Here is a 72,089-nt window from a genome sequence, read left to right as displayed (position 1 = left end):
GACAGATAGATAGATGACAGAAAGATAGAATTGATGAACATGCTCATACACATATTTCTGGAGAAATTAAGAAATCTGAATGTGGACAACAGGGAATATGCACGTTATTGAATTTTACAAGTTTGATAAATATGTGGAAATTGGAGTTAAAATTTCCTTTGTCTTGGGATTTACATGGTAGAATTCTTTTGTTTTTGTTTTGCTATTTGTTTGTTTGTTGTTTTGATACAAGATCTTGCATAACCCAAGCAGAACTCAAACTCAATATGGAGCCCAAGTTGGCCATAAATTTCTAGATCCTCCTGCCTCCAACTTTGTAACTACGGTTACAGGAATGTGCCACCATGCCTGGCACTGGCTGGAACATTACCATCAAGGTAACCTGATGTTTGAAACTTGCTTTCAGTAGGTTGAGGGGTAGGGGGAAAAGGAAAGAAAGGTGCCAGGGAATAAGTCATCAGCTGGATATGCTTGTGATTGCCACGCCAGCCTTTTAGATCTGACTTCAGTCTCCAGAAGCCCCATGAAAAGCTGGACACCGAGATGTGCATCTGTGATCCCAGCACGCCAAGGAGAGATGGTTGGAGAACAGAGGCAGTGGCAAGTCTGCAGGACAGCGGACTTGGAATACTCAACCCCATGGGAACAAGACCATGCCTTAACAAAATAGAAGGTGAAAACTCACTCGTAAAAGTTATCTTCTGACTGGGCAGTGGCATGCCATTAATCCCAGTGCTTGGGAGGCAGAGGCAGGCAGATCTGTGAGGCTGAAGCCAGCCTGGTCTACAGAGCAATTATCTGTATACAGAGAAACTTTGTCTTGAAAAGCCAAAAGGAGAAAAAAAGAAAGAGAGAGAGGGGAGGATGGAGAAAAAGAGAAAAGGAAGGAGAAAGGGAGGAAGGAAGGGAGGAATGGAGGGAGGAAGGAAGAGAGGAATGGAGGGAGGGAGAGAGGGAGGAATGGAGGGAGGGAAGAAGGGAAGGAGGAAGGGAGGTTATCTTCTGGCCTCCACATATGTGTTACACAGTTCATGTACGCACATGAGTGAGCTTGCACACTCTAGTACAGACACAAAACTCATTTTTAAAAATGAAAACAAAAATAATATAGAAAATTAAAAGGAGATAAAATGATAATAAATGTAACAAAATAAATAATACTGATGGTATAGACTGTGATGGCTGTCCTTAAACAATCATATCATTGTATTTACTTGTTTGTTCACTTGTTTTTTGAGATAATGTTTCATGTTCCTCAGGCTGGCCTCCTTATATACCTGAGGATGATCTTGAACTTGTGATCTTTCTGCCTCCACCTCCCTAGAACTCGGTTTACAGCTATGCAACTCCAAGCTCAGCAACAGTTATGCCCTTGTACAGTCTCCATCGGAATAGAAGGCGTGGAGACTGAGAAGGGGCTGACAGAAGAGCCTACAAGCCTGAGAGCCTGTGACTCAGACCTGCTTGCCTGCAGGCACCCTGCTTCTTCATCGCTCTGCATCTAACCTCATCACCAGTTCCCAGCCCCAACTCCGCGCATGCTCTGCAGGCACAGCCTCCAGCATCTTGCCTCTTTCTGCCAACCCCCGCTTCAGAACCGTGTCATCTTCTAAAATACCATCTACCTTGTAATCCCTTATTCTCCAGTCGCCAGAGGAAAGTCCACGTTGATTGACATGCAAATCGAGTGACTTTCACAAGCAGTCTCCCCTCTGCAAGTCACCTCCACCCTCTAATAGTCTTTAGGCACAGCCTTTAAACTGCTTGCTGGTCGCTACATGCATTCTCTTGCTCAAGCTGATCTCTTTGCTAATGACAACTCACTTTCTCTTAATCTAGCAAATCCCTCTTCGGCACTCAAAACCACAGTGAAAAAAATGGAAGCTATATGAGTAGTACTCTCGCTTCCAGGAGCATGTGCTGGCGCCTGTCTGTTGTACTGTGGCTTCTGTCCTGCCTCTGTAACTCTTCCCAAACTGTGTGCTTCAAGACCCAGACCTCAGGTCTAGTTGATGCTAAGGGCTTAGGAAACAAACATTTGGTGAGCTGGTTTTTTGTATGTCTTTATTTTTATCTCTCACTGCTCTAAAATCTCTGCGTCTATTTCACCGCTTTCTTTGAAAAAGCTGAACTCTTAACAAATTCATTAAGAAAGGTGAAGCAGGAGGACGATGAATTCAAGGCCAGCCCAGGCTGCACAGTGACATTCTGGCCCAAGAAAGGGAAGGAGCGAGAAAGAGGGGAGAAGGGGAAAGGAAAGAGTTTGGGGAGAGGGGGGAATCAGAAGTGGGTGGGCTGTGATATAAGTAACAGCTAACTAAAAGAAAAGCAACAGAAAGTTAAACCTCTAAACTCTTTCTTGGTTGAGAAGACAAAGCCCAGAGCCAAGGCTTTGAATACAGGATGGAGAGTTTCGCTTCTCTGAAGCTTTCGGGCTTAACTTCCCTTCCAAATGTCTGTGCTCTCAAGATCTCTTTTGTTTCTTGGGAAATTCTAAACATATTACACGGCCCTTTCAATGAAGGGTCTGTTTCCTGTAACTGGTGCCTCCTTTCAATTATGATCAAACGGAATTCGGCATTAAGCGGAGCCACAACTCTTTCTCAAGCTAATGTTAATTATAACTTTGGTGGATGTGCTGCACCCTGCTTTCAACCCATCTGATCTTACCAACTGACAGGGCAAAGCTGCTAGGAGACAGAGCACAACTCACTTTCTGTTATTACGGTGCTTGTCTGCAAAGATCCGTGGATACTTCTTCCCAGAAAATCTTCATAGAAGCGTTTATTACATAAAAAAAAATGAGCCTTTATTAGAAGCTAACAATAAAGTTGGTGTCTATTCAGTTTCTGTTATGTACTTAAGGCAAGGAAAGAAAACTCATTTTTGTTCTTGCATGTTAGTGTGGAATTTGCTACCATAAAATGTTACATTCAAAGAATTTACTATTGTAGAAGACTACGGGCGCCATTTTTTAACTCAAGTGTTGAGAAGAATCTTTAATACCCAAAAGTGAAGGTCACCAGGAACTTTTGCAAAGGAACAGTCTAAAATGGCATGCTCATTGCTTCTGTAAGTTAGAGTTTGTGTGAGGTATCTAGCTTACAGTTAGCCTCATCAGATAAAACACAGGCAAACCATTCAGATAGAACTGGAAATCTCAGATTTCTGTTTCCTAGGCCAGTCTGCTTATAGACTGATTTTTTAAAATATTTATTTATTTTTATTATGCATACAATATTCTGTCTGTGTGTATGTCTGCAGACCAGAAGAGGGCACCAGACCTCATTACAGATGGTTGTGAGCCACCATGTGGTTGCCGGGAATTGAACTCAGGACCTTTGGAAGAACAGGCAATGCTCCTAACCACTGAGCCATCTCTCCAGCCCCTTGTAGACTGATTTTATTTAGCGCCAATATTGTCAGGTCTTTTTAAAATTGAAATACTTGACAAATCGGGCTCTTATTTTAGAATTACTGCTACTGAAACTCATGGTCTACGCTCTCTTCTATAAATGATCTCCAGTTACAGATGAACTCCCCAGCTGATCTCTTCCCTACTGCCTACCTCATGCCTGCCCTTCCCTCTCTTCTCATCTACTCTGCGTGTTCACAGACTGCATCACTGCATAGCCTCACCGTCTGTGGCATTCTTCCCTTGATCATTCCCAGAGCCAGTTGAGAATTAGACAGCTTTGTTAGAATGGTACCTTTTTACTGTATACATTGATGTACCTTATTATAGACACCTGAAAAACACTTACGGTTTGAAAACAATATTAGTGATTTCTTAGGGATTCTATAGTTTATTTAGCCCACTATCCAATTTCACTTCAGCCCAAAGCAGTTCAGGTGAGAAGCTCTCACAGTGGAAAAGCATGCGTGGGTTTTACACTAGAAGGTTCTTTCAGTCCTGCTATAAATTTAAAAAACAAAAAAACAAAACAAAACCATATGGCACTGAGAGGGTCTTTAATGTCGTTGCCCATCGGGTTTCCTGTGTGAACCACGCAGAGGTTGCACATGACTGTATGCTTGAGTCTAAATTGTTGCCAGTAACTGATGATTTTGAGGCTGGTGACATGGCTCAGGGGTTAGAAACACTGGATGCTCTTGAAGAGGACCCAGCACCAACATGGTGTCTCACAATCCCCTTGAACTCTAGTTCCACAGGGACTTTAAGGAATCAGGCTTGAGCACGCCCAAACACACATGCAGGTAAAACACTCATACACATAAAACTTAAAGACTAATGCCTTTGAGGAAAAAGCCAATAATACTGTGGGTTTAACTCTTAGTATAGACTTTCTAGAACAGACGAATCAGAGCCTGAGTTGCTGAGGCAGTTAGGTAACTTTCCCGTACTACTGTAATGTTTTATGACATTGGAGGCTTTCATCTATTGTCAGACTTAGCACAGCATCACTGCAGATTGCTAGGAGACAGTAAATGTTTTTACAAGCAAAAAGCCTTTGCTTTTTCCTACTGCTATCTACTGAAGGGGAAAAAGAAAAGAAAAAGAAAGAAAACGTTGCCCAGCTACTAGTCTACTACCCAGGCCCTATGTTTCAGAGCAAATGCTAAACTTTTTCAGACCTAACTGAAGAAAGCACCCTGATTCTTTTCATCTAAACTGTAATATCCCTAGAGATAAAAGAGCACAGCAGAGCCAGCAGCTCACAAAACGACAGCATGCCACTGCAGCTGGACAGAGTGGCCCTCACTATGATTGCAGAACTTGGAAGGTAGAGGCAAGAGCGAGGTCGAGACTACCATGGGCTACAGAGCAAGTTCCACGCAACCTGGGCTATATTACAAGAGAGATTCTCAAACAAAACAAACCGGAATGACACTGAAGAGCCATTGTTCCTAGCCTTCTGGTTGATTCAAATCCTCCAAATGCTGTGTGCTTTGAAAAGCAGGGAGAGAAAACTCTTCAGATTGCAAAGACAAGACCACACCTGAATACTCCCTCTCTCTCCGCTAGGAGTAAGCATCTGCCTCATAAAGTTCTCTCTGTATGAAAACTAACTAGATTGCCTCAACATTAATTAGTATAATTAACACATTATCAATATCTGCCCTTACAACACCCACCCCCAACTATGTGTTCCCAGCGTCCTGTAATCACAGGTCACAGCCTTTCTGTAGAGCCAGCATCAATCCTCCCCTCTTTCCCACAATTACCTTCCAAACTGAAAACCATCCCATTATAAAAACTGAAAAATGAGCCAGACAAAATTACACACTGAACAGAGAACTAGTTAGCTGTGAGACTGGGAACATGCCTCGCGAGTTTACTAAATTGATGCTTTGGAAAAAAATATGATAATCCATTATTGTACTTAGTAATCACTTAGGATTAAATGAGACTAAGTAACTGAATGGAATGAAGGTGCAGAAATGAAGATAAAAAAATTACCAAAAATTCAAGTCTCGGTAATCATTCTACTTAATCTGTCGAACATTTATTTATTGTTTTAATATATCAGCAGGCAAGGTGTCTTAGTAGAGCAAGTTGGGTGTCAGACTCAAAAAAGCTGCAGAAAACATAAACTCTCAAAGACTAAAATAGACTCTCTAGCATCGTATATTATTTGTACCTCTAGAAAGCTGAGTAGATAATAAAATTTTTCTTGTGACACTATTTTGGACTGAACAGAAAACTAGAGGCTCAGGCCATAAGTCTGTGATTGCATTTTTGCCTAGTATGTATTAAATTCTGGGGTTGATTCCCAACACCCACCCACTCCCACACACAAACACAATTCTTTCTTTAGCTGGGTGTGGTGGGTCATATCCATAATCCTAGAATTTAGAAGCTAGAGGTAATAGAATCAGAAGTCTAAAGGCTAGCCTTGGCTACTTTGAGAATTTGAAGCCAGCATGTACTGTCCCAAGGCCCATTTCAAAGAATGTAAACAAAACAGCAAAGAACAACAACAAAAGCCAAAATGGATTAATGAATGTACACTAAATTATATAATATATAATCTTTCAAAAACAGGGTTGTAGAGCTGGCCCAGCAGTTAAAATCACTTGCTGCTCTTGCAGAGGACCACAGTTGAACTCCCAGCAACCACGTCAAGTGGTTCACAGCCACTTGTTATTCCAGCTCAAAGGGATCTGACACCCTTTTCTGGCTTCCACAAGCACCCACACACATATGCCACAGAAGTACACAAACATATACACTTATACATAAATAAAAATAAATTTAAACATATTTTTGAAGATTTGTGGCTCTAAGCTGGGTGTGGCAGCCCACACCTTAAATTTCAGCACTCTAGGGGCCAAAGAAGGCAGATTTCTCTGAGTTGAGTCCAGCCTGGTCTACATATTGAGTTTGAGACCTGCTAATGCTACATAGTAAGACCTGTCTCTAAAAAACAACACACACACAAGCAACAAAAACTAAGATCTATAGCTCTTAACTCCTGAGCCATCTTCCTAGCCCAAGATAAATGTTTAATGTTTATTTTCCTTTTGGTTTTGAGACAAGGTTTCTTCGTAGCATCTTTGACTGCCCTGGAACTCTAGGTAGACCAGGCTGGCCTCACAAAGATCTGCCTGCCTCTGCCTCCTAAGTGCTGGGATTAAAGGAAAAATTTGTAAATTAAAAAACAAAGCAATATTATAAATTTAGCTAGCTTTAAACTATTTCATCCTTCTCTGGTCTTAAAACAAATATGGTAGACAGGGAACACCTGAAATCCTTGCTACTCAGAAAACTGACCTAGAAAGAGCCTATGCTCAAGGTCTGCCTGGGTCACATAGCAAATTCAAGGCCAGGCTAGGTAACTGAGCAAAACCGTGTCTCAGAATGAAAATATTGAACTTGGTGTGGTGGTCCACACCTTCACTCGCAGCACTGCAAAGGTAGACATAAGTGATCACTGTGAGTTGAGGCCATCCATCCTGGTCTACATAACTCCAGGAAAGCCAGGGCTACAAACAAGCCCTGTCTCAAGAATCAAAGAACAATAAAACTACAAATAAGTAAATAGATTATCAATAAATGGATATATGTAAAAATATAAAAATGATTTTGATTTCCATCACTGTATTTCATTCTTCTGAGTGGTCTTGTCTATTAACTATGGTATCTGGTTCAGTTTTTATTGTCTTTATCTTGAGCATTTCTGTTTGATTGCTTTTCAAAGTTTTAATCATCCTACTAAAGTTTTCCTCCATATTTTGAAGTTTTGCCTTCCATTTACTATCACATTCCCTGTGGAGACTATGTTGAAAAGGTCTTGGGATAGTTTCCCCAAACTCATGCATCTGTTTGACTCGTCCCTACAAACGATGCTTTTAAACAGTGAAACCCAAAGTTCTTTCACAGACTTTTCACTTATCCTTAATCTTGGACTCCCTTACTGGAGAGTTAGTCATTCGGTGATGGTTCATGGGGGGTGGTTGTGTCAGTTTTTAAATGTTACTTTCTTTTGTTTTATGTATTAAAATCAAAATAAAGGGTTGGGAATACAATTCAGTAAGAGAGCCTGCCTAACATAAGATACTGGCCTCAATTGAGCTGAACAGAGAATTCTCAACAGAACTTCAAATGGCCAAAAGACACTTAAGGTCATGCTCAACTTCTTTAGCCATCAGGGAAATGCAAATCAAGACAACTTTAAGATACCATCTTACACCTGTCAGAATGACTAAAATAAAAAGCACCAATGATAGCCTTTGTTGGAGAGGTTGTGGAGAAAAGGGTACCCTCATCCATTGCTGGTGGGAATGCAAACTTGTGCAACCACTTTGGAAAGCAGTGTGGCGGTTTCTCAGGAAATTCGGGATCAACTTACCCCTGGACCCAGCAATACCACTCTTGGGAATATACCCAAGAGAGGCCTTATCATACAACAAAAGTATATGCTCTACGATGTTAATAGCAGCATTGTTTGTGATAGCCAGAACCTGGAAACAACCTAGATGCCCTTCAATGGAAGAATGGATGAAGAAAGTATGGAATATATACATATTAGAGTACTACTCAGCAGTAAAAAACAAGGGCTTCTTGAATTTTGCATGCAAATGGATGGAAATAGAAAATACTATCTTGAGTGAGGTAAGCCAGACCCAAAAAGAGGAACATAGGATGTACTCACTCATATTTGGTTTCTAGCCATAAACCAAGGACATTGAGCCTATAATTAGTGATCCTAGAGAAGCTAAATAAGAAGGAGAACCCAAATAAAAACATATAGGCATCCTCCTGAATATTAACCTTCATCAGGCGATGAAAGGAGACAGAGACAGAGACCCAATTTGGAGCACGGGACATAAATCTCAAGGTCCAAATCAGGAGCAGAAGGAGAGAGAGCACGGGCAAGGAACTCAGGACCGCAAGGGGTGCACCCACACACTGAGACAATGGGGATGTTCTATTGGGAACTCACCAAGGCCAGCTGGTCTGGGTCTGGAAAAGCCTGGGATAAAACCGGACTCTCTGAACATAGCGGACAATGAGGACTACTGGGAACTCAAGAACAATGGCAATGGGTTTCTGATCCTACTGCACGCACTGGCTTTGTGGGAGCCTAGGCAGTTTGGATGCTCAACTTACTAGACCTGGATGGAGGTGGGGGTTCCTTGGACTTCCCACAGGACAGGGAACCCTGATTGCTTTTTGGGCTGAGGGGGGGGACTTAATTGGGGGAGGGGGAGGGAATTGGGAGGCGGTGGCAGGGAAGAGTCAGAAATCTTTAATAAATAAATAAATTTTAAAAAAACCCAAAAAAAGATACTGGCCTCATCTCTCAGAACTGAAGGGGAAAAAATAGGAAACATGATAGTAAGCAAAAAGACCACTTAGCGATAGCAAGGATGGCGGGGTACACCTGTCTTTCCAGTGACTCAGGAGGCTGCCTGGGAATGAGAAGCTGATCCCAGGAGAGACTGGTCTGGGCAAGGTGGGAAGAAGGAGGAAAGTGAGGGCAGGAAGGAAGAAAGGAGAGTGCTCTATCTTGTGTTTTCTTAATGTACTAAGGGCAGTGCTGAAGGAAAAGGCTTTGCATGATGCTCGACACAGAAAATTTCCAACATTATTCCCTAGGGACAGAGAATAAAAACTGTTATTTGGGGGATTAAATAAATAAGTGTATTACAACACACACATGAATATAAAGTCTTAGAGGATAGGACAGCAAAAACAAAACTATTGTAGTATCTAATTACAATTCTGATCTGTGAAAGAACACAGCAGAAGGAAAAAGGTAAATGAAACACTTTTTCCCAGTTTCTCCTTCAAAAATCACAGAATAGTTCTATGTTTAATGGAAATGATGTTATCTTTTGAATTACTTAAGTAGAGATGCAAATCCTTAACTTTGAAATTTTGAGAGAGGAAACAGATGGGTTAAGCCTATAGGCTGTGAGGAGCAGCATACACAGGGACATCTGAGTGGCCCAAGTGTTCATTTTCTAGGCCTCCTACAGCCTCGCTTCCTAGGAACCACATAGACATTCACACAATTCTATAATTAGTAAAGGTAAACATAAACAGAATATTAATGATCAAGATTGATAAATCACAAAAATGTGATGGATATGTTCCCATTTTGTTCTGTGTTCAGCACTAAAATTTCAAAGCCTGCTGGTATGTTCTGCAGTGTTCACTAATGTCTAGAATGGATAGGCCAAAGGACGGGCCAGAAACTCCATTCTCAACAGGATGATATTCTTCATGTTGCTAGGGGAGATGACTTAGATGAAAAGGCTAGGGAGGAATTTGTACATATTATCAAAAGAAGAAAAATACAAAAGAAGAAAAACAATGAAAAAAAATCAAGCTGACAGGTTGGGAGTTGAAAGCATCAAAGGGAAGAATAGTTGTGATAGTGGCTTTGATAACAATAGTTATCAAAGCTTAAAATATTTGAGAAGCAAATTAAAATGTAAAGAACAATTAATAAAAACTCAGAAAGAGATAATGGGGTTCAACCTGAAGACGAGAAAAGCAAAGCAGGCAACCACCAGCTTTTACCACGACCTCTGTCTGAAAATGATGACCCTGCCTCCAGGAAACCTCAGAATGAAACTGAGGTGGAGGTAAGAGCCAGTGGCTGGCTGCTTTGCTTTTCTGGTCTTCAGCTGAATCCCAATATCTGTCTCTGAAGTTTTATTAACTGTGATTCAAAAACAGTCAATTTTCAGGGCTAGAGAGAAGGTTCAACCGTTCAGAGCTGCTAGGCCTCCTTAGCCTTATTACCCAGGGAAAGGTGAGTGCGCTATTGGCCCCTTCCGCAGCCCCACGACGCAGGACAATCAGACACAATAGAGAATCAAGTCAAAGTAGGAACTCAGTCAGCCTCAGTTAATACGGTTTAAGTGACATCATGTGATGTCTAGCCAACGAGAGACAGCCAAGCCCTCCCTCTGGCTGGAGGGGCGGCTACCTAAATTTTGCTGTCTCATCCCCACTAAGTAGCTTTGAGACTATCATTCAAACTTGATCCAGACTTTACTGGCTTTTACTAAAAGCCTCTAGGTACAGGCCCTGAGATAATTTTGGCCCAACAAGAGCACTGTCTACTCTTCCAAAAAACCTGGCTTCAATTCCCAGTACCTATATGGCAGCTCACAATTATCTGTATCTCCAGCTCTAGAGGATCTGGCACCCTCACACAGACATACATGCAGACAAAACACCAACACACATAAAAATACATAAATCTTCCTTAAAAAAAAGTTCAGTTTTCTGAATTTGGAACGTCAAGATTGAGAAAGTAAGACGGAAGTGGAACCAAGGCCTCACTCCGAGGTCTGAACTTACTCCCAGCAAGCATCGCTTTGAATGGAGGACCTAATGAGCTTATCCTGAATTCTCACCCTGGTGGCTTGTTGACGGTGGTCCAGTGTGGAAATCCACCACTAATTTGTAATGCATGAGAAAAATAATTTCAGACGCGCAACAACTAAGAGGATGAATACAAGCCACACAGGAACGGTCCTGCAGCTGCATGACCGCCACGTTTGCTTGTGGATATTGATTTCTAGCCAAATATCGGGTGAAGACTGATCTGTGAGGCTGTAGGAGTACCTCACGTAAAAAGGATCTCTCTGCAGAGGGCTAGCATTACTTTAATTAGACCTTTCTGTTCTGGAGCCTGACCCTGGAAATTACAGATGATTTTTAAAATTCTGCTAACTCCTGAGAGAAGGAGATAGCTGCAGGGGCGCTGTGTCTGTGTGTTTGTTTGTATTTTGGAATCTACAGGGCAATGTAACATAGCTACAATAGTTTTTGAATAGTCTAGTCCCCATGGAAAGTAACTCAGTTTTTCTTTCTGGGTTCTCGAGATAAGGTCTCGTGGAGCCCTAGCTGACCCTCTCGCTTCTGCCTCCTCATTGCTGGGGTTACAGGCCTGTGCCACCACGCCTGGTTTTACTCACGCGGAGGTGGAGCCCCGTGCTTTGTGTGTTCTAGCTGCCTCAGCTCCTGGAAAGAGGATTTATGATCAGGCTTAAGTATCAAGGAAGACTCAGAAGATAGGCATGGGGCTCCGTGACTGCACCCGCAAGCAGGGGGCAGAGGCAGGATGGGGAGTTAGGAGTCCCCTAATCTATACAGGAAGATCTTGTCAAGAGTGGGAGGAGGGGGAGAAGGCGACCAAAACAAAATAAAATATGTGGGGAGAATTATTTTTCTTTTATTTTCTTTCTTCTTTTTATTTTATTTTATTTTATTTTATTTTTTTATTTTGGAGGCAGGGTTTCTCTGCATAGTCCTGGAACACACCCTGTAGACTGGGCTGGCCTCGAACTCAGGGCTAAAGTTTGCCTGCCTCTGTCTCCCAGGCGCTGGAGTTAAAGAGTTAAATGCATACACTGATACCACCACACTCTTTTTAGAATTATTTTGTTATTTATCTTATTTTTTTATTTTCATTCATTTTGATGTGTCTGGGTGTTTCCTGCATGTATGTCTGTGTCCTGAGTGCATACCTAGTGCCTGAAGAGGCCCAAGAGAGAGGCATCCGATCCTCTGAGACTGGAGTTGTAGACAGCTGTGAGCTGCCATGTGGGGACTGAGTCTGGGTCATCTGGAGGAACAGCCAGTTCTCCAGACCACTGAGCCATCTCTCCAGAACTTTATTTTATTATTTTAAGTGTATTGGTAGCCTGCACGTATGTCTCTGAACCAAGGGCGGGCCTAGTACCTATAGTGCTCAGAAGAGGGCTTCAAATCCCTTGAACTTGGAGATCGCACCAACTGTATGACAGGAAGCCTCCGTGTGTGTGTGTGTGTGTGTGTGTGTGTGTGTGTCTGTCTGTCTGTCTGTCTGTCTGTCTTTCTGTGTCTCTGTGTATGTGTGTGTCTGTGTGTATCTCTCTCTCTCTCTATGTATGTGTTGGGAACCAAAACCCAAGCCCTCTGCAAGAGCAAGACGTGCTCTTAGCCCTGGAACCAGCCCTCTCACTGAAATGTTCTCTGACATCAAATCCTCACTCTGAGGTCTGCATTTCACCACGGTTTTGAGACTGATTCAGGCTTAAAGGACTCACAGGTCAGTGTCTGATCCACTGAGACTTTGTTCTCTGGTTTTTAGCTTATTATCTCTTTTATTCTGTTTCTTTTTCTTCGTTTTACAATTAATTGGGTTTTTAGCTTAGTAAACATTTCAGTCAGATACCAAGAATGCTTTGTTAGACTTTTGGGTGTTTCCAAGCTCCAGGTTAAAAAATTTAACCATCTTTTAGCTGTTTCCACTGATAGCAACGGTTGCACCATATGGCAGATTGTACTCCCAACTGTGACCTTAAGTCCCTATTGTCTCCTGTTTGTAGCAGCACACATTCTTGTCAAATACCACTTAGAAATGGTGTGTCTAGTCACATAACCACTTCACAAGAATAACAACTGGGAAAAATGCATTTTTTTAATCAGCTAATGAAAACGTATGGGCCTTTAAAGGTCTGTTTCACAAAACAGTCACATCCTACAGGCCATCCAGCTACCTGTCGTGAAGCAATGACAGTATGAATACCAGGGACTGAAATGTGTCCACCTTCTGGTTAGACCAGAGCTGCTGAGCAGCGGGGCTCCAGTGAGAAGCAGATTTGGAGGGCATGGGATTAATTTTATCTGGAACCTGATAATGCTGCATTCCTGTGAGATATCAAAGTATTTTTTCAGGAGACAGTTCTGACCCAAATGAAGCAATTGCATATAGTGAGAGATGTTTGCCCAAGATCATGCAAGAAAACGAAGACTGTCTTGTGGGTCTCATCGTTTAAGCGTTCTTGGGCCAAGGTGAGAAGGCCCGGAGGAGCAGTTGGGTGAGATTTCAGTGGGCGGAAGGGTGAGTTGGGCATGTTTAAACAGCGTGCATGAGATTCCTTCCACAAGTTTGGCTGTGAACACCAGAATAGAGATAACTAAGTTGTTGCTCGGTGCAGGCAGAGGTGAAAGAGGTCGCTTACTATTTTCTTTTGTGTTTCCACTGGTCAGAGTTGAGCCTGGTTAAATGCTGACTACAGAGAGCTCAGAGAGAAGAAGCTGAAAACATAGCAAAATTCAAGAGAAGAGCTAGCAAGCCTGGGAGCACAGGAAGGTCACGCACTGGAGGTATCCGTGCTGGCTGGTTTTGCGCAGTTGAGATAACCAACAGGTGTGTTGGTTGACCTGCGGCTGACCTGAGAAATTGTCAATGCCCAGGGACAGCTGGGGCCCAGCTGTGAGAGGCAGCTGCTCATTGTTCTCAGAACAGGGTATGTGCCCAGCTTCCTAACCACCTGGCACAGTTATATACAAGGAAGCTTGGCTTTCCTAGAGGATTCCTGTAAGAGAAAAAGAAAAGAAATAAGCAAACAAGACTGCCTCTACTCACCTTTCCCTGTTAAAGCTCAAATCAGTCCATATACCTGATGCTGCTTACAGAGAAGAGGGCTTGGAAAGAGCTAACTTGCTGAGCAGTGATAGGACTTGTCTTAATTCCAGCACAGAGGCAGGCAGATCTTTGTCTTTGTGAGTTCGAGGCTAGCCTGGTCCACAGAACTAGTTCCGGGACAGCTAGGGCTGTTACACAGAGAAACCCTGTCTTTAAAAACAAAAAGAATAAGAAGAATAAGAATAAAAATGAAGAAGAAGAAGAAGAAGAAGAAGAAGAAGAGGAAGAGGAAGAGGAAGAGGAAGAGGAAGAGGAAGAGGAAGAGGAAGAGGAAGAGGAAGAAGAAGAAGAAGAAGAAGAAGAAGAAGAAGAAGAAGAAGAAGAAGAAGAAGAAGAAGAAGAAGAACCACCAATTCAAATCAGACTATAACTTCAGAAGAAATCATCACCCACAAACTTTTTGTTTTGTTTTTATACTGAATGTCCCCAGTACTCAGGAGGCAAGGGCAACAAATTATTGTAAATCTGGGCCAGTTTTGTCTTCATAGGGAGTTCGAGAACAGCCAGAGCTACACAGAAGACTCTTTCAAAACAACTCCCATCAGCAAGTATGCAAAATAGAGGTGACTGGGCTAGGGCTGCACCTCAGCTGGTAAAGTGTGAGCCTAGCATGCACCAAGTCCTGGACTCCATCCCCAGCACTACATAAATCTGGTGCTGCATGTCTGTAATCCTTGTCTTCTGGAGGTCAAGCAGGAAGATGAGCAATTCGAGGCCATTCTCCGAGACCGTATTTATCTAGCTCAAGGCCAGCCTGGGATATGGCAGACACTGTGTCACGAAAGAAAAATGAGAGAAAGAACGATTCATGCTTGGAAACGCAAAAGAAAGTGAGCTTTATAACTTATTAATGCTGTTTTTGATATTTAACTGGGTTCAGCTTGACATTTTCATATCCACATACAGTGTGTACTGATCAAATCCAAACTCCTCCTCAAGCAAGTTTACAACATTTTCCTATCTGAACTTTTCCGGGACACTAAGGATGGTCTGCCCTAAGCAAGACTGATAGCAGTGGATGGGAACAAGGTCTAAAGTCACAGCTCAGTGACAAACATACAGCATGCCCCGGGTTTGGTCTAGCACTGCAAGGAAGAAAAAGTCCTGTCCAGTCTCAAAAGCAAGTATATATTTAAATTGCTAAAGATATTAAAATTCACTATAATAATAAAGTCTTAAGAAGAACACTTGAGGATGAACAAAATTATGTACACAGTCATTGGAAAAATAAAACACCAAACAGAAATCAGCAATGTCACTGTAGTGGCTGAAATGTACCAGGCTGACATTCATGATTCAAGCCTCTCACATGGGCCTCAAAGTCAAAGGGATTGTAAGTCTAAAACAAAGTTGATAAGCCTTTCAGATTTTCTTTTTACATTAATTCACTGGTTATTCCATGGATTTCAGCCAGTTCGATACAATTTGATTGGTATATTTCTTGGTAAAACTAAGGCATGCTAAACTTACCACGCAGTCAGCAACCTCTCACATCAAGACACTCCTTTCAGTTAACGCCATCACGTATTTACCTTTCAAAAAAGTCGCATTTGCTATTGGTGGCTGTGATGGTGGTGTTTTGTTTGTGTTTTTTGAGACAAGGTCTCTTACAGTTCAGGGTAGCCCCAAACACTGGATTCTTCTGGCTATATCTCCCAAGTACTGGAATTATAGCTGTGTGCCACCACTCCTGATTGATGAAGGCCTAGACTAAATATTTTGTTGTACTGGATGGCTTATTTGATAAAACTGTTCTATTTTATCTTAGGTTTGTTGAGGCAGGATTTCTCTGTATAACCTTGGCCATCCTGGGTCAGAAAGGAAGTCAGACCTTCCACTCTTGTAGCGTGAGTTTCCCCTTATAACCATTAAAAATATAATTGCTATCCTTGAGCTGGCCTGATTATTCATTGTGCTGACCTAATTCACAACAGTACACTGGCAGTGGGTCTCTGTATTTGTTCCCATCTGCTACAGGAGGAAGCTTCTCGAATGATGTCTGTCCGAGTAAGGCGCAGATCTATGAGTATAACAAAATTTCATTAAGAGTCAATTTATTGCTACATTCCTTTAGCAGAACTATATTATTTGGTTTTGCCCTCCATTCCTGGCCTATCTATTTTCAGATTCTTGGCACACAAGCAATGCTGAGTACAGACTCTGTCTCACAGAGTATAAATGAACCACATTTTCTTTACCTACTCATCTGTTGACCGACAGCTAAACTTTCTTCAGTTTCTGGATATCATTAATAGAGCAGCAATGAACATGGTTAAGCAAGTGTCTTTGTATTAGGATGTACAGTACTTTGGGTATGCCCAAGAGTGGTATAGCTACCTGGATCTTGAGGTAGATACATTCTCACCTTTCTGAGGAACTGCCACATTGATTTCCATACTAGTTGTACTAATTTGGACTCCCACTAGAAAGGAAGGAGTGTTCCCCTTGCTCCACATTCTCACAAGTTTGAATTGTGATTTATTTTTTGATGTTGGTCATTCTGACTGGTGTAAGGTGAAATCTCAAAATAGTTTTTATTTGCATTTCCCTGATGACTCAAATGTTGAATATTTCTTTAAGTGTTTCTCAATCATTTGGGTTTTCTCTATAAAGAATTTTCTGTTTCGATCTGCACCCCATAGCCCTTCTTTTTTCATTTTTCTTTCCTTCCTTTCTTCCTTCCATCCTTCTTTCCCTTCTTCCTTTCTTCCTTCCTTGCTTCCTTTCTTTCCTTTTTTCCCCCCTCTAGTGATTGAAGACAGAGTTTCTGTGTATAGCCCTGTGCTAGAATTCACACACTCACTCTCTAGACCAGGATGGCATTGAACTCACAAAAGATCTGCCTATCTTTGCTGCCGCAAGTGCTAGGATTAAAAGTTTGGGCTATTATTACCAGTTTGTACCCCATTTTTTAATTTGGCTATTTGTATTCTTTTTTGGGGGGCGGTGGGTGAGAAAAGGTTTCTCTGTGTAGCTTTTGGAGCCTATCCTGGAACTGGATCTGTAGTCTGGGCTAACCTCAGACCCACAAAGATCTGCCTGCATCTCTGGGATGAAGCCCAGGTGATAAGGGTGGATGACCTTTTTGATGTGTTCCTGGATTCAGTTTGCAAGTATTTTTTGAGAATTTTTGCAACCATGTTCATAAAGGAAATTGGTCAGTAATTGTCTTTGTTTGTTGGATTTTTATGCAGTTTTGGTATCAGGGTAACTGTGGCCTCATAAAAAGAAATGAGCAGTTCCTACTGCTTTTATTTTGTAGAATAATTTGAGGAGTGTTGGTATTAACTCTTCTTTGAAAGTTGTAGTGAAAAAAAAAAAAAGAAAAAGAAAGTTGTAGTGAAGAGGCGGGCTGCATCCTGCAACCCAGCTAGCTTTACACCCAAAATAATTACATGGAGACTGTATTCATTTTAACACTGCCTGACCCATTAGCTCTAGCCTCTTACTGGCTAACTCTCACATCTTGATTAACCCATTTCTAATAACCTGAGTAGCACCACGAAGTGGTGGCTTACTGGGAAGATTCTAACCTGCATCCATCTCAGAGAAGAGAGCTATGGTTCCCTTCTTCCCAGCATTCTGTTCTGTCTACTCCACCAACCTATGTTCTGACCTATCAGGCCAAGCAGTTTCTTTATTAATTAACCAATGAAAGCAACACATAGAAAGAAGACTCACCTACATCAGAAAGTCTAGTAGAATTCTGTGCTACAGTTACGTGGCCCTTGGACTTTCTTTGCTGGTAGACTTTTTAGTGACTGCTTCAATTTTACTAGGGGTTTTAAGTCCCTTTAACTTGCTTATCTGATCTTGATTTAACTTTGGTAGATGTGATAAATACCTTGAACTCACTCTGAAGCTGATGATCACCTTGAACTTTCTTCTGAGCCTTGTGCTCCCCCTTCCAGAGTGTGGTGATTATGGCTGGGTACCACTATGCCTGGTTTACCAGTAGCAACCTCTTCCTCTCCTTGTTTTCCTTTTCTTCCTCCTTCTTTAAGTGACAGCATAGCCCAGAATGGCCTGGAGCTTACTACCTTGATAGGTAGCCCAGGCTGGCTTTGAACTCATAATCCTGCTGCCCCAGTCTCCTTTGACTTGTGTTTTACAGGTCTGCACTGTCACAGCCACTTCTCTGGGAGTTCTTATTGTGGGCTGCAAAAATCACTCTATAAATGCACGACTTTAATCTCAGCCCTTGGGAGGCGGAGGCAGGCAGAGCTCAGTGAGTTCAAGGTCAGCCTGGTCTACAAAGGGAGTTCTAAGACAGCCAGGACTGTCACACAGAGAAACCCTGTCGCAAAACCACCACACACACACACACAGAAAGAAAGAGAGGGAAGGAGGGAGAGAAAGAGAGAGAGAGATTTTCTGGGTGTGGTGACCCAGCACTCAAGGTAATACAGGAGGATCACATATCGCAGGTCAGTCTAGATAACATCCTGGGACCCAGTTATACACACACACACACACACACACACACACACACACACGGGGGGGGGGGGGAGAACACCAGAAATTATCTGACAACCTATTATCTGGGTAACTTAGTTGAACCAACAAACTCTAGAATGTGTTGAGGAGAGGGTCCTCTGCTTTTGAAGCCGACACCTTGGATATTGTAGGGATTCCAGTCAATTTATATTTAATTTTCTTTTCACCTTGATACACAGTGACCTGTGTTGTGTTGAGAAATCAAGCAGTTACCCCTAAGCAGCCTCCGATGTCAAAATCTCTTACACCTCATTTTATAAACTAGTTAAGCAAGCTACAAAAAAAAAAAAAAAAAAAAAAAAAAAAAGGACTAAGCTGGTAAAGGAAGAACAAGGACAAAAACAACGACTCATCTGAAGTCAAGCAGGTCAGCTGGGTCTCCAAGGAAGCTGTCTTTCAAGAATGGAAATGCATAAGCTTGCCGCCCTTCCCTTTTCTGCCCCTTCTCTATGAGATTTCTATCAGGAAGATGCTCTGGCACTGTTGCTACAGTTTCATCAGCCATTTTATCTCTTGCTTCCCATCTTCTCACTTTTGCCCTGGACTCGGCTCAGAAGTATTACAGAAGTCTAACCTCCAAATGCTGTTCTCTTTTCTTTTGCACTGAGTATGGCTGGGTGGGTCCCTGTGAAATCCTTTCGTGGTGGTTTGAAAGAAAATGGCCCCCAAAGGGAATGGCACTACTAGGAAGTGTGGCCTTGATAGAAGAAGTGTGTCTCTGTGGGGGTGGGTTTTTGAGATCTTTTTTTCTGACCTTAACATAATGTGTCAGTGGACTTTTGGTTGCCTTCTGGTCAAGATGTAGCCAGCACTTTGTTTGCCTGCACACTGCCTTACACAATGTCATTATCATAAATGGACTGAACCTCTTCAAACTGTAAGCCACCACTTCAACTGAATGTTTTCTTTATGAGAGTTGTTATTGTCGTGGTAACTCTTCACAGCAATAAAAAACCCTAATGAAGACACACATCTTTTTTTTCTTTAAGTTTAGAAACACAGGAGGGAATCAGATACACTGTTTCTAGAAACTTTTAGTTAGTTTTTGTTTTGTTTTGTTTTTTTAACAGAATCTTATTCTAGAGCCTAGGTTGAATTGGAACACTATGTAGCCCAGGCTAGCTTTGAACTTGTGGAAATCAGCCTCAGCCTCTCTGAGCCCTCACAGCTGAAAAAGCACCACTGTTTTTAGAAACCGCTAATAGTTTCTTTCCTCTAGGAATTATTGATTCATCTCTGTTTTTGTTTGGAGGAAGCTAGTGTGACTCAAACCTTTGGAGTTAGAAGTAACCTTCTTAGAAAGTTGAAAGGAACTAAAATTGGAAGAATAATAAGAATATTTATTATAAATAGATCTAAAAGTAGTTGATTGAATTATAAATCTTCTTCTAGATAATAAAGTCGAATCTGAACTTAAATTACCCCTCAGCAGCCACCCAGGCCCACATCCAGGGCTTTGAGGTGACCCACCCCAACACCTGCCACTTCTATGATCTGCTGGTGTGTGAAGGAACTGGTCCTCGGGAACCAGCTTGAGGATCTCCACGACTCAGAGCAAAAGCAGGATATCCAAAAGGAGTTTTAGTGAGGGTCCAGTATTGATGGTGTGGCTGAAGCCAGAAGCCTTGAACCAGACCAAAAATTCATTGCCATGAACATTTGCAAGTCAAACTGTTTGAACAAAAGGATCTACAGCATGGCCCAATGCAGCTCCCAATGCCACTAAGACAAACGAAGAGGAGGTGAAGAGGCAGGAAAGAGGGAGGGGCAACAGTTTTGTTGCTGTTTTATTGATATTTTTATTTTCTTCTTTAGGGAGTGGCGCTACAAGGGTGAAGGGCAGATGTGGAGGGTCTGGAAAAAAAAGTGGGATTAGGATGCACGATATGAAATTCCCAAGGAATCAACTAAAAAAATCTTTAAAAAAAGATACAAAGATTGTTAGTGAAATATTTTTGTGAACTTCTTGTAGCTTTGAAACGTTCTACAAAAAGTTATTTAAAAAATATTGGCAGTTTTCTCTTCATATGGTCTCACATCAGAACAGAGTTTTGGAGGGGGGTTTAGTTTTCAACTGGGGGAAGAGAGAGGAGGAAGGAGTTATGAATTAGCAATTCTTCGTCCTTTCTCAGGAAAGCTCACGGAGTCTGGACTGGACCCCCTGGGTTTGGTTATGCTCCATCACCTACCGGCTCCTGCTCTCCCCGCAGCTGTGTGAGCTCTGAGCAGATTGTTCCCACCCCACAGTGGCTTAGTTGTGCGGCTCCTACCGTATTCACCTGCACAGACTCCTTCCGACCCCCATGGTGGGTTCTTCCTCTGACGTCACTGTGGCTTCACTTTTTCCTGCCCTGAGTTTCTTGCTGAACATGTGACTCATCTATGGGTTAGTCTCACAACAAGCACAGTGTTTTGCCGAAGGACTAATGAGGGGAGTTTTGTCTTAATATAAAAAGCCGTCACTTTCTTAGCCAGGCCGTGGTGGCGCGTGCCTTAATCCCAGCACTCTGGGAGACAGAGACTAGCGGATCTCAGTGAGTTCGAGGCCAGCCTGACCTACAGAGTGAGTTCCAAGAGAGCCAAAGAGACATAAAGAAACCCTGTCTCAAAAACCAAAAATCACTAAATAAAAATTGTCATTATATCATATATCAACATTGGGGTTCATACCTGTAATACCAGTACTGCATACTGAGGCAGGAGGATCATAAGGACTGAGTTAAAGGCAGCCTGGCACATGTAGAGATAACCTGTATAGATTAAAAAAAAAAAGCAGGGAACAAAAGAATAGCATTATTGGTGAATTACAAAGAAAAGAATTATGAAGAAAAGGAATGCAGTGTGTAGCTGGGTGGTGGTGGCACATGCTTTAAATCCCAGCACTTGGGAGACAGAGCGGGCAAATCTCTGTGAGTTTGAGGCTAGGCTAGTCTACAGAGCCAGGTTCAAGACAGGTTTCAAAGCTACAGAGAAACCTTGTCCTTGAAAAATAAAACAAGAGAAAACAAAAAATCCAGTGTGTGCCCTTCTGCTTTTCCTTTTCCTGAGACAAGATCTGATGCGTCTCAGGCTGACCTTACACTTGTTATGTAGCTGAAGATGACCTTGAATTTCTATTCTGAAAATTGAACCCAGTGTTTTGTAAACCCTAGGCAAGCACTCTGCCTCCTGAACCACATCCTCAGTCCCTTGATGCTTTGTCTGTTCTCCTTCCTAAACAAGCAAGGTTGGCAAAGAATCAAGTAGAACCAAGAGCCTACACTGAAGAGCTACAATAAAACCGTGATTAAGCTAGGCTTGGCCGTACAGAACTTTAGGGCAGCAGGGAAGGCGGATCTCTGTGAGTTCGAGGCCAGCCTGGTCTACAGACTCAGTTCCAGGTCCGCCACAAATACATAGTGAGATTCCATCTAGAAGAAGTTGAATACCAAGTCTCTTTCTTTTTTTTTTTGTTTTTTTTTTTTTTGTTTTTTTGTTTTTGTTTGTTTGTTTTTGAGACAGGGGTTCTCTGTGGCTTTGGAGACTGTCCTGGAACTAGCTCTGTAGACCAGGTTGGCCTCGAACTCACAGAGATCCGCCTGCCTCTGCCTCCCAAGTGCTGGGATTAAAGGCGTGCACCACCACTGCTCACCTCCAAATCTAATGTCTTCTAATCTTGAAAATAAAACTGATCCAAAAATTTTTCATACCCAATCCATAAATATCTAAAAAAATTTAAGATTTATTAATTTGTTTTATTATTTCTGTATATAGCCACTTGTATACTCGAGTGCAGGTACATATGGAGGCTAGAAGAGGGTTTGAATTTCCTAGAACTGGAGTTACACGCTACTGTGAGTGTCACAATGTGGGTACAGGGAACTGGACTCAGATCCGCTATTCAAGAGTAGTACATGCTCTTAACCTTTGAGCCATCTCTCCAGTCCCAGCTTCCTGATTTGCAATTTCTTGTGACAGAGTAAGTTAAGAGACATGTGAGGGAGACACATGGTTAATTTTATATTTTCTTTTGAGACAGGCTGCCACGTGGCTTAGACTGGCCTATGTAACTGAAGTATTGATCTCCTTTCGTTCACCTCTGCAGTGCTAAGATCACGAGCATCTGCCACCTCACCCAGTCTATGCAGTGATGAGGATAAGTCCCAGGTACCTGCGCATGGTACACAAGCGTTCTATCAGCTGAGCTATACCTCCCACTCTGACTTCTTTAAAGCTTGAAACACTCGCCAGCAGTGGTGGCACACGCCTTTGATCCCAACACTCTGGAGGCAGCGGATCTCTGATTTCCAGGCCAGTCTGGTCTACAGAATGAGTATCAGGACATCCAGGGCTATGCAAAGAAATCATGTCCTCCCCAAAACAATAATATTTGTAATGATGATAGCAACAACACTCAGGGCACCACTTCACATGCCTTTAATCTCAGCGCTCAGAGGCAGAAGGAGGTAGATCTCTGAAAGTTTAAACCCAGCCCCATCTACAAAGTGAGTTCCAGGATAGCCAGGGAGGAAGGGAGAGAGGAAGGGAGGGAGGAAGGGAGGGAGGGAGGGAGGGAGAGAGAGAGAGAGAGAGAGAGAGAGAGAGAGAGAGAGAGAGAGAGAGAGAGGTGGAACTGGAGTGATGGCCCAGTAAATAAGAGCATTGGCTTTTCTTCCAGAGGACCCAGGTTCAAGTCCCAACAACCATATGGCAGATGACAGTTGTCAGTAACTCCAGTTCCAGAGGATCTGACACCCTCACACACACATACACACAGGTGAAATACCAATGAACATGAAATAAAAGTAAATAAATTTGAAAATAATAAAAAGTAAGACACTAAAATCACAAAATAGAAAAAATTAGGGGCACAGTCATTTTGAATGAGGGAACCATCGCATACAAATTCATTTCTAACCAGTATCGCTATTAATAAAAGAAGCATAAATTGCAATAAACTAGAGTTTTTACATGTCAAAATATCAACTAAAAATAGGTCAAATTTAATTCTTGCTAAATTCGGTCCTTAAAATATTCAAAGCTGGGCATCGTGGCTCACACGTGTAAACCATAGCACTCAAGAGGCCAAGACAGCGTGATTGACATGAGTCTGAGGCCAACCTTGGACCAGTGGCAAATCCCAGGCTATTGCGTGAGATCAGTGTTCAAAACTCTGACTTCAATATCCTTAAAACTTCTTAACTTTTCAAAAATGGAGCAAAGTTGCTTTATGTTACGTACAATAGTAAATTGTGGAGTAGTAAATCATCCCCCTGTGGGCGAGTCCTCCCATTAATAATGGTAGTGGTGCTTGAGGAGTTCTGTGACGGTCTCCATGGTTATGTTGGAGTAGTGGTACTGCACAGGTGAAGATGTGCCCAGCATGTATTTAGCCATGGACTCAACAGCCAGAGCCACCTAACTAAAAGCTGAAGGGGACAGATTGACATATAAGAGTGTCACTGACGCTTTTAATAACAAAACAAATTTACGGGCTCGGGGTGTAGCTTAGTTATGGTAGCGTGCTTGCTCAGCCTGTGGAATGTCCTGAGTGTGATTCCCGGCATGGTACAGACTGGTCATAGTGGTCCAAGTTTGTCATCCCAGCCCTCTGGAAGTAGAGATGGTGATGGATACGAACTTGAGGCCAGCGTGATCTACACAGCCTGTTCTGGGGCATTCAAGGATGCCTAGGGTAACCCTATCCCAAAAACCTGCAGGGGGCAGAGGGAGGAAAACTATGCCTCTCCCCACTCTCAGCTACCCTTGCTTTTGGACATGTGGGAGAAAGGGGCTGGGTTCACATCCCGAGCTTTCTTTGTGCTCTCGGCAATGCAGCTGTCTCAGCCTGGGGGGATAGACTAATGGGCTGTACCCCCATGACCAGCTTCCATAATTTTTCTCTATGATTTGGTTAGCCGCTTTGGTTTTTGGTTTTGATGTTGGATCAAGGGTTTTTCTTTTCGTTCCATTTTTAGGATTCTTTAAATTTTTCTGTGATAATTTTTCATTTTTCTTATAGTTTTGGAAGTTATTTAGACCAAGAGGTATAGCTTAGTGGTAGAGTCCTTGCCTAGCATGCTGAGATTCAATCCCCAGAGGGCAAACATACAAATAGACAAGTAGACAGACCTTTAGCATGGGCATAGGCTCCATTATGAGGACTCTGTGTTATTAGAAGGGGTAACGCGGGGACTGGGAAAGCCGAACTATGTCTTGATCTTCATCCTGATAGATTGTCCTGTTGAGCTCGGTCTTGTCCTTTAATTACAGCCCTCTGTGGGAAGCAGCTAGCTAGGCAGAAAGTAGAAAGGAATTGCTGAGTAAAGGTGAATTAGAGAACTCTGAAACGTTCTCAAATCGTCCCACAGAAAACTTTGGGGAGACTGTGAAAGATATGACTTCAGATCTTTCTGAATCCATAAATGCCATTATGATGGAGGGTTCTTTGTCTCTTGAGGCAAAGGGGAGGCCAATCATGTGATGTAGTCTCATGACAATTGCAAAGCCTGTAAGTGCAGCTTTTGACCGAGGTCCTGGGACATTCGGCTAGCTAAAGTTTCTAATTTTACACACAATGCCAGGATAATGCACAAACACTGCAATAAAATTTATATTAACATTTAATATTATATACATTATTTATTATAAGGTAAGTTTGAGAAATAAAATGTTGCTGGGCTGTGGTGGCGTACGCCTTTAATCCCAGCACTTGGGAGGTAGAGGCAGGCCGATCTCTGTGAGTTCGAAGCCAGCCTGGTCTACAAGAGCTAGTTCCAGGACAGGTTCCAAAGCCACAGAGAAACCCTGTCTCGAAAAACCAAAACAGAGAGAGAGAGAGAGAGAGAGAGAGAGAGAGAGAGAGAGAGAGAGAGAATATGTCACACAATAGAAGAATATTTTTTTTTTTTTTTGGTTTTTCAAGACAGGGTTTCTCTGTAGCTTTGGAGCCTTTCCTGGAACTAGCTCTTGTAGACCAGGCTGGTCTCGCACTCACAGAGATCCGCCTGCTTCTGCCTCCCGAGTGCTGGGATTAAAGGCGTGCGCCACCACCTCCCGGCATGTCTTGACTCTTCTTATACAGTATCTTTTATTCAGTTATTTATCAGAGCTCTAAGATGACTCTGTCTATGCTTCTTCACTAGAGGAGCTGAATGTATTCAAAATATTCCCTACCTGGTGGGAGTAAGACAGCGGGATTTGTTTCCCATGGCCTTGTGATTAAGGAAAAGAAAAAGAAACATATCTTTGTTTGCCTTGTCAAAACTTTTATGAAAGTAGACAATACAGAGGTGATATGTTGACATTCAGAGCTGACTGTTTACTGGAACTGTTTCTTGGAAGCAGATGGTGTGTTTGTTCATTTCCCTTCAGAAGAAATTGTAAGCATTACATAAGGCCTCCCATTTATCAAGGACTTGCTCCAGGGATACTCTTTTCTTTGTGTGTGTGTGTGTGTGTGTGTGTGTGTGTGTGTGTGTGTGTATCAGAGGATAACTTTCTGTAGTCTCTTTTTTTCTTCTGTCCTTGGGTTCAGGGGCCAACTAAGGTCATCAGCCTGGCAAGACAAGTCCTTTTACCCATGATCCATTTCGCTATGTCGCCTCACTTTGCCTTTTTTTTTTTTTTTTTTGAGACAGTGTCTCTTATATTCCAGACTGGTTTCGAACTTCCTTTGTAGCTAAGGATTACCATGAATTTTGGATCTTGCCTCACTCCATCCCAGCCATGTTTTATTTATTTTAATTTTTTTTGAGAGAGATTTTCCTATGTCGTTCAAGTTTTACCCAAACCCACAACAATCATCCTGCCTCAGTCCTCAATGCCTGGGATTACAAGAATACACTACCATACTTAACTGTCTCAAGTATGCTCTGATACACACATCTCATTTAATCTCCAAAAGATTTGTGCAGGAATGGGTTTTATTTTTCCTTTATAGGTCAGGATTGGAGAATCAAGATCACAGGCTGACTCAATGACAAAAACCTACAAGGTTGTCAGTTTGACATGACTCTACATCTACCAGCTTCAAAACTTCCTAGGCTCATACATTGAAAGCGGAAACGCCTAGAAAGACTTTGAACAAATTTGTTTGACATTATGGGCATTGAAAATCAAAGCGTTCTGATTCCCAAACAACGTAAACCCCAATCAGTGATGAAAAATGCTTGTTCTAGCTGAGTGGGGATAGCGTATGCCTTTAATCCCAGCTCTCGGGAGGCAGAGGCAGACAGATCTCAGTGAGTTCGAGGCCAGCCTGGTCTACAAGAGCCAGAACAGGCTCTAAAACTACAGCGAAACCCTGTCTCAAAAAACCAAAAAGAAAAATGTTTGTTCTGAGTTATCTCTAAGAGCGAATGGGGAAAATGACATCTAAACAGTCCACACAGCTTTTTTTGCCTTGGCATCCGCCTGTGCCATGGTGTCTGTGGGGCTTGGAAGAAGATTCTAAAAATAACAAGGGCAAGTCTTGTTTAAAGCCTACCTTTGAGAATGTGTATTGTGACCAGATGAACACATGACCAAGTCTTCCCGAACGAGGCAACAATTTCTTCAGACATCCTTGTCTTGCCTAGGCCTCTTGAGTCCACTTCATTTTCGCTTGGAATACTGTTTCACCATAGCCTCGAGTGTCTGGCTCTTATGAATACTTCTCGAGAAGCAGCTAATTTATGGCATGCGCATGTCGGAAATCCCCCAGAAGCCCTGGGATTTTTGGAAACTCAGAAGATGTGCGTTCCTCTATCTCTTGCCAAGACACCCAGCCTTATGGTGATGCTGCCTTTATCCCAGCTACCTCCTGAAGGTCAAGAGCATCAACTCACATCGCTATTCATCAAAATTGTAGTGAAAAATGAGATGCCCATTGTATGTTGGGACTGATCATAACATTACCATTGCTACCACTAACTGCAAGTTTAGTATTGATACTAGACTGGATTGAAAAAATGACAGAAAGTTGACCCCGTCCCCAGTGATAGAGCAAGGATGGGGTAGGGGTGTCCTACAAGGCAAGTACTTTGCCACTAAGCCAACCGGGCCCAACACTTTGCTCTTTTTTTTCTTTTATTAAGGGGGTTTTATTTTGTTTTGGTTTTTGATATAGAGTTTTGGCTGTCCTGAAATTGTTTAGGTGCTTTGTAGACCAGGCTAGCCTCAAATTCACAGAGATCCACCTGACTCTGCCTCCCGAGTGCTGGGATTAAAGGCGTGCGCCACTACATATGGCAGCTAACATTAGTGTGCTTTCTTGTGAGCAGATTCCTACTCTGAAAATCTCCTCTAGTTCAGTTACTTGTATTTTACTTTGTTTATTATACCTTTAAGAAGGGGAGTGGGAAAATTATAGCTCAATTAAAATAAAAAATTAAAAAAATTGATAAGGGAAAAAAACGAGTGTACCATATAACCAAGGCTGCTCTTGATCCTTCTGCCTACAGCTCTCAAGTTGGGACTTAGGGTGTATCCCAGCAAGTCCAGTTTATATTACAGCTTCCTTAGCTCTTCTCACCCATAATAGCTTATTATCAGTGAGAATCATCAGTTTAGAGTTGGAACTTGCTCTAACGCTGACTGAAATCATTGGTCTCACGCCAGGCGGTACCCTCGTTCCCACATCTGCTCTGTTTGGAGTTTTAGATAATGATCACCTGCATTCCCCATCCTCTGTAATTATGAAATACTTCAAGTCCTCTAGACAAGTGAGAACCCGAGCAGAGATAAAAATTCAGCGTGCTTCTGGAGGATCCCAATGGCACGCTTTAATTACAAAGGTTAAACATCTGCAGATTCCCCAGAGCTACTTTTGAGATAGACCACTCGGCACTTGTGTTTATAAGGTAAATAGGTGTGCGGGCGGGATGTGGGGTGTTGAGGTATTTACTTGAAGAGTCGTTGACTCCACAGATGAACCAGAAGAATCTAATCAAAATGGCTCTAAAATATGGTCAAGAGAAAGGAAGGAAAGAATTTGATTTTTTTTTAAAAAAAATATATTTAACCTATTTTAACTCCGATTGCAGATTCAAGGTCAGAGACCAATTATAGAGTTCAAACTCCAGAATGTCATGCATGGAGGTGCATATTTGTGCCTGGAATTTCTAAAGGAAAGGCCTGAGACAGGAGGACAGGGAGCTGAAGGCTACATAGCCAAACTCTGCCTCAAAACAACACACACACACATACACACAGAGAGAAAAGAATTTTGAACAACAAAATCTGTGATGAAATTATGTGTGTACTTCCACATCGTCTTGAACTAGCAAAGCTTCAAGTAGTCAGATGAAAGCAGAATAGTGAATAACAACAGAAGGGGGACCTTTAATTCCAAGGGATAGAAACCTCAGTCGTGTTGTAGTTTGTCACATCTGTTGTTTTTATTTTTAAACTGTGAAGTAAACATTATAAATTATGAGTTCTACAGATTATATCAGGCGCATCTTGGTTATCAGGTTTTGGTTTTTGTTGTTGTTTTGGTTTGGTTGGCCTAGACCTTCTGGTCCTCCAGCCCCTACCTACAGAGTCCTGAAATTATAGGCATGCATGTATCATGCCAGGCTTCTGTAACAAGTTAACATACTGAATTATACATGTTAGGGTGCTGGGTGTGGTTACACTTAAATTACAAATTATTTTAGTCTCATTAAAATACATTTTTTAAAAAAAGACAAGGTCTCTCTATATAGTGCTGACTGTCTTGGAGCTCCAAGTGTAGACCAGACTGGCCTTGAACTCACCAGAGATCCCAACTGCCTCTTCTTCCCAGGTTCTGGGGTTAAAGGTATGTGCCACCATTCCTGGCCTCATTAAAGTACCCATGAAGGTGGGTAGGGTGGTTCTCCCACGATGTTTTTTATTTATTTACTTATTTAATTTGTTTTTGGAGACAGGCCTTCATATAGCTGGCGCTGTTCTTGAGATCAATAAGCAATTGAGGATGATCTTGAACTTCTGATTAGCCTGCCTCCACCTCCATCATACTGGGATGACAAGCTTGTTTACTATGCTTACTATTTTGTTTGGTTTTGCAATAGGGTCTGGACCTCACTATGAAGCCCAGGCTGGCCTTGGAGTCACCAGTGTCACCTGTCTCTGCCTCCCAAGTCCTGCAGTCACAGTCTTGTCACCACACCAGAACATAAACACTGCCTCTAGTTCTCTTGACAGTGTCTCTTAAGCTTTTGCAGACACACAGTGAGTAGCTTGGGTGAGGTGAGGTCGGGATGCTGGAGACCTACTCCAGGCAGTTGCATCCTAGTTGCTCTGAGTTGGAGAAAACTTGAACTTGAGTGACAGCTGTGTCAGAAGCATCTGTCTTCCATAGCCCGAGCCATTCAGTCTGTCTAGAGGTGAGGGTCCTAATTCTGTCTAAATGAACCTTGATAGTTCACTCATGCCTTTTAAAGGATGCAAGTTAAACTCAGAGCTGTTTTTTTAGTTTGTGCCTAAAGATGGTATAAATTTATTTTTCATATTTATGCATGTATGTATTTATGTATTTGTGTGTATGTGTCACTGCACCTTTATAGAGAAGGGTCAAAAGATAATTTGTGGGAGGTAATACCCTCCTTCTACCAGGCAAGTCCTGGGGAATGATAGGTAGACTGGTAGTCTTGGCAACTGGCATCTTTACCTACCAAATGATCTCATCAGGTCAAGATGAATATATTTTTGAATTTTACATATACATGTTTATGATGTACATGCATATGTGAATTATTATGGGACAATCTATATAGAGATATGCAGCATGTTAGTGTATGTATGCCCTTGTGTGTATGTGCATGCATGTGTGAATGTGTTTGTGTGTGCGCATGCACATACGTGAACGCATGTACCCAAGATTGTTTGCAATCTTCAATAGCTCTTCCATGTTTTTGTTCTGTTCTGTTTTTGTTTTTTGAGACAAGGTCTCACTGTATCTCCGGTTGGCCTGGAACTCACAGAAGTCTGCCTCTACCTACCTCTGCCTTTGTTTGCTGAGTGCTGTAAAAAACACATACCATCACCCTCACTTATAACTCTACACAGGCCGACCTAGACCCAAAATATCCATCTGAGAGTATGTGTATGTCCCCATAGTCTGCCTTCATTGTTTACTTTTCTTCTCCTTGTTTTTAAGACAGGATTTCACTACATTAACCAGGCTATCCCTGAATTCACAAAGATCCACATGCCTCTGCCACCACAGTGCTGGGATTAGAGACATGCATGTGTGGCTTTATTTATTAAAAAAATAATGATGTAGGCTTCTGCTCCCATAGCAATGAAAACCTCTTTTATACCGTCTTCACCAAGTCTGGTGATCAGCGTAGTTAAAAAGTAACTGCTAGACAAGGGTGTGGCAGAAATTCCAACTGGGATCCATTGTGCACGGCATTACAGGGGTGCAGGTGGCTCGGTACATTAAGTCTCTAGGGTAGAGGGCTTGTCCTTTCAGGGGTGTGTGTGTTGGGTGTAGGTCAGGGAAACAGGGGTGCCTCCCAGGACTGTTTATATTCAACAAGAAATTGTGTGGGCTGCCGGGCGATGGTGGCGCACGCCTTTAATCCCAGCACTCGGGAGGCAGAGGTAGGCGGATCTCTGTGAGTTCAAGACCAGCCTGGTCTACAGAGCTAGTTCCAGGACAGGCTCCAAAGCCACAGAGAAACCCTGTCTCGAAAAACCAAAAAAAAAAAAAAAAAAAAGAAATTGTGTGGGCACTGAAATTTCTCTACATACACCTCAGAACTCAAGTAAAGCATTTGGTCATTTTTCACAAACATCTGGAGATGTGGGGGGGGGGGGGGCAAATGCAAAAGAAAAAATAACTTAAAATTTTACTGTTTTTGAAGATTTCTAAGGGAACATTCTTTTTCACAGGGTTCCCCATTTTTCTTACCTTCTCCATGCAGTGTTTTGGGCAGTTTGTTCCAGGTCTCCTCTTGAGTTCTTAAGTTGCCAGAGGCAAAGTTTACAAATCACGGGGCTCAGTTCTGTTTGCCTCAACCAAGCAAAGGTAAAAGTGGGAGTGAGGAGCCAATAAAGCCCATAAACATGCTCCTACCACTGGTACACTGCCGTTTATGGAGAAAACTCACTTTTAAGATTTTAATAAGCTCTCCAACTTCATTTTTTTTTTCTCTCACCAAGCACAAAGCTCAACTGTTTTGGCACGTTGGAAACTGAAGTTTGGAATTTTTAGAAGAGGTAATATGTGGGTGGGGACCTAGCATCCTGGGCAGGTGAAGAAATCGAACAATTTTTCCAAAATAAGATAAAGGGTTGGCCCTTGGCCTGGAAGCTTAATCCAAACTTCCAAAGACTAAGGTGAAAGAAAATTCACTGAACAAAATAAGGGAGTTGCATTGGGCCTTCCTAATGTCTAAAGATAGTAGACAATTCTACTGCTTTTTAAAAATAATGTGAAGGGAGGTGGGGAGATTGTACAGTGGTTAACAGCTCTCTCTCTTTCAGAGACAGGGTTTCTTTCTACAGGCAACTCGCTTGGTAGACCAGGCTGGCCTCAAACACACAGAGATCCGCCTGCCTCTGCCTCCCAAGTACTGGGATTAAAGGTGTCCGCCACCACCACCACACTTGACTCAGCTCTTCTTCACTCTCTTTCTTTCCCTTCCTTCCTTCCTTTCTTTTTGAGGGAGGGTTTCTCCTGGAACTAGCTCTGTGGACCAGGTTAACCTCATATTCAGAGATCCGCCTGCCTAAGGCATGCACCATCATCACCCAGCTTCTTTGCAATTAGCAGCTCTTATGACTCTTACAGATGACCTGGGTTCTGTTCCCAGCACCCACCATCTGTGGACTCGCTGCCCTATGCCCTCTGGTCTCTGTGGACACTTGTATACATGTGGTACTCGTAAACTCACACAACCTCTCTCTCATTCTCTCTCTCTCACACACAAATAAAACTACAAATCTTTAAATATAAAATAAGAATTGTGTGGTGATGAGGATTAAACCCACAGCCTTGTGAATGTAGACAGGTGCTTGTCCATTGTATTTCATAACTCTGTAGCTACCATCCATTGTAAGCTACATCTTAGCTAAGTTTATCCCAGATTCTAATCACAACTCCTGGTCTCTGGCTCCTGCATAGCTAAGATTACAGGCCTACATTACTCAGCCTGGTTATAATTCTGAATTAAAATGATAGCAATAGAAAACAGGATGGCTAATCATCTAAAACAACTTAACAGAGGTTCTGGCAAGATGGCTCAGTGGTTAAGAGCACTGACTGCTTGACCTTCCAAAGAACCTGGAACCCGAGTTCAATTCCCAGCACCCACGTGATAGTACACAACTGTCTGTAACTCCATTTCCAGGGGATTTGACATCTTCATATAGACATACATGAAAGCAAACACCAAAGCATGCAAAATAAGAATAAGTCATAAAAATGTTTTAAAAAAAGCTTGGAGAATTTTTTTCTGGATGTGGTAGTGCAAGCCTTTAAGGCAGCAACAGTAGTTCAACCAAAAATTCATTGCTATCATTTCCATATTTACAAATACTAGTAAGATGAAAAGAACATAAATGTTCCAATGTCTGGAAGGATTCATTTTGTATGCTTCTGATGACAGGAACTAAGCCATTCATTACTGCCTATCTAAACACCCAATAGGTGGATAGTATGTGTAGAGCATAAATTAGTTTTTTTGTGCAAATTAGGATTTTTCTGATGTCCACCGAGGACTGTGAGGAGGTGATAGTTTCATGTACTTCTGTAGGTCCAAATTCTATCCACATAATGGAAGGCTTGTTTCCTTGGGCTGAAAATGCAACCGAGGGATTTTGTTTTGAGGGGACTCAGAAGAGGCCTGCAGTTAGTATGCAGTGGGGTTCTGTCTGTAGCTAAAGCCTCCAGGCAGTGAGAGAGATGTTTATATTGAATGCTATGGCAGTTTCTTTTCTTCTTTAGGTTTAAATTTTTCTGAAAATAGGGTCTCGTATTCATATACTCAAGCTGGCTTCAATCTTACGTGGCTGAGAATGCCCTTAAACTTTACCATTGGGTACCATTATGACATTTTAAACTTTCAATGCCCCCCCCAATCTCCTGAAACCCAGAAATTCTGACCCTCTTCCCCCTACCTCCCAAGTGCTCTGGTTTATGTGGTGCTGGAGATCCAACCCAGGACTTCACGCATGCTAAGCCAACACTCCACAACTGTGGGTCTCAACCTTCCTGCTGTTGTTTCTTCCTCACGCTGTGGTGACCCCCAGCCATACAATAATTGTTGCTACTAACTTCACAAGTGTAGCTTTGCTGCTCAGTGGTGCCTCAGTTGGTACGACTATCAGAAAAAGTTTCCAATGGTTGTGACCCACTGGTTGAGAACCTCTGCTCTCCACCCTTGTGTAACTATCTCAGAGATCAGTCCCTATCCTCACTGCAGACTCTAGGGGTCAAACTGAGCTTGCCCAGCAAGCACCTTGACCTCGATGAGCCATCTTGTCAGCCCTGTATCAGCCTTGAAATTACGAAAGGGTGGTTAAGTACTTAACGCATTAACTCAGACTTTGAAGCCCAAATGAGGCTTGGCCTTGGGACAATACTTCTGGCTCAGAATCCTCTGTGCTGAGATCATTGGCTTCAGCTACTAATCTTTATATTGCATTTTATAGCTGAAACATGAGGGATTTTAGGTTTGTTTGGGTTTTGGTCTTGGTAGCCCTCCGAAAAGCTGTAACCACTATGTCAGGCCTGTAGTCCCACTAGGAAGCTGTGGGGAGAGAATGTAGCAGCTTGCACAGTGTGGGGGGCCTAGTCAGGGAGTGGAGCTGTACTCCAAGTTGAACATTTATATACTTGATCTTCTCAATTAAAATATCACTACAATGTTCCAAAATCAATGATGCACAGAACATTGCTTATGGTGACTGTCTTATTTATTTTTTAAAAGTCACCCCTCCAGTTCTGAATGTTGTTCTTAAATATCCTTAATAATATGGACTTTAAGGCTAGAGAGATGGCTCAGTGGTTAAGAGCACTGGTTGGTTGTTCTTCACCGTGTCAGGTTCGATTCTCAGCACCCACATGGCAACTCACAACTGCCTGTACTCTAGTTCCCAGGGCTTTTGACACCTTCTTCTGGCCGCTGCAGGCACACACATGGAACATAGACATAGAGGCAGGCAAAATATCCAAACCCATTTCTTAAAAAAAAAAACATGAATACTAGTCCAAAACATTAATATTTAATATTATCAGATCTATTTTTGGTAACTGAATTAATGCAGTAGGTTTTTAAAAAAAAAATCCTACAAGACATCCAGGCTGTCTTTATACTAAATTAAAACTTTATTGAATAAAGAACACTCTCCCGAGCACATGATTGGATGGACTAGGTCTACATTACATGCAATGAAGCTGAACATGACAGTAGTTTAACATGGAATGTCAAACAAATTAGTTTTTCATTGTACAAAACCATTTATGTAGCTGACGTGCAATAAGAAAAATAGGGTAGTCAACATTGCCCAATCATAGGTAATGAGTTTTTTTAAAAAGGCATTTGAAGAAACTGGTAGATGTCTTTAGCATATAGTTCAAATAAATTAGTTACACATGCACTGCTGAAACCTTCAACCCCTCTTGTATTTCAAATAAAATCTTAGTGCAAACATTAAAGTTGCTCGTCACTCTAAAAAAGACTGTTAAACTCAGAATACAAGTTCTGAATTAATGTGTAGTTATGTAGGAGAAAAATCAAATTACCAGTTACTACAAAATTCCTTTAGGCACACTTAATAGTCCACTCTAGGCATTTCTCTTTCTACGTCTCTCACATTAATGACTAAAGCCTGTTTACAGTACTAAAATTCTATCATTCAAGCATCAATGATTATATTTCAGAGAAAGGAAATCATTCATTTCAATTATGGCATTACTGCTACATTCTAAAAAGAGGGGGGAAAAAAAGTAAGTAACAAAACCAGTATCCGTAATAGGATACATGGAAAAAAAAATTTAGGGAAAAAGTGTGCTTTGCTAGCACAGCAGGGATTCTATAATGTAAACACCATATCGGCCCACACCACAAAAAAAATCCATGAGGAAGGTTCAAATTTGAACACGGTGTGCATTTGATTCAAATCTGCATTTGTGAGTCTGCTTGTACCAATAATGACGAATAAAACACACGCTTACACACATGCATACCCACACGCAGAAGTGATTGTTAGATATCAAGCATGGCTTGCTTCCCTGATGCTAACTCCAAAGGAAACCACTAAATGACATCATACGACCCTTGTAGAAATGTCGACAGAAACCATTGGTGAATGTAAGGGACTGTTGAGGATGACGTATGGGCGACGGTGACACAAAGGTGGGACAGATGTGAAAAAGAACCCGCTGGGATGTAACTACGTGGGTCATGTTTCTCTTTGAGCCTTGTCTGAACTTTTGAGTTGATACTAAGAATGAGGATTGTGTAGAGTAGCGCAAGGTCTCTCCACACCCGGGTCAGGCCTAGAACACTCACTCATCTGCAAACCGCAAGGCTTTGACACTGGAATGTTTTAACAGGGACACAGGACAACCTATCGCTTCATAAGGAAAACGCAATGCTGAGGAAGCATGGGTTCCTAGCCAAAGCTATTGCTGTTTCTTGATTAAAAAAAAAAAAAAATCACCCACTCACTCACATATACAGAACCATTCTTAAGGTTCGGTTGGGGGGGGGAGATAGAGAAAGCCCTTACCTACATATGTTCACCCAATGCAATTCTTACTAGAATTTAAGTTCTTTGAATCAACTACATTAAATTACCAATATGTACCTCCCGTATCCCCACCTGCTCCACCTAGCTATCCCAAACACCCCCAAGGAACCTAGGTATTATAATGTCTTACACCTCATCACTGAGGTTGTTGAGTACCACCTCTAAGGGAACAAAATGAACACCCCCAGGTATACTTTCTGTAAGCACCCCTTTTTCTCTTCCACGATCGAGCGGCATCTTGATGCACAAGCCTCTTGTCTAGATCTCCAGGTCATCAGGCCGAGGTCTGCTGCTGGCGCGGCTGCTGGCTCTGCTGGAAGGTCGCTGGTCCACAATGGCTAAGGGCTGTAGTTCATGCCCAGCTGCAATCTTTTTGGCATTCTGGTTGTCATCGGGGAAATCAAAAGGCTGGGCGTGGGAGTTGGAGATGGTGCTTCCGGCCTGCCCCATTCGGTTTTGCTCGGCACTGAAATTAGCCCAGTTTTGCTCACTCGCTTGCTTGTTGTAATTGCGGCACGAGGAATTGTTTCTGTCACCGGTAACCAGCTTGTACCCAGGAGGAGACATAGGCGAGAGGGGAGCGGTGGGTGAGGAGCAGCCATTGAAGTAAGCATATTTTGGAGAGCCACAGTCTTTTGTGGGGCTCAGTGGGCCAGTGGTGGCATGGTAAGGATCGCTCCTCCCCTTCACGCGATCCTTAACGCCCTTGAAGAAGACATAGAAGAGTTCGATGATATTCAAAGCGAGAGACACCAAGGACACCACCAGCATGAAGATGATGAAGATGGTCTTCTCGGTGGGACGGGAGAGGAAGCAGTCCACCTGATGGGGGCAGGGATCCCTCTTGCAGGTGTAGACGGCACTCAAGCTGAACCCATAGATGTACCACTGGATCAGCAGGAAGGCCACCTCGAAGACAGACTTGAAGAGGATGCTGATGATGTAGGTTCTCAGCAGGCCGCCCCTCATCTTCACCTTGCCGTGCTCTTCGATCCCGTACTTAAACTTCTTGATTTCAATCTGCTTCAGATGCATGTCCACGTTGGCACCATCTGTCTGGGCCACTTTGAGCTCCTCCTCTCTCTTGTTCAGTTTCTCTTCCTTTCTCATCACGTAGAACACATGAGCCAAATACAGGAGCGTGGGCACCGAGACGAATATGATCTGAAGGACCCAGAAGCGCACGTGCGAGATGGGGAAGGACTTGTCGTAGCAGACATTCTCGCAACCAGGTTGTTGGGTGTTACAGCGAAAGGCTGATTGCTCGTCACCCCACGCTGACTCAACCGCTGTCCCCAGCAGCAGGATCCTGAAAATGAAGAGCACTGACAGCCACACCTTCCCTCCAGCTGTGGAGTAGGCCTGGACCTTGTCCAGAAGCTTCCCCAAGGCACTCCAGTCACCCATGGCTGGGCAACTCCTAGGAAAAAGGAGAAAGAAAGCAACTCAGTGATCATAAGCAGCAAATAGGTGTGTGGCTATCAAAATAAGGCAAATTCAATACAAACCAAACCAAACTTCAAGGGCAAACCTGGCTTCATTTTTCAAAGATGAAATTAAGTGAGAAGTAACGGCACCTAGCTAGTGCAGGAAGAACACCCCAACCCATAGGACGATGATGTATGCATTCCTAGCATGTCACCACCATGTGACCTGAGAAGCTCTCTGCTAACTGCCTATTTTCTTCTTCTTCTTCCAAGACAGGGCCTCTCTGTGTAAACAACCCTGCCTGTCCTGGAAATAGCTCGGTAGACCAGGCTGGCCTCGAACTCAGAGATCCACCCGCCTCTCTCTGCTTCCCAAGTGCTGGGAATAAAGGCATGAGTCACCACAGCCTGGCTGCCTCTGCTTATTTTATTTGTCTGATAAACAAAGACAGTGCTTGACTGGGAGGTCAAGGTCTGAATGCATGCCTAAGCAAAACGCTGGTGTGTATCATTAAAGTATAAGGATCTAAGCAAGGACTTAGGAGAAGATCTCCAGGGTGGTACAACCAACCCTGGTTCCCAAGATGCTAGGATATTCTCTACGTCCTAATTTTATGCTGAGAGGTTCCTCTATGAAGTATCAAGCATGTAATTTGTGTGCATTCTGTATGAAGGACATTGTGCATCTCTCTTTTCTCTTCTTTTCTTTTAAGGGCCTCCTGTGTTAACCCAAGTTGTTCTCTTTCCGCCCCTCTACCTCATACTTGGTCTGTTTTCTAGCACGAGGCAGGAGAACTGCTCTGAGTTTGAGGCTATCCCAACACTTAGCCTAAGTAAGAGTTTCCAGACGAATGTTCACATTTCCATTGAGTTCACTCTCAATGCCAGTTAGTAGCTTGATAAACGAAAAGGACCACATCATGAGAATTTTCTCAGTCCAGCAGGCTTCCACGCCAGCACTCAATCAGATAGATCTGAGTTCAAAGTCAGCCTGGTCTACACAGTCAAAATTCAAAAGCAAACAAACACAAAGAAAAGAGTATTTTCTCAAGAAAAAACAAAAACAAACAAACAAAAAAACCCTTCAAATGTTGGGATAAAGGAAACAGCTTCCTGCCTACTCAGAAGAGTCATGGTCCTTAGACCAAGACATCCCAATGATCACACACAGGCTCGGAAGGCACACGGTTTGGTTTAACAAGGAGGAAACCAGGGACAAAGCAACAAGCAGCAGGTACAGAGGCAGTCCAAGATTCAGTGATGAACTGCCGAAAACTCCTGAGGGAGGGGTGGGGTTGTGAACCTTCCCCGGCTCCCTGGGCACCTTTGATGAAGACCAGACTCCTGCCAGAACTAGAAGAGTAAGATGTGGGCGGGCAGGTCCAAGCAAATAATATTTTCTAAACAGCCATAAACAAAAGGATCTTTCCTTCCACTTTTTGGAAGGTCATTTCAGACTGTAAAATGACAATTCAGAAAGGGAAGTCAGTGTACACGCAGTGTAATCAAAGAGGACCAAGGGCTGGCAGGGCTGAGACTTTTTTTTTTTTAAAGCCATGGAAAGGCTTGAAGTGAAGGGAATAATTTAATCGTGATGGACAGTATAATGGTTTGAGCACATAAAAAGCCTCTAATTTAGCAGAAAATACTAGACTAGAACTGAAGGGTAGTCCACAAGGGTCAAACAAACAACAGAGTTTTTGGAGCCATATCCAGACAGTTCTATGCGATGATGTGTAAATTGGCCCCACTTCTGTTTGTCAAGAATTATAATATTCTGCCAGGGTCATCTGCTTTTGCTCAGATCTCCAGTTGTCGGGGGTGGGGTGGCAAAAACGAAGTCATCAGACGGTTGCACGCGTGTCCTCAGGATCACGCAGCAAGGGGTCAAGGAGAACAGCACGGTCAGAGGCAGACTGGGTGTTTTATTTAGTCAGGACTTCCTCGTTCTTCCAAGTGAAATACCACTGAGGGATGCTGGTGGAAGTTCATTATTAAATTCTTTATATTCTGGAGGAAGAAACTTAACTTCTGTAGGATTCTGAGATTCCTCAAAAGTGTTCCCAGTGCCAGGGCATGTGAACTAGGCCACCCGTCAGTTCTCGGGGTAAGTACTTTTTTTTTTTATTGCACCAGCAATTTAATTGCAAAGCTGTCTTTTCTTTGAGCACCCACACAGTAGTCATTTGCATTAATGAGTTACAATCTTTCATCTGAAGAAGATATGAATTATCCAATTTGGGCGCTCTCGCTCCTGTAGCATATAGACACCTGTTATTACCCCTATCACAGACACCATCAAATAACGCTTAATGTGGTGGCTCACCCTGTGACTCCAGACTTAGTTACCGCTCTGCTTTTAGTTGCCCACTGCCACCAACCAACTGTCCTATCCGCTGGCTGTGGTGTTCTTTTTCCACTTGTCCAGATCTTAAAGATCTTCCAGATTAAAAAAAAAAAAAAAGATTATTTTGGTTTTTCAGGATAGGGTCTTGTCATGTCCTCTTGACTAGCCTCTAGATTACTTTCTCTGTTGCCCAAGCTAGCTTTGAACTTGTAGCACACTGCCCAGCTCAGCCTCCTAGAATGCAATTCTATCTAGTCTCAGATATAGGATCTTTTCTTCTTTCCCCCTTTGAGTCAGGGTCTTCTGTAGCCCAGGTTATCATATATATATATATGATAGACAGCCAGCCAGGCGGTGTTGGCACAGGCCTTTAATCCCAGCACTCGGGAGGTAGAGGCACGTGGATCTCTGAGTCTGAGGCCAACAGGTCTACAAAAGCTAGTTAGTTCTAGGAGAGGCTCCAAAGATACAGGGAAACAAACAAACAAACAAACAAACAAAAAGATGGCCTTGGTCTTCCTACCTACAGCTGTGGTTAGAAGTCAGAATGAGAATGAATGAGAACTCAATTTAACTCAACCTCCAGTTCTTAATAGTAGACTCTTGACAGAGACCAGGCCAGCCACTCTTCTAGTATTTTCTGTATCCCATGCTAGATCAACTTTCCTTTCCTGGTCGGAATCACCTAGGCCAGATACTCAAACAAAGCCCCGACTGTGCAGTGTGACCTTCCTGGGGACCCACGTGGTTTCTTTACAGCTGCCCCATAACTTCAGTCACAGAAACCGTTTGTCAACGCACAGGCAGGGGAGTCAAGAGTGAGCCAGGTGGTGGTGGCACACACCTTTAAGTCTAGCACTTGGGAGGCAGAGGCAGGTAGATCTCTGTGAATTTGAAGCCAGCTTTGTCTACAAGAGCTAGCTCCAGAACAGTTAGGACTGTTAAAGAGAAACCCTGTCTTGAAAAAAAAGATCAAAGAGTGGAATGAATCTGAACTTCTGGGAAGCAGGGCCCAGGAAAGCACAGCTTTTGGGTTATTTTAAATTACTATTTAAATGTCCCAGGTGGTTCTAAAGTGAAGCTTTGTAGGCCAGCAGGCGAGCGTGGTTCCTCAGAAATTTGTGTGTTTTCCTGCCCAAAAATATTTCTGAGTGGCAGAACATCTGGGAAGGGGAGAAGGCCAGAGCGTCTAAATATTTAGTGCAAGGTACAGAACATTCAGGACAGCAGTGCTCCGCCACCTGTGAACTGGGGTTACCCTCAGCTCCTCTGGTTCTTTCCCCCACTCTCTGCTATTGCCCGAGATCACAGGAATGGAACTCTTTAAGCTAAATGAGTTGTCTTAAAAAAATAGTTTACGCTTTAAATAAAACTAGCTGACTGTCCTTGTCTTAACAAACCGCCCTGTAGAAGCTGCAGTCAAATCCCATGCCGTCGGGATGATAGGAGTATTACAGGAGTATAACTGCCATAACTGACTGTTCACCGTACAGATTTCTCAATAGACAACTATAATGACAAGTAAAAAAAACCCTGTTTATAGTGACCTTTAAGAGCATTGAGAAAGGGTCCCACTCAGCCTAGCACTGGATTTCCTAGGTACCCAAGGATGACCTTGAACTCCTGGTCCTTCTGCTTCAGCAAGTGCTGAGATTTCAGGTGTGTGCCAACAACAGCCCAGCTGGGAGCAATCTTCTTTTGGGGGAGATCTTACTATGTATACTAAGCTGGCTTCAAAGTCAGAGATCTGCCTGCCTCTGTCTCTGAAATGCTGGTATTGAAAGCAAAGGCCACCACGCCTAGCTAGCAATGAGCTCAGAACGAGTGAAAGTGAATTTCGATGAAGGCCCTTTAACATTTTAAATAACATTATACTATCTAAAAACACGTGAGGTAATGTCTGCACAGAAACTCTTTCTAAAGTCACTTAATGGGCAATTTAAGGGAGGAGGTTAATGCTTTGTGTTTCGTTCCTGCCTCCCACTACTCCCACCCCCCTTGCCTTAGCCTTGAACTAGTGTCTGGGGAGACAGGCTGGTGGATACTCTCTAAACCTGAGATTACCCCAGCTCCGTTGTGGGGTTTTGTGTGGCACACTGTCCTTGAACTCAGAGATCCGCCGGCCTCTGCTTCCCAAGCCCTAAAATTAAAGATGTGCGTCACCATGTCCAATATAATATGCTAAGCCCCCCCAAAATTGAATGGCCCTAAAACTTAAGTACAAACTCTCCCGACCACCTTTCTGTAGCTTTTAAGGAAACCTGGCCCCTAGACCAGATGCTCAACTGTGACTTTCTCTCTTCTCTTCTAAGCAGTCAGATGGTTTTTTTTTTGGTTGTTTGTTTTGGGCAACTTTAAGTTGACACATAATTAACATACCTGAATTTAATTCGAAGATAAACGTTATCTTCGAGATGAAATCAGACCTGACTGCTTCCTCTCACATCCTAGCACTTAGCCTGACTCACTCACCTCTCTTTCCCTGCCTCTTGCCAAAATATTTGCATCTCATCTCAGCCTGCCCGGCGTTCATTTCAGGAGGTTTTTACTTTAGTTCTCCTCAGTGAATTATCCTTAGTAGGAAGGATTGAAGAGTCCAGTCCTAGGTCCCGGAATTCCCTGCTTCTCCTGCCATATTTTTATCTTTATTTTTAAAAACTAGCTTTCCCCTTATGCCACGCAAACATCACATTTGCTCACTGTTGAGATCCTCTAGAGTGGGAACTCTGGCGACTCTTGTCTGGTGTGGTGGATGACTCCTGTTATTTCAACATTTAGGAAGTTGAGACAGATAGATCGACAAACTGAACATCAGAGTCAGGCCTATGAAAATGAGGTTGCCTCAAAACAACCAACAAAATAAGTAAAGATCTTCTTCCAAAAAGCCAGAAGGGCTGGAGAAATGATTCACAGTTCTGGACCATCTAATCCCCTCTGTGAACCAGTGGGCATCAGGCACACATGTGGTGCACATTCAGGAAGAACACCCAAACACTTGAAGCAAATGTTACTGCTTTGTGTGCCCCCCCCAGTAGTGTCTAAAATTTCAAATGACAGCTTTTCTTAAGGATTGCTGTTGGTTGAAACATTATGCTTCGATCATTTGAGCTACTTACTTAGACAGACTTTCTTGTGTAGCCCTGGCTGTCCTGGAACTCACTCTGTAGACCATCTGGCTGGCCCTGAAGCCAGAGGCCTACCTGCCTCTGCCACCCAAGTGCTGGATTAAAGGTGTGCACCCCCACACCCAACTTGAAGCAGTTTCAAATTATGAGACCTCAAGGGTGGTAAAAAAAAAAACCCTCCAAGATATGCCCCTGTGTTCCTCCAATTCTGAGTGTTCTAACAGATGGGAACGCACAATTTCAAGGTAACCAAGGACGAAAATCACAGCAGCCCTCTGCTTGAAATGTTTACTTCAAGAATGATAAATGTTCACTAGGGGAGTAGAGCTGACGCTAACCAGTTAATTTAATAACCTCTACACAACCTGAGTCCACACAGGCAACGAGGTGATCTTGATCCAGCACACCACAGAAAACATCCCCAGACCAGGCAAAACTCAACCTTTGCAGCCCTATACAGGGCTAAGACACCTGGTTCTCCTCGATGAAACCTAGTCTATGTAAAACGTAGTTGTCACAAATTCTGACACGCAGGTTTCGGATGACCTCAATCCATTTGTCAGGGATTCCCTAATATTCCCAGTCTCACAGGTTTTGCTGTGAGATGCAAGATGGCTTTTCTGTCCTGTTCACACGTCCTCATTTGGACACAGTCAAAACAGATTGGACTGCACAGAATGAGAAACTGTGGTTAAGGGACCCCACCCAAAAGAAGATGCTGCACCAAGAGACAATGTCTTTCTGCATTCACTACCTGCTACCTAGATCTCCTGCCAAAGGTTGCTCAGTCAATTTTAGGGATAGGGGAGGGAGTTAGAAGCTGCTGACTAAAAGGGCATATTCAACTGCCTTCCAAGTAACTTTAAAAAGCTGTCATTTGTCATTTCATCTGCCTCCACTCACATCTACCTCCAAAGATAGCTTACTAAACAATGTTGTTACTCTGTGACTATGTAAACACAGGTTTGGGATGCCCAAGTACACTAAGAACAGTCTGTTTACCTCAATAAGCACTCCATGAGCTAGCCCATGTATCCCATGCTTTTAGTTACCACCATGATAAAATGTAGGTCTTTCTTTTTTTTTAAATTTATTTATTTATTAAAGATTTCCGTCTCTTCCCCGCCACCGCCTCCCATTTCCCTCCCCCTCCCAATTAAGTCTCCCCCCCCCAGCCCGAAAAGCAATCAGGGTTCCCTGTCCTGTGGGAAGTCCAAGGAACCCCCACCTCCATCCAGGTCTAGTAAGTTGAGCATCCAAACTGCCTAGGCTCCCACAAAATGTAGGTCTTTCAAAAGAACAGTAAACATCTTATGTCACAGTCATAGAAAAGTGGAGTTTAACCATTTACCCCAAAGATTCAGAACACACTTGCACCTTCCTACCTAGAAGTAGCTAGGACGTTTGAGCTTGGAAGGATCTACACTGAACATGAACGTTAATAATACACACAAGATGACTACATTTTCAACACCCCCCCCAGCTTAGCAGGATATGCCCCAACACATGAAGAGTCAAACAGAATCTCGAAGGGAAGTCACAACAACAGGAAAGGTGGAGTCGCAGGTATTAATCAGTGGACGACTTTCCTATCATTCCCTTCCCTCGGGGCATATAAAGTTTCTACAGTTCACAGGAGCTATGCCTCTGCATACTGTAATAAAGCAAGGCACAGTGTCTGCTACCCCTTCTCCCCCCCACCCCCTCACCCCCACCCCCGGCAATTCCCTCCGAATTGGAAACGGCTAAGGGAGCAAACGCTGCTCCCTATCCGGGAGGAAATGCAGCCTTCCTTTGCTTGCTGCTGGCTTTAGAACCAAACTTCCCATGGAAGGGTCAGGGAAGGATAAGAATCCCAATGGCATAAGGATGAGATGATGGAACCGCAGTGAGGTTGAAGAGCTTCAAAGGGGGCATTAGAGAAATATGGTATGCGTTCAGATCAAAGCGCTACCACCCGGAGACGCTGGCAAAGGAAGGTGGCCTTCACACACTGGGGAGACACATTCCAGTAATTCAAAATTCAACATCTCACCGGGACAGAATGCTACAGTCTGTAATTGAGCTCAATTTCAATCAACTTGGCCTACTAAGCAGAATTAACAAATCTGCGCCCAGAGGTAGTCTAGGTCCTCGTTAGCATATTTTATTCTTCAGCTTTTATTTCCAACAATCCTCAAAAAAAATGAACATTAGGCTTCCTCGCGGGACCCTACTGGCCATTCAAGGTTGCTCAGACTGGTAAGATTCATCACTTTTCAGTCACTACTATTTTGGTTGCAGGAACAAAGGAAATTACTTTAAACCCACCTCCAAATACTGCCCAGTAGGTAGTTCTCCCCACCCTAAACCCAGCAAGGGGAGAAGGGAAGCTCGCCTCTGCTTGCGGGTCGGTCAGAGCCTGCCCAAGGCTCTGCCAGACGTGCTGGGCGAGTGTTAGGTGTACCCGAGGGCACGAACCTGAGATCTCTGCCCGGAATTCAAGGTTTGAATTTCCCAATCCTGAACGGATTTGCCTCAGCACACGTCAGTAGTTGTAGCCCGGTTTCTCGAAGGGTCTTCTTTGCCCCTCCTTCTTCCGCCCCGCCTCGTTCTTAGGGAATTTCAAGAGTTTCCACAAGTGTTACAAGTGCATTTCCCGGGAACCGAGACTTCCTAGGACCTTCCAGGGACTGCACCCGAGAGAATTTAGGGAGAATAGGGTGAGAAAAGGCAGCGCCGAGGGGCAGACGTTAGACTGACAACTTTAATGAAGTTGAACACTCGCTCTTTGACCGACGGGCGCCAAGCCCGGTCTCCCCTCCCCCCCTTCGCGGGCAGAGGTCTGGACCGCGAAGCCCGGAGGCTGCGGGGAGCGCGAGCTGAGCTCAGGATGCTAAGATGGCAGGAGGGGCCCCGCGCTACCCGCCTTCCCAAAGACTTCACTTGGATTCGACTCTCAGACTCATCTGGTACAAAGGAGAAAAAAAAAAAACTTCAATACAGACTCACCCTGAGTTATTTCGGTCTGGATTTTAGGCGGTACAAAATGAACTCAGGGCAAAGTGCTTTACCAATTTAAAAAAACAGCTTTAAGACAGACCCTCTTTAAACTGCACGTTAACATCATCTTTTCCTAGCGCTTAGCACCCGGTAGAGTCAACTCAAAACAGTCCCGACAGCTCCGAAATCGCTACAGGTCTCCGCAAGCAGACGGAGGCCATGGGCGGGGGTGGGGGGGTGAGTAAGCTCCCTCTAAAGAGTGACTTCAAAACAAAAAAAAAGCCTTTTCCCTATTCCTTCTAGGAGCTCGTGTTTTAGCAGTTGATTTTGGAAAGCATTCTGGCACACACACTCTAAAACGCCCGTTTCTTCTCTAACACTCCGTAAGCCACCACCACCCATTCAAGATTTCTCCTGCCGGGAGTTGCCAGCGTGGTGGAGTAAAAAGTTGGCTGTGCGTGCTAAGGGGTTCATCCCGAAGCACCGCGCTGGCTTGCACAAAGTAACCACTGTTGGTCTGAAAGCCCTAACAGCAGCACACATCTTCTGGCTTAATCCTGAAAAGTCTAAGAAGGAACCACGTGGAAGTCAAGTAGCCGCAGCTTCTCAACAAAGCACTCTGTCACAAAGGGGGGGGGGTCTGCTTTTTCAAGGCTAAAAACAGCGGTCAGTATTTCCACATGAAAAAAGCCCACGGTGTACAACACTATAGGAAGCACGCTAAGCAAACTTGACTGAAATGTCCAATTCAAGTCCCCCCAGTTTCCCCACCCCCGCGCAATACCTACCCCTATTCGTGACTACAAAAAAGTTAAACTAGGCTCCGCAACAAAGAGCCAACTTTAGTAACTTGGTTCTTTACTCTAGTTGGAAAAGTCTGAGTCTTTTACCTGTTGCATTGTTTGGAAAACTTTTTAAACAACCAAACGATAACTCAGCACGTGGAAACGGAAGGCACTTTGAAGTCCATCCTTCTACTTACAGTATCAGAAGTCAAAAGTGACAACGCATTTATAAACCACAATAGAAGAGCTTTCCTTACAGAAAAAGACGTTAATAGGTAAAGTGGGTTTTTCAAAACTTACTCTTTCGCTTAACGAAAGCGAAGCCGGCGCGCCAAAATGAGGCTCCTAGGAGGCTGAAGTCAAGGAAAAGGAGGGCTCAGGCTCTCCGAACTGTCTATTTAAAGTTTAAAAGTCTGCTGCTGTTTGGTACTTTCCTCACGCCTTCTCCCAATGAAAGAAAAGTGCTGATACCTCGTAAAAGCCTTTTTCTAACTCGGAGCACCGAGCTTTTAAAAGTTTCAAGCCACTGACTCAACTGGAAGGAGGGGCTAGGGGAAAGGGGAGGGAGGAAGAAAAGGCGGGGAGGAGGTGGGGAGAAGGCTGGTGAGCCTGGGGCTGAGCAGGCAGAAGACGCAGCCGGGTCAAGATAGAGCTGTGGTTTGAACGAGCTGAAGAGAAAAAAAGAAAGAAAGAAAGAAAGAAAACAGCCCTAGATATACGTCTGTCACTACTTGGCTGTAACCCCTCAAAGATTAAAAACTGTTGAGTCTAGAGCTTCCGATCACCAGGGAAAAGTGAGAATACGTACTTTTTATATTGCATTTTCTAAACTAAGAAAAAAAAAATCACAGCAAATAAAAATGGGGGAGACAAGGCTAACCAGTGCAGACTTGTTCTGTGTTGCCCAAGCCGTGTGAAGCTGGAGGTGGGTGCGAGTGATCTTTCTTATGATCTAATTCTTTTCCTCTTAAACATGGGCAATTAACAAAGAGAAGAACTGGCGGGCATGGGAAAGGCATTGCACAACCAGATGTGTGCGGTAGTGTGTCTGCCCCTTCAGCTCCTGGACCAGGTTAGGAATTTTTATGTATTCCTTCAATTAAGCACAAGAAGATAAGTATTATAATGTATCATGTATATAATTTTTTCATTGAAATGTTGATACTGACCTCTACCAGATCTCCAAGGAAGTGAACATTTATGTCTTGGGCCTATTCGTGGCAACAATTTAATGTTTAAATTTGCAGTGAGATGTCTGAATTCCTTTTTTCTTTAACAGGTGCAGACTAGACTTGCCCAATACATTATGTTGGCATAAAATGGCTCAGAAAACTTCATCCCCTCTTTCAATCCTGTCGCTGCGAAAAAGCCCAGCCAGCTTCATGGCAGTCCTGATGGGGTTTCTGAAGGCCTGAGTCATGTGGCCTCATTCCTAGGGTGGGTAGTGTCTTTGAGGACTCCCAGATGTACTCCAAGAAGGCTTGTGGTAGGGTTATTGCCATAAACAGACTTCATTGGTATTAGAAACCTCTTGGCCTTTCTACAGACATCTACCTTAAGACCATCTTAACTTTTCACGCGAATCCAGATAGCAGACCACAGAAGGATGGCAAAGATTTCCTGGGAAATGTTTTCCCCAAGTATCCTCTCACAGTGGTAACTAAGGACCATTTGCAATCTCACCATTTAAGACACCAACAAGCTCTCTTTCTTTTGATTATCCCATTCTCATTAAGGTTTGCAAATGTCTCTCTGCATAGCCCTGGCTGTCCTGGAACTCACGACCTACATAAACCAGGATGGCCTCGAACTCACAGAGGTCTGCCTTCCTCTGGCTTCCCAGCACTGGGATTAAAGGTGTGCGCCACTATGCCTAGCTTATTAAATTTATCTTTAACTGATGAACTATAAGAAGTGTACATAATGTTGGAGCAATGTGATATTTTGATGCATGTGTAAAGTTTGTGGTGTTGAACTTGGTATAAGCTCGTTTGTCTGTTGAAACCTCCATCATTTCCTAGGGTAAAATATCCCGGTTCTAAGAAATCACCATCATCTGTGGTCAGTTTACCCATGCTTATCACACCACACTTGTAGAACAACCCTTGTAAAAATTAGCGTCTTTGAATCGGCCTCTCCCTGTTCCTCTTTCCCTCTTTACAAAAACAAATTTTATTTAATTTACAGAAAGATTAGTTTGCCGGGTGTGGTGGCGCACACCTTTAATCCCTCCCTCTGGAGGCAGAGGCTGGTGGAGTTTTGTGAGTTCAAGGCTAGCCTGGTTTACAAAGCGAGTTCCTGGACAGCCAGGGCTACATAGAGAAACCCTGTCTCAAAAAAATTTTTTTTTGCTTTATTTTTATAAAATTATTTGCCAAGTGCAATTATTACCAATACTGATTTTATTAATAACATTCCTGTAATATCAATTCAGAATTAGTTGCAGGGGGAAAAACAAGTTGTGATTGACAACCTTATAATAGATTTTTTAAAGCATAATTATGCTTATTTGGTTTTTTGTTTTTATTTTTCATTTTTTGAGGCAGTGTCTCTGTGGCCCAATCTGGCCTTTACCCTCTGAGCCCCCTCCTGCTTGTCTCTACAAGCATAGGCCTTGTAGGTGTGCAACAGGCTGCACAATAGCCGTGCTTCTAGTGATGTTCTGAGAAATACACGTTATTGTAGCCCTGGCCAGAAGACTGCTTTTCAAAACGATGCTTCTTAATATTTATTGATTTTTATTGCATTGGTGTTTTATCTGTGTAAGGGTGTCAGGTCCCCTAGAACTGTAGTTACAGACAGTTGTGAGCTGTCCTGTGGGTGCTGGGAATTGAACCGGAGTCCTCTGGAAGAGCAGTCAGTGTTCTTAGCTACTGAGCCATGTCTCCAGACGCACCCCCCCCCCAAAAAAATGGTGCTTGTTAATAGGAGAGCTGAGTTCATTCTTTAATTTTTACTTTTGTTTGGAAACACACACTTATGGGATTCTGAGACGCACAGAACCGAGTTTAAGGATGTGAAAGGTCTGTCTTCTATTCACTGTACCCTCACTGTAGCACTGGCTTCGAACTTACCCTGTAGACCAGGCCGTCCTTGAATATCTGGAGCATTAAAAATCTACTGGCGGCGAGAGGGACAGACAACGGTCTCTGCCTAGAGCCACTGTCGCGTGAAAGTGGTGAAGCAGGACAGTCAACTGAGTTTCAAGCAAGCCTCAGGAACAGTGGCGGAACCCTGTCTTAGGTCGAAAACCGGGTGCAGAGATTGCTACCGAGGGTATTGCAGTGGGTGCGGGAAGGAAGAGAGGTTAGCTACGCAAGGGAACTGTAGTGACAACCGGAAGAGAAGGGAAGTGGAAATGTTCGAACCTGACGACAGACTCCAGTGGGAAAACAAGAGGCAGCAGTAGGTGGGGACCGAGCTTGGAAATTTAACTGGGAAAATATTACTAACACCAAAAAAGGAAGTTGGGGAGTGACCCACCAGCTGGAAGACACAATAGTTACACTTTGGAATATCCTGTGATGAAGAGCAGAGATACCTAGGCAAAGGTACTTTAGTAACATTGCAACTGTGGGTTAAGATGTTCAGGTTAAAATTGTTGAAAGATTTTAGATTAAGTGAAAAGAATTGATAGTTTCAAGCTACAGGTTCTGAAGTGTTTGTTCTGAGAGGCTATGTAGGCAGTGAATCTCCAAGACAAAGCACACAGCTCTAGTGGATTTCCTCTAAGGCCCACAAAGAAAAAGAATGACAAAAGCAAGTCAGGGCGAGAAAGAGAAGAGCATTCAGAATGCCCCAGGCGCGGGAGGGGGCGCTTGTTTGTAAGTAGAATACCTCTAGCCAGAGGACTTCTAGGTCTTTAACTTTGAAAGGGGAATTATTCACCGAAAACAAAAGAGTGAATGCAGACCTTACAGGAAATGAAGTGCTGAAGTAGAGGGAGCTTGGGGAACTAGGGGAGTGAAAGTAGTTTCTCTCCCAGTGCGTGAGCTTGAGACCCAGCTCTCTAGGGCTCTCAGAAACCATTATCTTTTTTCTCTCTTCTCTCCCTCCCTTTCCTCTGCCTCTTAATCTCTATCTCCTAGCTGGTCCGCTGCCTGTCTGTGACTCCTCAATTCTGGTTTAAAGGTGTGCACCACTACTCTGGGCCCAGCTTTATCTGATGCTGAGTTTTTTTGTAGTTGTTTTAAGTTTTGGGATTAAAGTCTCTCTGAACAGATCCTGACCCTCCTCCCTCACTTCCTGTGTTGGGATGATGGTGAGTGTCCAGCCTGGTTTAGATTTCCTTACTTCTGTATCACAATAATACTTTTTTTTGCATGCATCAAATTTCAATATAAGCTAGTGTTTTTAGTCTTCAAGGAAGGAGTGAACATGAACTTGGAGCTCAAAAGCATGCAATAAAGGAATGCTTTAACTAAACTGGTCAACCAGTCAGAGCATGTATCTTACTGTGTGTGCATCTTACTGTGTGTGTATCTGATGTGTAATTGTGTGTCTTACTGTGTGTGTATCTGATGTGTAATTGTGTATCTTACTATGTGTGTATCTTACTGTGTGTGTATCTGATGTGTAATTGTGCATCTTACTGTGACGATTAGGGAACCACATTTCCTTGAGTAGCAGCTTCACAGTCAAATTGCACTAGAATCCTTTTGCACGTTTCTGAAACCGACAACTCACCTCTTAATTCCAGCAGATTCATGTAACTGAAGCCTTGTTGCCCGTTTATTTGGCAACCTGTCATCCTTGGAAACATTGCAAAGATCAACCTTTGACTCTGTCTCTGTAAAATTTAAGCTGTCCCTATTTATCGCTTAGTGAACGTGACTGTGAAACCAAACCAAAAAAAAGCATTTATAAATGGAAGGAATAATTAGTTTTGCTTTGTTTTGTTGAAAGGGAAAGACGCTTAGCTGCGGATAAATATGTCTCTGGCTCCATCTTCTGTACAGAGTGGAAATGAACATCAAAAGAAGGGACTGTGGCCGCTCTCTCAGAGAAGCTCACATCCACGCTCCTTCTTCCCAGCCCTTCTCTTTTTCGCTGTCCTCTTGCTTAATCCATATAGAGGTCTTTTAACAAACTGCAACTCTGCTTTAAAAAAATGTAGCTGCCAAACCACTTGCTATCTATTTAATGTTTACTGGTTTTTGGAGACAAGGTTTCTCTTAGTTTTGGAGCCTGTCCTGGAACTTGCTCTGTAGACCAGGCTGCCCTTAGACTCACAGAGATCTACTTGCTTCTGCCTCCTGAGTGCTGGGATTAAAGAAGTGCACCACCACCCCCTGGCTTGATATCATTTTTTTTTTTATAAAGCTCGGGTAATCTTTTAGGATGTTTAGATTTAGCAATGCAGTAAATATTTACTATGTTTTAGGAACTATACTAGATGCCAGTGAAAGGATTTTTACATATGACCTGAAGACAAAACTGCTGCCAGGGAGAACTCCTTAAGCTTAAGTCTTTGGGTTTTCTTAAGGGAACTTTGAAAAAAATCAACAAATGACGAGAAAAAAGAATGCTAGTTTTGTCTTTCAGAGGGGAAGGGCATCTATTCCCTCTATGATTAGGTCCTGAGCTGCAGATTTGAAGACTACAATGACTAAAAGAATGGTTGATGGCTTAGTGGCTAAAAGTGTTTGCCACCAAGCTTTACCTCCTGAGCTTGGCTCCCCAGGACCCTCACTGTGGAAGGAGAAAGCTGACTCCCGGAAGTTGTCCTCTGACCTCCCACGTGTGTACTCTGGCATGAATGGACCTATGATTACATGTGCTAAATAAATAAATTGAAATAAAAACTTATGAACAGGATGTCTACCTCCAAACCCCTGGGAAAAAGAAATTGTTCAGGAGCAAAAGCTAGGAAAAGTTTTCAGTTTTGCTTAGTGACAAGATCTCCTGTAGCTCAGGCTAACCCTGAACTAGCTATGTAGGTAAGACAACCTTGAGTTTCTGATCTTCCATATGCTGGGATTACAGGCATACATTGTCATGCCTGACTCAAAGCTAAGATGATGTTGCATATCGTTGAATTGTATAAAGAGGAACAACATCCAATTATCTGGATTTTCTGACCATCAGACATTGTATTCATGTATTAAAACATCACACATTTGTGTAACTATCATGTGTCAATTAAAAATAAAAGTAGCTTTTAAAGGAAGAGAAAAACCCCTTCCACTCTTGGGAGTTTTCCTGACTTTCCCTCACTAAGTCTATTTTTATTTTTATTTATTTATTTTTGCTTAGAAAAGAAGGAAGAAAGCCAGGTGGTGGTGGTACATACCTTTAGCCTCAGCACTTGGAAGGCAGAGACAGGTGGATCTCTGTGAGTTCGAGGCCAGCCTGGTCTACAAGAGCTAGTTCCAGGACAGGCTCCAAAGCCACAGAGAAACGCTGTCTTGAAAAAAGAAGAAGAAGAAGAAGAAGAAGAAGAAGAAGAAGAAGAAGAAGAAGAGGAGGAGGAGGAGGAGGAGGAGGAGGAGGAGGAGGAGGAGGAGGAGGAGGAGGAGGAGGACGAGGAGGACGAGGAGGAGGAGGAGGACGAGGACGAGGACGAGGACGAGGACGAGGAGGACGAGGACGAGGAGGACGAGGACGAGGAGGAAGAGGAAGGAAGAGCATCTAAATTTGACTTTACCTGAAACTTTTGTCTGCTGATTAATTATCCAACAAAAGAGAAAATGGCTTAAGACTTCATTTCTGCTTAAACAACATGAACATTACTCAATTATCTGGAATCATCTTGTACATGTCATCTTTGATTCCACTGCTCAAGAGGCAGAAGCAACCAGACCTCCATTAGTTCTGGGCCAGCCTGGTCTACATATCAAGTTCCAGACCAACCAGAGACACATAGTGGAGCCCTGTCTGGGAAAAAGAAATTCATCAAGACAGCTCTCTCTTCTGTGGGATGCTTGCTGTCACTTTAGAGTCAGCCTTGTGCTGTGTGCTCTGGAGACTAGAACGCATAGGGAAGATTTTATGTGTCAGAAGCATCCTTGTGTGTGCAATTTTTTAGAAATTTAAGGATGAGAGCAAGTGTATGGTTAATGTAACAAAATCAAGAACAAAATCATTCACACCACTATTTAATTGAATCAAAAAAGAGAAAAGAAGAAAAGACAGACTGACTTAATATTGCTTTAAGAGTCAGCTGAGATAAAAATTCCCAAATGAAATATTTACAATGCTTGGTTATAGTCCCACTTACTGAGGTCGTTAAAGTGCCTTTCTGTTGTATGTCTGAGTTGGCTTTGGTACACATGAAGAAGGACCTGTCCCGGCTTTATACCATGCATGGCCTTGATAGGCAGCACCCTGTTTTACAGAGTTTTCATTTATTATAAACGTAAAACCACACAATTATTCCTTTAAAAATCCTGTATCATAGTAATTATAAATGCATTAATAATATTTCAGCCAGAAAGGGTACGATGACCAAAGCTGAAAACCCACCCTACTGGGTGCTCAGGAAAAGCTTCAGTTTACTTACCGATAACAATTGATAATGGGTAGCAAATTAGTTACTATTCGTTATTGACATAAAATTAAGTCCAAAATTACTGTAGCAGGATTCGTACGGCCTCAAGACTCTTGTGACTTTTTAAATTGGTTTATCTTTATTATTTGTGTGTGTATGTGTTTGTGTGCCATGTGTGTGCAGGAGTCCTTGGAAGCCAGGAAAAGGCATTGGATCCCTTGGAGGTGGAGTTATAGGAAGTTGTGTGCCATCATATGGGTGCTGGAAACCAAATTCAGTTCTTAACTATCTCTCTAGCCTCCAGTGACTACTTTCTAGTCTCTTGGCGGTTCCTGCCATCCATTAGGACACAGTACCTGAGCTTACAATAAACCCCACCGTAAAGTATGAGTTTTATTTAAAAATTTCCCAAACTTCTTCAGACTCAAATTATCTTCCCCAGTGGTCACCCATAGAAGGTAGATATTCTGCAGTTAGCCTTCCAAGTTGATGTTTGTTTGTGTATGTTTATAAAATTGTTTTATTTTGAGACAGGGTCTCACATAGCCAAGGTTGGTCTTGAACTCTAGAAGCAATCCTCCTGCTTCAAACTCCCAAGTGCTGGGATTATGGGTGGGCAGCCATGTGTTGCTTGGAGTTCCATGTTTGGGTAAAGATACTGAAAACCTAGACTTCTACGTGAGATCTCAAAAAACAAAAGAAAACAACAACAAAAAAAAATGCTGCCATGCATTTGACAGGTTAAGAAGAAGAATCAGCATGAGAAACAGACTGCTTCAAAGACATAGGAAGAGAACCAGGAATAACCAAAGGTAAACACGCAAAAAGAACTGAGAAAGAAGTAACCCAGCTGAACACAGCCCCAGCAACATAGCTTCCTGCTGGGTGGAGGGAAAGCAGAGGCCTCATAAGGAAGGCAAGACTGTTGCTAAAAACGTACTGACAATCCGGTAACAGGCCCCCAGCAATTAGTACAACTGACTCCATGATGGTCATACCATTCAGGCTGTAAAACTCAGCATGTAGATAGCACCACCTGCCAAAATGAAAGCAAAGACCTAATCCATCAAAGTCCATAGTTCTGGGAAAGTCTCTAAATGTGCTAACCTTGTGTTTTGGCTTCTATAGTTCTGAGTCTGGCTAACTATTCTTTTTGTTTGTTTGTTTGTTTGTTTTCTTTTTTTTGTTTTTTTTTTTGTTTTTTTTTTTGGTTTTTTTTTTTGGTTTTTCGAGACAGGGTTTCTCTGTGGCTTTGGAGCCTGTCCTGGAACTAGCTCTGTAGACCAGCCAGGTTGGTCTCGAACTCACAGAGATCCGTCTGCCTCTGCCTCCAGAGTGCTGGGATTAAAGGCGTGCGCCACCATCGCCCGGCCTGGCTAACTATTCTTGCAAGAACATACTTTTTGTGCTTAAAAGCTCAACCCTGGAAAAGCTCAGTCCTACACCAGGATCCTGAACACTCAGTGTTCAGGCTAACAAAGGCTTCCTATTGGCTTAAACTCACGAAGGAGCAATCTTCTCAATGCGTCAGCCTTTTCTGGTGGATTCCACGCAATTCCTACCTTCAACATAAGCCCATAGCCCTCACAACACATGTTTTGGTGAAGCAATAATTCACCTGGCAGAGCTGTAGAGAAGAATCTCACTTTGCCACACTGTGTGACAAAGAGGACCCTGATCAGCTGCAATCTTGAGAGAAAAACTATTAATGAAAACAAACTGAGCCACGGAATAAAGGTAAGCCACCGAACCCTCAGTGCCCCAGGGTGAGAGACAGCCCCAGGAGAGAGCTGTGGGAAAAGAAGGCGTGGCTCAGGCAGTGAAGGGTACGGAGAAACTTGTGGCGGAGAGCACGTCGCAGTTTCTGGAAACAGCCCTGCGTATGATTGCCAATGGGTCGATCTCTGGCGCCACCTATCGTTCCACAGCCGCCAAGCTCTAAAGGCCAAACCCAGTTGGTACTCAAGACTTGAAGATACAAAGCCAGGTTCTCTTAACGTGGCTGGTTTCTGCACTCTTGGTGCAATTGGTGTGTGTGTGTGTAGGGGGAGGTCCGCCCTCAGCTAGAATGCAAGCCCACCAGGTGGCAAAGATTGGAGTGTCCCTGGAAAGTGACAGAACCGGCTTGGCCGGCCCTATGAACTGCAAAGCCAACAGGGGCTTTAAGGTAAGCAAAGACAGGAAGCCACTAAGGACAGACCCATCAGCTCAAATACTTGACCAAACTGAATGGGTAAGACAAGACTCCCCAAGTTCAGCTGGGAACCCTACATCTGGCCTTCCTCCAGCACTAAAACAAAACAAAACAACAAAACTTTTATGTTCTTATTTTATATTCCCCTTTATACATCCATTCAATTTTGTATACATGTTGTTTTCATTATTCCTACACACACGCGAGTGAGCACACACACACACATTGTGAGTTTGCCTCGTTTTTCCTCTTTTCTACTAAAATTTTAGTAGCATTTGACTTTATCATACTGGTTTTGAATTTTTTTAAATATTTATTTATTATGTATACAATATTCTGTCTGTGTGTATGCCTGCAGGCCAGAAGAGGGCACCAGACCCCATTACAGATGGTTGTGAGCCACCATGTGGTTGCTGGGAATTGAACTCAGGACCTTTGGAAGAGCAGGCAATGCTCTTAACCTCTGAGCCATCTCTCCAGCCCCTGGTTTTGAGTTTTTTTTATAATGATCATGATGGATAGGAAAGTCTTGGGAAATCAAGTAGTTAGTAAATATTCCTTCATAGTTCTTATTTAATACTGAACACTAGGGCCATAGATAAACAACACAGAAAATACAGTTAAATAAGAATAAAAACAAGCGCAGAGTTGGGCCTGTCCTGGCTGAGAGCAGCTGAGAAACCTCCAGCTACCTACAAGAAACCTCATGGCTGGCCCCCAAAAGAAAGGACAAAGGCCAGTTGATATGCCCTGATGGTGCTTAATTTTATCTATTAATTAATCGGAGTCAGGCGTGGTGGAACACACCTTTACTTTAAGTGCTGCGGAGGTAGAGGCAGGTGGGTCTCTGTGAATTCGAGTCTTCATCGCCATCTTCTTTTGTAACCTACTGAGTACAGTTAATGCTGCCTCTATGTGCACAGGCATAGGGCTATGCACTAGAAAGTGTGCAATTTACTGTGGGCAGAAACCTGACTCTCCTTCCCTCAGCATTCTTCACTACCTGAAGCTGAACACTGAGGGATGGAGTCGCTTCTATCCATATTGTAGTATTGACTGGCTTGATCAATCTCGTCTTCAGATGGGCTATCTAAACTAAAAACTAGAATCAAACTGCTACACAGATAAAACAGACTCAAAAGATATTTATAGAACATTCTATCCAATAGATACAGAATTACATCTTTCTTGGAAGCCCATGAGACCTTTTCTAAAATAGATCATACTATAAGCCACAAAACAAGCTTTGACAAAAAAAATCCTTATATCATATCAGATCATAATAGAAATCAATAGAGAGAGAAACTGCCCAGTGATTGGAGACTGAACAGTGACTAGTGGGCAGCAAGGAGGAAATTTAAGAATTCCTAGAATCATGCCAAAGAAATTATAATTTACCAAACCATTGGGTCCAACTGAAAATGCTTTCCTCTTGTGTGTGTGTGTGTGTGTGTGTGTGTGTGTGACTTTTTGTTGTTGTTTTTCTTTCTTTCTTTTTTGAGACAAGGTCTGTCTGTGTCTCTCTGACTGTCCTAGAACTCTCTTTGTAGAACAGGCTGGCCTCGGACTCACATCTGCCTGCATCTGCCATCTGAGTTCTGGGATGAAAAGCATGCACCATGCCTGGCAACATTTTTTTAAGATTTATTTATTTATATTTATTTATTTATTTTTGTTTTTTCGAGACAGGGTTTCTCTGTAGCTTTAAAGCCTGTCCTGAAACTAGCTCTTGTAGAGCAGGCTGTCCTCGAACTCACAGAGATACGCCTGCCTCTGCCTCCCGAGTGCTGGGATTAAAGGCATGCGCCACCACTGCCCGGTTTAAGATTTATTTTTATTGGGATCATAGAGATAGGCCAGTCGTTAAGAGCATTTGCTGATCCTCCAGTGGACCCAAATTCAGTTCTCGAGACTTGTGTCAAGCAGCTCAAAACTTCCTGAAACAAACAAGCAAACAAGCAACAAACAAATCTGCCTATAATACCACTAAATACCAGCTCCAGGGACCCAATGTCCTCTTCTAGCTTACATGGGCACCTGCACAGAAACAACACATATACATGTAAATAAAAATTAAAACAAAAATTTCCCTCTTATTGAAAATAAGAAAAATAGATTATTTCTCACATAATATATTTTGTTTATGGTTTCCCCTGCCTCTACTCCAAGTTCTTCCCTCCTCCCACCCAGATCTACCTCCTTTCTGTCTCTCAGAATGAATAGGCTCCTAAGGGACAATGATAAAATAAAGTAAAAAAGATGAAACAAAGACTAACATATTGGAATTGAACAAAACAGAGGAAAAGAGTTCAAGAGAAGACGTGAAAATCAGAGAACCACTCATTTGTACACTTGGGAATCCCATAAAAACACTAAACCAGAAGCTATAATATACACAAAAGACCTGTAGGGCAAAAGAAAGAAGGGGGACATATAAATTAAACTTAAATTTTTTTTAAAGATTTAAAAAAGTCTGGAGATGACATTATGAGATAAGGAAACTTCAAAGATGTCTTTGAATTGGTTTTCTGTTGGCCATCTACTGCTGGGCATGCATCCTACATTTAAGATTTTTCCTTTGAGACTCTCTTGGGAAAAAGCATATTTCAATTTACAAGTGGTTATCAACTGGGGATAACCTCTGGGTTAGGAATCAGGGCATGTGTCCAGTTCAGATTTCAGCCTAGGACCCCATCTGGTGCAGGCCCATGCAGACCCTGTGTGTCTTGATCTCAGTGGATCCATACATACATCAATTCTCTTGATTTAGAGGGCCTTGTTTCCTTGGTGTTGTTATTCCTTTCTGGTTCGCAAATTCCTTCTGACCCACTCCTCTTCAGCAGAGTTTCTTGAGCCCCAAGAGAAATGATTTCATGGAACATTCCATTTAGAACTGAGTGTTCCAAAGTCTCTCTCTGCATATTGTCTGGCTGTGGGTCTCTGCATTTGTCCCCATCTCCTGCAAGAGAAAGCTTCTCTGGACATGGCTGAGCAAGGCCGTGAGTATGGGTATAGCACAATGTCATTAGGAATCACGTTATTGTTACATACTTTTAGTAGAACAGTAGTATTTGGCTTTACCTTAAGTCCCTGGACTATCTTGGTCACCCAAGCAATGTTGTGTTTGGGTCCCATCTCATGAAGTAGGTTTTAAGTCAAATCAGGTATAGGTTAGTTACTGTTGTTTTTAAACTAAGTCTCTTTTTATTTTATCAGTTAAGACTCAGGAGCCATCTGTAATAAGATCTGGTGCCCTCTTTTGGCACCCAAGCATATGTGCAGGTAGAGCACTATATGCATAATAAACAAATGAAAATTTATTTATTTATTTATGTTTTTTGAGACAGGGTTTATCTGCATCTTTGGAGCCTATCCTGGAACTCTCAAAGAAGATTTATTTAAAAAGAAGAAAAGAAGGAGGAGGAGGAGGAGGAGAAGGAGGAGGAAGAGGAGGAGGAGGAGGAGGAGGAGGAGGAGGAGGAGGAGGAGGAGGAGGAGGAGGTGGAGGAGGAGAAGAAGAAGAAGAAAAAGAAGAAGAAGAAGAAGAAGAAGAAGAAGAAGAAGAAGAAGAAGAAGAAGAAGAAGAAGAAGAAGAAGAAGAAGAAGAAGAAGAAGAAGAAGAAGAAGAAGGTGACAGGTTTTATGGCATTTTCATTTGCTTATCATTCTAGTTTGGTATCTGATAAAAACAAACTTATGAAGGAAAGTCTTTATTTGGCTCATGGTTTACAATCCATCACTAAGTCAGGACAGGATCTCAAGGCAGGATCCTGGAAGTAAGAACGGAAGCAGGTTGGGTGGTGGTGGCACATGCCTTTAATCCCAGCACTCGGGAGGCAGAAGCAGGCAGATCTCTATGAGTTTGATGCCAGCCTGATTTATAAGAGCTGTTTCCAGGACAGGCTCCAAAGCTACACAAAAACCCTGTGTCGGAAAACAAAAAACAAAACAAAAAAAGAACTGAAGCAGAAGCCATGATGGTACACAGCTTGTTTCCTCTCTATGATTTACTCAGCTGGCTTTCTTATTTTGCCCAGGACCACCAGCCTGGGAGTGGACCTTACTCAAAGTGGGCTGGACCCTCCCACACTAATCATTAACAAAAAAAATGCTCACCCCAAGACTTGCCTACAGGCCAAGCTAATGGAGACAATGCCCCAGTTGAGGGACCCTCTTCCCAGGTGACTCTAGTTTGTATCCAGTTAACACAAACTAACCAGCACCCTTAACTTAATCCACACATGGTGCTACTTCCCCCACTCCTCCAGCCACTGGGACAAAGTAGCCTTTCTTTGAATTTCATATCTTCTATGTGTATACAATAATGTGTGTGTGGGCAGGGAGTTGTCTCAGCTTCATATATAGGAGACAACACTCAATATTTTCCTTTCCTTCTTCCCTCCCACTATCCTCTTTTGTCTTCAATATTTTAAAAGGCAATATTTAATTCCAGCGCCTGGGAGACAGAGACAGGTGGATCTCTGTGAGTTCAAGGCCAGGCTGGTCTACAAGAGCTAGTTCCAGAGCAGCTAGGACTGTTACACAGAGAAACCCTGTCTTGAAAAAAAATACGGTCATCTTACAAAAGCAATCTACAGATTGATTGGAATCCCCATCAAAATTCCAAAACAATTCTTCACAGATCTTGAAAGGAGAATCTTCAGTTTCATATGGAAACACACACACACACACACACACATTCACACACACCAAAAAAAAAAAAAAACAAGCAAAAAACCCAGGATAGCTAAAGCAATCCTGAGCAATAAATAAACTGATGGAGGTCTCACCAATCCCAACCTCAAATTGTACTACAGAGCTGTAGTAATAAAAAACAGCATGGAATTGGTGCAAAAGCAGATACACTGACCAATGGAATAAAATTGAAGTCACAGACATAAATTTATACACCTATAGACAGCTGACTCTTTTCTTTAAAAAGAAGCTATAATACACACTGGAAAAAAAGACTTATCTTCAGCAAATGGTTCCCGTCAAATTATATGTCTGTATGTAGAAGAATGAAAATAGATTCATATTTATCAGCCTGCACAAAATTCAACTGTAATGGATTAAAGACCACAACATGAGACTAGAAACACCAAATCTGATAGAAGAGAAAATGGGTATATAGTTTTGAACTTGTTGGGCCCTAAAGCCCCACCAAGGAGGAGGTCGCCCCAAGAAACACTCTCAGCATGGTTGATGCAATATCAAGAGGAATTTTTATTCTGCCACGGCAGAGGTCCCTCAGCCTCGAGAGGAGAAGGATGCCTGCTTTGTCTATTACAAGCTCTTTTAAAGGAAAAACCACAAAACCAGGGAGGGGGTAGTACAGAATCAAAGGGAAAGTCCAAAAATCATTTGTCAACTATTTTGACTAGTTCATTCAATGGTCAGCTAACTCTACTTGATCAATGTTATGGTGATTACAAGGAGGAACACCTGCAGGTTGTCTCACCCCAGTTCCAGAGTCCGGGTCTATTGAAGAAAGACTACAATGGGGATGGAAAGTACTCAAAGCTTCAGTGCATAATTGGTTGGTTACCAGGGTCCTGGTTCCCAGGAAGGGGGGTGCAGTAATGCTAAGGTGCCTCCTAATGCTAAGGGCCTGGTTCCCAAGGAAGGGGGGTGCAGTAGTGCTAAGGTGCCTCAAAGTCTTTCAAACTCCATAGCACAGGAAAAAGCTTATAAACAGAACATTTTAAGCCCAGGGACTAAGATCAACAATTAATAAATGGGTTCTTATGAAACGGAAAAGCTTCTGTAAAGCAAAGAACACCATCAGTTGGACAAACTGGCAACTTACAGAATAGGAAAAATTTCAGTTACACATCTGGTAGAGAGCCAATATCCAAAAATATAGAAAGAACTTAATGAATTAGATAGCAAGAAAACAAATAACTCAATTTAAAAATGGGATATGGATCTAAACAGTGAATTCTCAACAGAGTAAACTCAAATGGCTGAAAAACACTTGAAGAAATGTACAGCACTCTGAATTAGTCATCAAGGTTTTGATGACTTTTTTTTTTCAAGACAGGGTTTCTTTGCAGCTTTGGAGCCTGTCCTGGAACTAGTTCTTGTAGACCAGGCTGGCCTCAAACTCACAGAAATCCACTTGCCTCTGCATCCCGAGTGTTGGGATTAAAGGTGTTCACCACCACTGCCCGGCTCTTCAGTTGTTAATTTTTTTTTCAGGTATTTATTTACTTGTTTATTTTGAGACAAGGTCTCATTATGTAATCATGGCTGGTCTGACTATCTTTGTAGACCAGGCTGGCCTCAAACTTACAGAATCCCAATATTCTGCAGAAGGAGGAGGCACTCCGCACCCCCAATTAATTATACATTATTAAGACTAGTTAAAATAACCACTTAAAACCTGCAATTTCAATTCTAATATCTGGGTCATCTCAAGGATGCTGCTAGCTGATATTTTATGTTGTCCCTGTCTTAGCTTCTATTAAGGCAATGGTGGATCACATTTTTATAATATTTTTTTTGAGAATGTGGATTATGTAATCCACCCCCATGATGTGTGGTTTTAGCAGGCAATTATCTTACTATAACTTGTATAGGACAGGATAATTTTACATTTAGACTGAGACAATTCTGTCCATCCCTGGGGCTATCTAGAAATCTGGGGTTGTATCTTGGTGATAAGGGCAGTGAACTCATCATTTGAAATGTAGTTTTAAATTCAATTTTGCCCTGAAGGCAACTAAGGATGGTTTATATGTTGATAAATGATACCTGACATGACCAGTTAAATTTTCTGACTTGACTCTTATATCCAGAAGGACATCAAAAGACTCACTAGAAGCTTGTCGACAGTTCTTCTGAAACCAAGACATATCACACAATTCTTGGCAATTGAGTCTGAGATGAAACATTTATTGTGACTATGTCAGATCCAAGGACCTATGTCTGGAAGTTCACAGCCCAAATATTAGCCTGCTCTCCTCCTTCCTGCTCTCCTCCTTCCTGCTTGTCTTGAGGACAAGTTTTATGTGAATTGTCTTATGTGCTTTATAAGTCTTTTCTCTTTCTTTCTTTCTCTTCTTCTTCTCCTTCTCCTTCTCCTCCTCTGTCTCCTCCTTCTCCTCCTTCTCCTCCTCCTCTTCCTCCTCCTTCTCCTCCCTTTTCTTCTTCTCCTCCTTCTTCTTCTTGACAGGGTTTCTCTGTGCAGCTTTGGACCCTGTCCTGGAACTCATTCTGTAGACCAGGCTGACCTCAAACTCACAGAGATCTGCCTGTCTCTGCCTCCCAAGTGCTGGGATTAAAGGCATGCACTACTGGCACCCAGCTAGACATGTTTTCAGCTGACATAGTACTTAAAATCTGAACTGGGAACTCTGATCTTCAGTGCAGTTCTAGCCTCTGTTTAGCTGCTTTTCTGTTACTGTGCTAAAACACCATGACCACAGGAACTAATAAATAAAAACATTTAAGTTGACTTACGGTTACAGAAGGTTGAAGTCCATGATGGTGGAGTAAAGGAACAGTTGAGAGTTTACATCCTTATCCACAACCATGAGGCAGAAAAACACACTGGGGATTGTGTGAGTCTTTTGAAACCTCAAAGCCTGTGCCCACTAAGACACCATGCCCAACAGGGCCACATTTTCCAATTCTGTCCCAATAGTTCCACCAACTGGGGACCAATATTCAAATAAACGACCCTATGAGGGTCATCTTCATTCAAACCACCACAGTTTCCCTTCAGATCTATTACTATTTTGTGGGTCTGTTCTACCCAAGTGTGTTTAAGGAGTGAGGAATCAGTGAGAGACAGGGCTGGGAAGAACTCTGGTATCTCCATTTTAAAAAGACTTTTTATTTTGTTTTAAATTGTGGTGTGTGTGTGCGTGTGTGCAGCAGCAATAACAAAAAGGCTTCTCTGACCAAGGCTGAGAGCAGCCCAAGTATATCTAGAAAGGTAGAAGGCAATTGAACACTATGGCCACTTAGCAAAATGACAATAGGAGGCTCTACCATAGGGCCTACAGTCTGCTCAGCAGTGGCCTTTTGACCATCACTAGAGTACCAGACGTGAAAATTTCTCCAGATGAGGAGGTCTCCAATCCAATCTAGGTTCCCCTAACAGCCACGCCACTATTATATCAATAGGCATATCTTGCCTGTAAGGTTAGTACTGCAGCATACAGGAACCAGCACTGGTACGACCACTGATATATTTTCTCCCCAAACAGCCTGCACAGTACTCTAGTACTATGAAAGCTAACTCTCAGAGAGGACTTTCCCAATCATTTTGAGATCGATGTCTGAAGTCAGAGATTTTTTTGTCAGGACAGGCCGGCTCTGTCCCATCACTCGCCTCCCAAATAATCACACTGAGACTTAATATTAATTATTAAATGCTCAGCCGATAGCTTAGGCTTGTTTTTTCTTTTAGCTAGTTCTTAACTTAAATTAACCTATTTCTGTTAATCTGTGTGCTGCCCTGAGGCTCACTTACCTCATCTATGATCTTTCCATCTTCAGACTCCTCCCTTCTTCTTCTCAGCATTTTCTCTGCCCCCGTAATCCTGCCTAGCTATCAGCCAATCAGGTTTTTATTGATAACGAGAACAACACATCTTTGCAGTGTACAGGATTACTCCACAGCAGATGTTTCTGTGTCCTTCAGCCCAAATGTAATGCATCTTCAGCCATAAAAACTTACCACATACTTATGGTGGGTAACCAAAGTTAACAGTAATAGCCTGTGTTGTTTTGAAGACTATTGGGTCCTCCCTGACCATTAACTTACAGGGAGGTATCCCAGGCCTTGTATCATAATTTTTTTGTTTAATAACCTGTCTTCTGATAGTGGCATTGTCCACTCACATAGGTGGACAGTGAATGGCATTCAAGGAGAGTGAAAACAACCTAAGGTAATTTGGCTTCTTATAGTTAGTATCTCTGTAAACATGAGTAGTATAATCCTTATCATTATAGAGTTAGGCCTGCATAGTATGGGTTGATAAGCAACGATCCACAGGTCAATGCTATCTACTGTAAATTTTATTCTTGCAGATCATATTCTGTTCTGCTTTATTTCATTTCATTATTGGAATGAAACTATTGTCATCTGTGTTTGAATACCACAGCTGCTTCTTGGGCTGTGGTGGAATTATTGAATCACTACAGTCAACACATTAATGGTCTTTAAACCTAAAATGTTAAGCCTCTGTTCATTTACAATGCAAGTTTGCTGATCCCTCCCCCTTGCAGGTCCTTGGGATTCTCGAAATTTCTTTTGCTCTTCAGTTTTTCTTTCTTTCATTTTACTAATAAAATATTCAATGTTTATAGTCTTCGTGAAGGACATAAATTAATTACACACTTGCTGATGCAGAAACACATGTTTTACCTCAAAGAGAGTAAAGCCACGCCTGAGTGAGCATGGCCCAACATCAGAGATTCATGCTTTGAAAAGCAGTTCCACTGTGGAAGTGTTTACATGAGATTATTTACTGGGTATGGAACAAAGAACGTTGGAAACCACAGCATGTTCTATTTATTTATTTATTTAAAATTTCTGCCTCCTCCCCGCCACCGCCTCCCATTTCCCTCCCCCTCCCCCAATCAAGTCCCCCTCCCTCGTCAGCCCAAAGAGCAATCAGGGTTCCCTGCCCTGTGGGAAGTCCAAGGACCACCCACCTCCATCCAGGTCTAGTAAAGTGAGCATCCAAACTGCCTAGGCTCCCCTAAAGCCAGTACATGCAGTGGGATCAAAACCCAGTGCCATTGTTCTTGAGTTCTCAGTATTCCTCATAGTATCCACTATGTTCAGCAAGTCCGGTTTTATCCCAGGCTTTTTCAGACCCAGGCCAGCTGGCCTTGGTGGGTTCCCGATAGAACATTCCCATTGTCTCAGTGTGTGGGTGCACCCCTCGCGGTCCTGAGTTCCTTGCTCGTGCTCTCTCTCCTTCTGCTCCTGATTTGGACCTTGAGGTTTATGTCCGGTGCTCCAATGAGGGTCTATGTCTCTGTCTTCTTTCATCACCTGATGAAGGTTAATATTCAGGAGGATGCCTATATGTTTTTCTTTGGGTTCACCTTCTTATTTAGCTTCTCTAAGATCATGAATTATAGGCTCAATGTCCTTGGTTTATGGCTAGAAACCAAATATGAGTGAGTACATCCCATGTTCCTCTTTTTGGGTCTGGCTTACCTCACTCAGGATAGTGTTTTCTATTTCCATCCATTTGCATGCAAAGTTCAAGAAGTCCTTGTTTTTTACTGCTGAGTAGTACTCTAATATGTATATATTCCATACTTTCTTCACCCATTCTTCCATTGAAGGGCATCTAGGTTGTTTCCAGGTTCTGGCTATTACAAACAATGCTGCTATGAACATAGTTGAGCATATACTTTTGTTGTATGATAGGGCATCTCTTGGGTATATTCCCAAGAGTGGTATTGCTGGGTCCAGGGGTAAATTGATCCCGAATTTCCTGAGAAACGGCCACACTGCTTTCCAAAGTGGTTGCACAAGTTTGCATTCCCACCAGCAATGGATGAGTGTACCCCTTTCTCCACAATCTCTCCAGCAAAGGCTATCATTGGTGTTTTTTTTTTTAAATATTTATTTCTTATGTATACAATGTTCTGTCTGTATGTCTGCAGGCCAGAAGGGGGCGCCAGACCTCATTACAGATGGTTGTGAGCCGCCATGTGGTTGCTGGGAATTGAACTCAGGACCTTTGGAAGAGCAGGCAATGCTCTTAACCTCTGAGCCATTTCTCCAGCCCCCCCGTGTTTTTTATTTTAGTCATTCTGACAGGTGTAAGATGGTATCTTAAAGTTGTCTTGATTTGCATTTCCCTGATCGCTAAGGAAGTTGAGCATGACCTTAAGTGTCTTTTGGCCATTTGAAGTTCTTCTGTTGAGAATTCTCTGTTCAGCTCAGTGCCCCATTTTATAATTGGGTTGATTAGCCTTTTACAGTCTAGTTTCTTGAGTTCTTAATATATTTTGGAGATCAGACCTTTGTCAGTTGTGGGGCTGGTGAAGATCTTCTGTGTTAGGGTGTTCAAATACTTCTGTTGTAAGGTCATTGGGTTCTGGTGTTTTCATGTTGTTTTTCAGATTATTGGGTGAATTCTTGCCTTGGCGCCTGCCCATCTTCTCCTATCGATGCTATCTAATGGGTCTTTTAAAACCGGATCAGGTTTCCCTGCTGGCCAGGGCCTCTGCTTACAAAATGCCCTCGCTCCATTTCCTGGCTCCTGCCGCGGGCCAAGATCCCTCTCACCACTCAGAAGGGTCTTCAGGAACAGGACCAGGCTCCCCGTTCACCAGGGACCTCGACAAATAAAGTCCTACCTCTTTGATTTAATTGTAGTGGAGCAATCTGCTCTCGGTGTTGTGTGCTGGTCCCCGCCACCTGCCCACAGCATGTTCTTAATATATTGGTGGAGGTCACAGGTAGACCCATTGTGATAAAGTGGGGGAAAACTCTGTTCTCAGATACTTTCAGATCATATGGTTAAATTTCATATTGGTAGAAAAGAGTGGTCCCCTTAGAAGCTTCAATAGTCAGAAGGGTGTTAGGTTAAACATATGGGTGGACAGCAAAGAGCTTTTAAAGGGACTAGAAACATTACAACATTCGGGGACTCTTTAAAATGAGTGCAACTTTTAACCCCTCACATTTTAGGATATTTTACAAAGATTATTTTACACATTTAGCATTTTACATTAAATCATCCTCTTTCTCTCCTTCTCTTCTAGTCCTCCCCTAAACCTCCTCTTTCTCCTCTTTTCTCTTCTCATCTTTAATCTCTCATTATTATTATTTTTGGGGGGATTTTTGAGACAGGGTTTCTCCGTAGCTTTCTGGTTCCTGTCCTGGAACTAGCTCTTGTAGACCAGGCTGGCCTCAAAGTCACAGAGATCCGCCTGCCTCTGCCTCCCGAGTGCTGGGATTAAAGGCGTGCGCCACCACCGCCCAGCTTTAATCTCTCATTTACCAAAGGTTTGAGCCACTGAGTGGATTTAGATTCAATCTCTAAATCATTTCGTACATGGCAAATTAGGCTCATAAACTAGAAAGGGTTTTTCTTTAAGTTCATAAACACAAAAATCAAATCGCAATGCAACAACTGTCTAAAGGTTGCATTTTTATCCAAATAGTACAAGATTCAGTAAGATGTCATTTAGAAAACTAATGCTATGCTGTCAGACTTTTCTTTCTGTAGTGGCTTGTCTCTAGTTTGATTTTTACTGAAAATTTCAGAAGGCAATAGACCCGCCTACAGGTGGTTTGTGTTTATCATGTTAATTTTAAAGTCCTAATTTTGACACCCCCCCCCAAAAAAGCTGTACAAATTTAATAGTTACAGAATTAGAAAGAAGTAAAAGACTTCCACAGGAGATGTGGCTCTAAGCACTCTTACAGGGATATGCTCCTGTAAATGGATGATGTTTGCTGGGTGTGAGTTCTTATCCTTATCCTTTTTCTATTTTGTTTTCTTTTGGGAGGGTGATGTCCAAGACAGAGTATCTCTGTGTAGTTCTGGCTGTCCTAGGACTCAGTCTTCAGGCAGGCTGTTCTGGAACTTAGAGACCCCTCTGCTTCTGTCTTCCAAGTGCTGGAATTAAAACTGTGAGCCACCATCTCCCGGGTGTGAGTTCTTGTTCTTAACACTGTACACATTGATTTCCTTTGGATAGCAAACTGGAATAAAGACTGCAGTCTACTGCATCTGCAGTTTCACTTGTATGCATTTGTTAAATCTTCCATCGAGAGGCAGGAAACACAGGGAAGGGACAGCAGTCCCCGCAGCACAATGAAAAACACTTTTGACATTGAAATCTTGGCTTCACCAAAGGTTTTTACTGGTTGTCAGGCCTCTAACTTTTCAGTAGATAGATTTTTCAGGAATGGTGTGATGGCCATTCTTGGTTGTCAACAAGACAACACCTGAAACTAAAACCCAAAATGGGGGGCACACCTACAAGAGACTTAATTTTGTCTGTCTTTCTTTCTTTTCCTTCCTTCCTTCCTTCCTTCCTTCCTTCCTTCCTTCCTTCCTTTCTTTCTTTCTTTTTTCTTAATTTAAAGTAGGAAGATCTATTTCTAAACTGGATCTTTGGGTTAAGAAGACATGCCTTAAATCCAGATCTTGAGGCAGGAAAGACACAGCTTTAATCTGTACCACATCTTCTGCTGGCAGCCCATGTAAGGACAGAAGACAGACGCTTTCGCTCTTTTGTCTGCTTGCTCTTGCCTTGCTAGCAAGTCTATTTCTTCACTGCCATTAGAGCCTCACAGACTGAGCAACTGCTGGGTTCTGGGACTTTCCATTCATATCCAGACATTGTTGGATTAGCTACACTGCAGTCTGTATGGCATTCTAATAAATCCCATAAATTATGTATACATTTACCCTAGAGCATGCTGACTAATACAAATAGTAAGGCCAAATTTGCAAAATATATTATCTAATTGGCAAATGGATTTCAATTATTATTATTATTACAATTTGGAAGGACAGATTTCATTAGCCCAGGCTAGCCTCTGACTCACTATGTAGGTGAAGTTGGCCTGAACTAATCCTTCTGCATTAACAACCTCAGTTCTGGGATTAAAGGCCTGGACCACTGCCTTGGCTGAGTTCATTTCAAATGCAGATGACTGGAATCATTGCATAGATACACTGCATCTGAGTTTTGGGGTAGAGGCCCATAATTTATGCAGACACATGAGCCATAGTGAGTACCTGGAGGCCAGAAGACGACTCTGTGGGGTCTGCTCTCTCCGACAAATACAGGGGTTACAGAAATTGAACTTGGGTCCTCAAGTTTACACAGCAAGTGCCCTTTATATATTGAGCCACCCCGCCTGCCTGAGAGCCTCTGTATTTTCAGAGATCTGTTGGTGATTTTCAAGCATGCCAAAGTTGCTTTAGTGATTCCAGGAACTGGGAACCTTGAGTTTGATGACGGTTTTCTCTCTCATGTGGACTTTAACCCAACAGTTAGGATGCCAGAAACTCATATTCACACAAAACTTTAGCTTGGTCCAAGTTCTCGCCTCAGTAACTTGAGGGATGAAGTTCTATAACCTCAGGAGATGAGTTTCAATCTTGGAAGGACTTTTATTATAGGAAATTGAAAAGGGGGAAGACCAATTGCCTGTATAACAGAAATGAGCTGTAGGAAAGAGGGTTCAGTTTCATCCCCTATACAGCCGAAGTGGGTTGCAGGAAATAGGTTCCGTTTCTTGGTTTTCTCATCTGCAAACGGGAAATGATAATAATGCCCATTTTGGGTTTGTCATCTGGACTAAGGTAGAGCCCAAATATGACTTAATGTAGTTGAGTAATAACTGTGGATCTGGTATACTTTATTATTTAATCATCGCAAATTAGCATTGATGTCAAAATGACATAAATCTGCAACCCCGCATAATAAACTATTTCTCCCCAGAGAACTAAGAAAAAGCTGGCTCTTTTCAATTTCTCATTCACTTACCCATATATTAAAATAAGTAATTGCCACCAGCTGCAGGGTTCAGGTACTTCAGTATGCTAAGAGTACAGCATTGAACACTGTGGGTCCCCTGGCCTTAAGGTGTTTACATCTCAGTGGGAGATAAAGCAAAGGATCTCATTCCATATTCTTACAGTTTGAAGTAGTGTATTAGTTACTTTTCTGTCGTTATGAAGAACAGCATGCAAGGCAATTTATAGAACAGGGAGTTTACAAATAGCGAGTTTATAGTTCTGGAGGGATAGAATCCCTCACAGCTGGGAATTATGGCAACTAGCAGCAGGCATGGCAGTGGCAAGAAGCTGAGAGCCCACATCTCAACCACAAGCACAAAACAGAGAAAGCAAGCGGAAGTAGTGGGAGCCTTTAAACTCTCTAAGCCTTCCTGCTTAGACACACTTCCTCCAGCAAGGCCTCAACTGCCCCAAACAGTGCCACCAACCACAGAACCAGAGTTCGAATACGTAAGTCTAATGGGGTCCATCTTCATTCCAACCACAGCAAGGACCATCCTAACCCTAAGTACAATCCCCTCACTACTGAAAAAATAAGCTGGCAGGGTTCTGGGCCATTGCATGTCTTGTTCTTTCCGAAGGCGGTGCGGTACTCTGCTTACGCGGAGTGAAGGAGAGAAATAACAGCTCTTTCCAACACCTAGCGATGCCACACTAATATCATCAGAAAACATAGAGACTTTGTCCAAAGGTGGAGTATGTTTAACATGATATTCAATTTGGTGCTATTTTAAAGAAAGGAGGCCAAACAGATTTTGCTGATAAGCCATTTCACCCATGTCCACGGAGACAATAATTGCTCCGGGAGGCCTATCTTCAGGAGCAGTGTGGCGTGGACATATTGGACAAGACTGCAGCTTTGCAGAATGTGCTTCTGCAGGAGTAGCTTAGATAAGATATGCTAAGAGGGTTCAATTAAGTTTGCCCGAGGTTGATGGCACTCACCGTCTTTGACTTTTATAAGAGGTTGTATAATCGTGTTGTCATAATTTAAAAGACTTAATAAAAACAGTGCTAATAGCCTTTTCATCATCTAAACTGTCTTCCCTGGAGAATTCCATTATGGCTTCTGATAAACTCCTAGAAAGAATATGAAGGATGGGAGCTATTT

General features: G+C 42.7%; 1 protein-coding gene across 1 annotated transcript; it reads right to left on the bottom strand.

The window, feature by feature from the left end:
- Positions 1-34,657: 34,657 nt before the first annotated feature.
- Positions 34,658-47,333, bottom strand: Gja1 (gap junction protein alpha 1). The gene is made up of 2 exons (XM_075946010.1): positions 47,074-47,333; positions 34,658-37,527 (listed from the first exon to the last, which is right to left on the bottom strand). Exon 2 carries the CDS (start codon positions 37,512-37,514, stop codon positions 36,366-36,368), a length of 1,149 nt encoding a protein of 382 aa, XP_075802125.1. The 5' UTR covers positions 37,515-37,527; positions 47,074-47,333; the 3' UTR covers positions 34,658-36,365.
- Between the last annotated feature and the right edge of the window lie 24,756 nt (positions 47,334-72,089).

This window comes from Microtus pennsylvanicus, chromosome 1 (assembly GCF_037038515.1).
Source record: "Microtus pennsylvanicus isolate mMicPen1 chromosome 1, mMicPen1.hap1, whole genome shotgun sequence".
Taxonomy (NCBI): Eukaryota; Metazoa; Chordata; class Mammalia; order Rodentia; family Cricetidae; genus Microtus; species Microtus pennsylvanicus.
This window is presented reverse-complemented; position numbering and strand designations above follow the sequence as displayed.

What these genes read in the sequence shown, in the direction of transcription:
- Gja1 (XM_075946010.1), bottom strand. Translation starts at nt 37,514, where the DNA reads ATGGGTGACTGGAGTGCCTTGGGGAAGCTTCTGGACAAGGTCCAGGCC.